At 40.9% G+C, this 64,298-nt stretch overlaps 1 long non-coding RNA gene across 1 annotated transcript; it reads left to right on the top strand.

Moving 5' to 3' along the window:
• The first annotated feature begins 4,922 nt into the window (after window positions 1–4,922).
• LOC110297099 (uncharacterized) lies at window positions 4,923–44,551 on the top strand. Its single transcript, XR_002378248.2, has 4 exons — window positions 4,923–5,013; window positions 12,385–12,464; window positions 38,146–38,248; window positions 44,259–44,551. It is a non-coding gene; the product is annotated as an uncharacterized LOC110297099 (long non-coding RNA).
• Window positions 44,552–64,298: the final 19,747 nt, after the last annotated feature.

The raw sequence follows: 64,298 nt of genomic DNA, 5'->3' as shown, positions 1-64,298 counted from the left end.
TGTCCTGTAATAGTACAATGATGTCCATCCCTACTACACATTAGAAAACCGAACCAAGCCTTAGTGCTATGCTCAGTCTGTGCTTCATTTAAGAAATATTTTTGTTTCCATTTGTATGCTTCTAGATGTAATTAATTTTCATTTTTTACATCTTTCTTTACCTCTCCAGCTATGTTGAGAGCTTGAAACTTTTCTGTATTTCGGAACCGTGAGGTTTAGAGCTAGATGAAGGTTAGAGTTACTCCATACGATCATCTTCCATGAAAGCTTTCTGATGTCTGCTCCAACTTGACTCAGCTGATAAGAACTCAGTGGATGTGGCTGGTATTAAATTTGTTTTCACTTGTTTCTAAATATCTTAAAGAGAATCTACTATACAAAGTTATGTCTATGGGAGATATTAGGTCATGTGTGTGTTAACCACAGACATGTCCTAAAAACTTAATTCTCACAGTTGAGAGGTAGCCTATTTAATATATGATTAATTAGGGCAATGAATGCCTGCTGTTGTGAGCAGAGGGTAGTTGTTGCAGGTGTGGGCTCCTGATGAAGGAATGCCTATGACCCTCCTCGTTCTTCCCTCTCTACCCTATCAACATGAGACGGTATACTCTGGCCCACAGAGCCTTTTTGGACTTCTAGCCTTCAAACTGTAAGCCAAATAAATTTATGCTCATTAAAAGTAATTCTGTCATAGCAGCAAAAATAGAAAACAAGGCAGTAGCAAGAAAGCTGTCTAGGAATCTTGATGTTTTCTTTTTCTTCCCTGGATAAGCACAGGCAAAAAAATTCCTGAGTGTAAGGAGGCAAATCAATCAATCCTGAAGGTGATGCTTGCCGCGTCGTAATACTTGATTAGTTTTGAACTGCAAAATTGTGCTGGCTGACAGAAAGTAGCTTTTTAGTGTTGAATAATTTAAAGCCATTATTTGATTCTTTTTTCATTCTAGAAAGACAGATTAACAGTCATCAAAAAAGACTATGGGATGGCCGGAGGGTAGATGGGCTTAGAAGCAAACTGTAAGGTAGGTCTAATGTGTGTATAGAGGTCTGCATACATTCTCAGCTCCAGGGATGCTTTCAACCACTGTCACGGTTTCTTTGTGGTTCCAAGATGCTTTTGTGGAAAAATGATGCATAATTGTACAAAGCCAAAGTGAGATGATTAATCAGGCAGCATTGAATAAGTATGCCATTAAAATGAACAGCACTGGTACATATGTTAGTGAATTAATTTTGGTATGAGAACTTATACAGAGTCCAAGAAATTTCATTTTTTCTTCCCTCTGAAACATAGTCTTCTATAGATGCTTTTGTACTATTGATATGTACTCAAAAAGAACTCTCTACCATGTCTTTTCCAGTACCTAGGTAGAGATTCTGAATCCTGACAGCTAGTTTTAGGTCACAAAAATGTCTCCAGAGAAAACAAACAGACACAACCAGGTGCCAAGAGAACTGCTTGTTTTCTCGTGGTACATGCATCTGGAAAAGGAAGCCTGAGGGGTTGAAGTGGCTTCTTCCTAAGGGAGTTTGCCATAGCGTCTGTTCCACAGTTCAGTCTCAGACAGTCCACTATCTTTACTTAGCTTGCCAATGTTTTCTTATCTTTATGAGGAAAGGAAATACGCCCGCCTTCTGTAAAGGCATAAACTCTCAGAAGGAAACTGGTTTCACCTAATAAACTCACCAGAACATAAAAGGACATAGAAGAAAATAGTAAAACTAATGTGCTAATCCGGTCAATAAATACCCAAAGGCAGCCATAAGTCAAACAAGAGTCAGGAAAGAATACCTCATTGCAGGCTGTGAGACAGTGACAAGAGGACATTTCTTGGTCTTGAGCCACTCAGGAGACAATGATAGTTGATCTAGGGAAGGTCACGAAACCCCAGAGGAACATTTGAAATAGGGCCATCATTTCTCTTTCAGAGTTCTTCTTCTCAACCAAGAGTCTCAGAAGCTTCACCTTTCTTCCTTCCAGGTACATAATGAATGCCAATACTGATGGCTAAGCCCTCAGTTCTCCACTCTAGTTCTCTCCTTGTTATCTAGTCCTGTGTGAAAATAGAAAGCAGGTGAAGGCTTTCATTGTTAAACTCCCATTAGCATCAAATCCCTTTCTGTGTGTAATCAGTAGGCAAGCCATGTGTAAGGTAAAAAAAAAAACAGTTCATAGCAACATAAGGCATTTTTGTTCAAATTCTAGACGGGCAATGTTTTCCATGGAAGTGCCTAACATTTACAAAGGAATAGACTCCAAAAGGTGATATTCTTTTTTTTAAATTATATTCTCTTTTTTTAAAACTTCAAATATTATCTCCTTTCCTGGTTTCCCCTCCGAAAATCCCCAGCCCTTCCCCCTGCCCCTGCTCACCAACCCACTCACTCCTACTTCCTGGCCCTGTCATTCCTCTACACTGGGGCATAGATCCTTCACAGGACCAAGGGCTTCTCCTCCCATTAATGCCCTACAAGGCCATCCTCTGCTACATATGTTGCTAGAGCCATGAGTTCCTCCATGTGTACTCTTTGGTTGGTGGTTTAGTCTCTGGGAGCTCTGGGGATACTGGTTGATTCATATTGTTGTTCCTTCTATGTGGCTGCAAGCTCTTTCAGCCCCTTCAGTCCTTACTCCAGCTCCTCCACTGGGGACTCTGTACTCAGGCTAATAATTGGCTGAGAGCATCCACCTCTGTATTTGTCAGACACTGGTAGAGCCTCTTAGGAGACAGCTATGACAGGCTTCTGTCAGCAAGCATTTGTTGGCATCCACAATAGTGTCTGGGTTTGGTGACTGTATATGGGATGGATCCCCAGGTGAGGCAGTCTCTGTTTGGCCTTTCCTTCAGTCTCTGCTCTACACATTGTCTCTGTAACTCCTTCCATGGGTATTTTGTTCCTCCTTCTAAGAAGGACCGAAGTACCCACACTTTGGTCTTCCTTCCTTTTGAGCTTCATGTGCTCTATGAATTGTATCTTGGGTATTCCGAGCTTCTGGGCTAATATCCACTTATGAGTGAGTGCATACCATGTGTGTTCTTTTGTGACTGGGTTACCTCACTCAGGATGATATTTTATAGTTACATCCATTTGCCTAAGAATTTCATGAATTCATTGTTTTTAATAGCTGAGTAGTACTCCATTGTGTAAATGTACCACATTTTCTGTATCCATTCCTCTGTTGAAGGACATTTGGATTCTTAACAGCTTCTGGCTATTATATATAAGGCTGCTATGAACATAGTTGAGCATGTGTCCTTATTACATGTTGGATCATTTTCTGGGTATATGCACAGGAGTGGTATTGTTGGGTCCTCAGATAGTACTATGTCCAATCATCTGAGGAACTGCCAAATTGATTTCCAGAGTGGTTGTACCAGCTTACAATGCCCCAAAAGGTGATATTCTTGTCTCAGTGAGACCTGCATGGAATACAAGGACTTTGGGGTCAGTGCCAATTACAACATACATGATGGTCAATTTAATGCCTCAACTTGATTGGATGACAAGGTATCCAAATATTCTGCTAGACATTATTTCTGAGTATGTCTATGAATATGCTTTAGTATAGGGTCAAAGTCTGAGCTGATGGATTCTGTGAAGTAGACTGCCTTCCTTGACTATGAGTAGGTATCACTCTCTCCACTGAAGGGATAAATAGAACAATAGACAAGAAATGGGGAACTCTCTTAGTTCAGCTGCATTCTGATCTTCTGCTACTCTTTGCCTGTGATTTATAGCACCAGCCCTTCTGCTTCTCAGGCCTCCCATTTCAGAATGAGCCATACCACTATCTTCCTTGGGTCTTCAACCTACAGACATCATATCATCATAACCATGTGTGCGTTTGTGTGTGTGTGTGTAGAACCATGGTTTCAGTGGGATAGTTGTTTATTCTACCTCCCCTCTAGTAAGTACTGAACCTTAGTTACCTTCCCCAGTAAGAAGAGAGAAGAAGCCCCCCCAAAATGTCAGCCAGTGGAGAGACATGTCTCCCCTTTGTCACAGCCTCCCATTAGCCCTTCCCTCGGGGAGACTGTTAGAAGTGGTACAGGACTCAGTGAGCTTTGGAAACCTCTCAGCAGAACCACCACTTGCAACAGCCTCTCACTCTATCCAAGGGGTACTTCTATAATGTGAGTAATTTGTCAGTGCCATGGAAACAGGGTGGAAAGGATAAAGGGGACATTTTTCTAGAGGAAAAAAATACTTACAAGGAATAATAACCAAATGTGCTATATTATTCTTTAATAGGTCGCATAAAAACATTCTGAGGCGACTTCTGGGGAGCATTAACACCAAGGTATTAGCAAAATCAGGTCACTAGAGTCAGTTTTCTTATATGTGATCACTGTACTGTATTTATGTAGAAGAATATCCTTATTTATGATGCATATGGATTATAGCAGGTGGTACTAGTTCCCAGGGATGCTGTAGCAAATTCTAAGAAGCCTGGTGCAAAACAGCAAAAATCCATCCATTCATTGCTTCTCAGTTCTAGTAGCATGCACATAAAATCAAGGTGTTGGATGGTGTCCCTTCCTGTGCCTTTGAAAGAGAATATGCCCTTACTTGGCCCAACTTCTGCTGCCTCCACACTATCCTTGGCTTGTGGCTGATAGCCCCCATATATGGCTTCTATTTTCACACTGTCCCCTTGTCTTCTGTGTATGTTAAACCTTGCTCTACATTCCTCCTGCAAAGAGACTTGCTATTGGATGCAGGGCCTACATAGATAATTCATGGTGATTTCTTCATCTCCATATCTTTGAGGTAATTATACTGGTAAAGACTTCAAATAAGGTAGCATTCCATCTCTTAAGAAACAGTACTGGTCACAGGTTCAGGGACTTAGAATGTGGAAGTGCCTTTGTGAGATCACCACTTAGCCTTCTATAGAAATGCAATAGTGTCTGACATTAGGACATCCGAAATTTACTTGAAGTTGTCTCAAGAAAATAAATATGGATGAAAAATATAAAAACTATTGGTGAAGGTACTAGTTAGTAGGTAAGTGTGAAGAAGTTCATTGTACCATGATAAATTATTTGTTTTGCTTAAAATCTTTATTATGAACCACATTAAATTCCTTCATTTTATCAAGAGACCCTCATTTACAGGGCTTTTGTTTTTCTAAGAGTGCAAAGTATGAACACTGGGGACAATTTTTGAGCTGATATTTGACTCTGGGGGGGGGGGAGATTCATTTGTTTTTTGAGAATTAGATGAAATTTTGCATATTAAGTTCCACTCACATTACATCAAAATAATCCTCAAATATTGACTACATTCCTGTGGCTGTGCTTATTTGATGAGTCTTGTAGAAGCTGCCCCTCCAATAGCCTACTATAAGCTGAGAGAAACACCTATGGGAAGAGGACCCAGGAAGTCTATAAGTTGCACACACACACAGTGTGTGTGCGTGTGCGTGTGCATGTGTGCACTCTCACATGTGCATGTATAAGGTACAAGACATGCAGAATATAATGTAGTTGCATAGAGTTTAGGATGGGCTTAGAGTAAAGAATGAGGCAGGGGCTGACGAGACAGGAAAATTCTAGAACAAGAGCAATATGCACAGACAGCTTTCAGGCTCAACACTCGTTTCTCTGACACAGTGCTGCAGGAGTGAATGCAAATTCTAAAAACCCATCACATGTAGAAAATTGCTTCAATGGTAAGTGGCTGTGACTCACCCTAAGTAGAAATCTATTTACCAGGCTTCTCTGTACTAAAACTCTTTCTTAAGAACAAATCTTCTGTCTTGTGAGGAGGTTGCTGTTTCTGGAGAGTCGGAGGAGGCGCCAGGATGATCTTGCCATCCCGGGGAACACCATTGTTCCAACAGAGCAGAGCTAACCTGCTCTGAGGGAGCACCCTGGTTGCCACCCTCTCCTCCCACACTGCAAAGTGTCAAAGCATCTCTAAGCAATTCATATTTCATATTCAGAGTGTCATTTCATTTTTAGACGAAGAACATGAGGCTTTTGCCTCCCTCGCATTTTCTCCTGCAGTCACCAAACATGTGCAAGATCAGGCAGAAGAGAAAGAAGAGTGACAAACATTTAAAGATGGCACACAAGTCATCCCCTCCCTGGAAAGACCTGGATAGTTTTTGGAAATGACGTTTTAGAATTACTCCTTTACATTGTTGCTTTCTGACCACAACTGAAAGAATTCAAATAAGAGATAAAATAGCAAACTCCAACATTTAAGATGAAAACTGCAAGGTTTCAAGAGTGTCAATAAAACTTTAATGTGACAAAGGCAACTGCAGATGAGCTTGCCATAAAACTGATGTCTTAACAAGTCCCAGGGCGATACCATACTTTGAATCAGAGGGGTACAGTGACAGTTCTTAAACATGGCCATACTTTATTTGTCGTGTTTGCTAATTGGTGTGACTAATTCATAGTAACCACCAAAGTTTGAGAACCATCAATATAGAGAGTATTGATTTTTTTCTCAAAGTCACAGTCAGACTTGAAATGCTTCAATTAACATTAACTGTTGCTAATAGCTCAGTCTTAGAACTTTCTAGAGTACTTTCCAATAAAGACACGACCCAGGATTGACTCCTGGTAGTTCTCCTTTAATTAAAGAAGGACCCAGGCAGTGCAATATTTCAGAGAAAAAAGAGAGGGAGGTAGGAAAGAAAGAAGGAGAGTGGAAGAAGGGAGGGAGCAAACAAGGGTCAGGGGGACAGGGAGAGGAAAGAGGAAAGGAGAAAAAGGAAGGGAGAAAGGGAGTGAGGGGAAGGGAGAGAGGGAGGGAGGGAAGGGCGGGAGGATGGGAGGGAGAGAAAGAGAGAAAAGTAGGAGGAGGAGAAGAAGAGGAGGAGGAAGGGGAAGGAGGAGGAGGAGGAGAAAGGGGAGGAGGAGGAAGAGGAGGAGGAGGAGGAGAAAGGGGAGGAGGAGGAAGAGGAGGAGGAGGAGGAGAAAGGGGAGGAGGAGGAAGAGGAGGAGGAGGAGGAGGAGAAAGGGGAGGAGGAGGAAGAGGAGGAGGAGGAGGAGAAAGGGGAGGAGGAGGAAGAGGAGGAGGAAGCAACATCTGCAGCAGCAGCAGGTTGCCCATACCCACCTTGTTGAGAAGGTACTGACCAAGCTGTCTACAGTATGCCCATCATCATCTACAGAAGCGTATCGTCTGAGGACTTGAAATGATGGAAAACTGGACTCCTCGTTATGCTTAGCTAAGAACTCAAGACCCTGAAGTTAAATGGAGCATAGGGTTAAACCCACCATCTATAGATATAAAAATAAAATCCAATAAAAGTAACAGCAAGCATAAAACCAAGACTTTCTAGCAAAGGTAAGAGAGAACAGCCAGGCAGTGGTGGTGCTCATCTCTAATCCCAGCACTCAGGAAGCAGAAGCAGGAGGATTTCTGTGAGTTTCAGGCCAACCTGGTCAATAGACAGCCAGGGCTACTCAGAGAAACCTTGTCGTCTTGATAACCAAAATGCAGGGCAGGGGACGGACACACACACACACACACACACACACACACACACACGAACATATTTTATAAACCCTGATACCAGACTTGTAGTTAGTTTCAGATTACAAATGAAGATTATAAAAGTTTGGGAATACACAGCTCAATAGTCTGAGATGAACAAGAAGTGCATTTTCTGAATGATGAACAAATAAGAACCTGTGACATCTCTGTGTGAGGGTGAAGAACACGTTGAGACAGACAAATCTTCCGTATCTAAGTTTCAGTGCCATGACTGTATCATGGTTTCCTGGTGGAAGTAATATAGTTACCTGCTCATCTTATGAGATCATTTCCTTTCAACACTTGCCTAAGCACACTGTGCAAAGGCCAGATCAGTAGCTACAAAAGTCTTTAACCCACTGGTTCTGAGTCAGACATCAGAAGACTTTTGAGTCATCTTGCTTGCACACATTTTACTTTTCCCGCTGCCAACCCAGGGAATATTTGCCTCAAATACAATGAGGTGCGCCCCCATCCTCATTCTGCTGAGTCAGATGTAGAAATCCAGGTCCTCCCCATATTTTTAAGATGCACTGTAGGTAGACGTGAGCTTGAGCAATGGCTCGACAGTAATATTACTACACCCACAGCCATAACAGGAAGCACGTAAAACGGTCCCCACCCAACCTCAGTTCTGAAGTCTCCAATCTGTGATCTCTTGTCATTGACCACATTTCTTTAAAAGTACTTAGAGCTAACCTTTCCCTACCTGGACTCAGACAGGTGACTGAGTATTGAACACATGATCTAGAGAGAATCTAGGGCTGTGTGTTGGACAGCTGATAACAACTTCCTGTGCTGGTGGAGACACACAGTGTGGCCATCCTCTGCTCTGAGAGCAACATATTTATACTCTAACTGATGCACAGGAACTCCCAAGAGAAAAGGAAGGGCTACTTCTTTGGCTAACACCCCGCCCACCCACACACACACTTCTAACTGCACTGAAGAACTTAGTGTAACCACAAATTGGTCACTATGTCCTAAAGATTTCTCCCACGATCTTACTCAATGAGGGGCAATTTCTGCCTTAACCACTCTGATGATGTTGCTCAAGATGACTCAATTGCCATGACCTTGTGTCAAGTTCTCTCATTTTAGAGTCGTACTCTGCAGTTCTGATGGAACTGGATAAGGCCTGGAGTTACCGGGCCTTATGACTTCTGCGTTGTTTCTTGTTTCTTGTGACTTACTGAGGATAGCACCTTGCTTATTTTCTGTTATAGCTGTGAGCAATCTCATAGACCACAGCTGTCTGGAAGTCAGGCAGCCAGTGTAATGCAAATAGCTTGTTATACTGAATTGATTTATTATGGTATTAGACCAAGTAGCCTACTTAAAAAAAAATGGTTGGTTAAAGAGAAAGGAAGAAAGAAAGAAAGAAAGAAAGAAAGAAAGAAAGAAAGAAAGAAAGAAAGAAAGAAAGAAAGAAAGAAAGAAAGAAAAAAGGGAGGGAGGGAGGGAGGGAGAGAGGGAGGGAGGGAGGGAGGGAGGGAGGGAGGGAGGGAAGGAAGGAAGAAAGAAAGAAAGAAAGAAAGAAAGAAAGAAAGAAAGAAAGAAAGAAAGAAAGAAAGAAAGAAAGAAAGAAAGAAAGAAAGAAAGAAAGAAAGAAAGATACTTCGGCTTAAAAGAAGAGCACAATATGGAAAAATTTGGAAAATGTATGAGTACAAGACAAAAATACCTGTTATCTCCCAACTTAGGGAGAGAGGTTTACTATCTTTATGAAGTATTTCTTCCATTTCCTTCTCAAAAACATCAAACTTTGTTTACCCAAATTAGTTATAAATCATACTAAGACCCTTTTTAGCCTTTCTTCACCAGGCTGGCTGGAGCTGTTTTAACAAACTCAAGTGCTGTTTTGGATTGGAATGATTTTAACCTTTTACTTACTTGGAAACGGTTGTGAGAAGCAACAATCCTCACTCCCTCACCTCTTGCTCTGCAGAAATTCTGTGCCCACCAACTTCATTCAATTATTGCCTTCCAAAGTGGTTGTACAAGTTTGCACTCCCACCAGCAATGGAGGAGTGTTCCCCTTGCTCCACATCCTTAACAGCATGTGCTGTCACTGAAGTTTTTTATCTTAGCCATTCTGACTGGTGTAAGATAGAATCTCAGTCATGTTGATTTGCATTTCCCTGATGACTAAAAGACTTTGAACATTTCTTAAAGTACTTCTCAGCCATTTGAGATTCCTCTGTTTAGAATTCTCTATTTAGCTCTGTACCTCATTTTAAAATTGGACTATTTGAGTTGTTGATATCTAACATCTTGAGTTCTTGATATATTTTAGATATTAGCCCTCCCCACTTTCTGTTCTATTAGTTTTAATGTATCTGGGTTTTTGTTGAGGTCTTTGATCCACTTGGACTTGAGTTTTGGGTAGGGCGATAAGTATGGATCTATTTGTATTCTTCTACATGCAGATATCCAGGTAGACCAGCACCATTTGTTGAAGATGCTTTCCTTTTTCCATTGTATGATTTTTCCATCTTTGTCAAAAATCAAGTGTCCATTGGTGTGTGGGTTTGTTTCAGGGTCTTCTATTCAATTCTGTTAATCAACCTGTCTGTTTCTATACCAATACTATGCACTTTTGTTTTTATCACCACTGCTCTGTAGTACAGCTTGAAGTCAGGGATGGTAATATGCCCAGAATTTCTTTTATTGTTCCGGATTGTTTTAGCTATCCTAGGTTTTTTTGTTTGTTTGTTTAGTTTTTAAATATGAAGTTGAGTATTGTTCTTTCAAGATCTGTAAAAAAATTTGTTGGAATTTTGATGGGGATTGTATTGAATCTGTAAGTTGCTTTTGGTAAGATGGCCATTTTCTTTTAATTAGATATTTTCTTCATTTACATTTCAAATGCTATCCCCAAAGCCCCCTACACCCTCCCCCTGCCCTACTCCCCAACCCACCCATTCCCACTTCTTGGTTCTGGCATTCCCATGTACTGGGTCATATGAACTTTGTAATACTAAGGGCCTCTCCTCCCATTGATGGCCGACTAGGAAGATGGCCATTTTCACTGTGTTAATCCTACTGATCTGTGACCATAAGGCATCTTTACATCTTCTTATATCTTTCTCATTTTCTTTCTTCAGACACGTGAAGCTCTTATCATATAGGTCTTTGACTTGCCTTATTAGAGTTATAGCATCAAGTTTTATATTGTTCCTGGCTATTTTAAAGGGTGTTGTTTCCCTAAATCCTTTCTTGGCCAGTTTATCATTTTAATAAAGAGAGCTTCTGATTCTTTTTAAAGTTAAATTTGTATCCAGCCACTTTGTGAAGTTGTTTATCAGCTGTAAAAATTTTCTTGTAGAATTTCTGGAGTTGCTTATGAATACTGCAAGTAGCAATACTTTGATTTCTTTCTTTCCAATTTGTATGATCTCCTTTAGTTTTCTCAGGCTCTAGCTAGAACTTCAAGTACTATATTGAATAGATATGGGGCGAGTGGGCAGCCTTGTCTTGTCCCTGATTTTAGCGGAATTTCTTTAAGTTTCTCAAGCTGGGTGTCGGGTTCCATTGTTTTAAACCGCACTTTAATTTAAGGCTTAGCCCTGCTGTAATACTGTCCCTTCTGAAATGCTTTTCCTTGTGGGTAGTTTTCACCTGCCTCCCTTGTTTCTACTGCAATCTTGCTCCTTCTTTCCTGCCCTTCAAGTGTCAGAGTGGGCTGGAATCCTTTCCGGATGCTGTTACCTCATGAATACTCTCATCTGTACCCTGGCTCTGAATGCCATCAAGGGATAAAATTTGCTCCCAGTGGATGCCTCACTTCAGACTTCTCACCAGAACAATAGATGCATAATTGTCTTGTTGTACATCTTTAAAATGTCTGACACCATTCTGCAGCTTACTATATTTATAACTCTTGGCTCCCACACCAAGCCCGGTCCTGGTGTTCTGTCATCTTCTAACATCACCCACCCGATCTTTTAGCCACAGTTGAGAATTATCCTGGACTCTCTTTTCTTTAGTCCCAAATCTAATTATTTGTTTTCCCCTCCAAAACACATCTAAAATTCATCCACATACTTACAACTCTATTCTGTCACAGCCCTGTATATCTTCCTCTAAACTTCATGCATTTCCACAGAAAATTAGCTGCCTTGGTGGGTAATATTTATAAGTCAAACAAATGCCAATTTCTATGGAGAAATCTTATTGTGCTCATAGCCCCAGTTCTTTACTTTGGGCCCAATTTCCTAACCCTCTACTTTCCATCTTACCCGGGGCAATTTCCCATCACCTGCTCTGCTCCTCTGGGCAGGATGATGTGTTTCTTGATCTCTCCAACCCTGGTAGCTTTCTCCAGTGGGTGCCCTCACTCCTACCCATCCCAACATCCCTCACTCCTCTAGCTACACACTCACCTGCTTAATAGCCCTTCCATCAGACACGACAGTGGTACATCCATCTTGAATGACATTTTTGGTAATTTTTAAACATATTTTTGCATGCCTTTATCACTGGAACCCAAGCAAAAACATTGGTGTCTTGTCTAACCCATTGACCTATATCTCATCCATCACTAGACTAGTGTTTAGACATTATTTTTGAATGAATAAATGACTTGAGTGCTCCACAGGCTACATGTACACATATAGTTATACATTTTGTTATCTTTTCTATTTTAATAGATTATTTTATTCTTTCACCAGTCAAACTAATACAATATGAATTACTTTTGCTATAATATGCATTTTCATAGATGATAGGAGTAGAGGATTTCTCATTCCTTACACTAATTATTCTAAGTGTTCTGGCCTGTTTCTTGTCTACAGGATATAGGAATACAGTTCAGTTTTGAGCATTATGATTCCGTGTACTTCATATGACATCTTACCTGTGTTATCTATTTGTTCACAGGAGGACAGGCTATGGATTTGCATCACTTGGCTGGCCTGTAAAGATATTTGTGGTTTTACTTCCTGAAGTAGACAAACCAGGTATTCTCTCTAGTTAAGTAGTCTTCATAATATCCCTACTATGCTCTTTCCTTCATTCTAGATCTTTAATTTCCCTAGGAAGAATATTATACTACCTGTCATGCTAAATAATGGTTTTTCCTTCTGCTAGAGTTAAAGCTTTTATGTGCCCACCACTGCCATATATACATCAAGGCTCTTTGCACTTAGTAGAACTCCCATCCAAGCATTTGTAATGATGACTATGCTTGCCTCAACGAAGCCTCTTGTCTTAGGAAGATCTGTTGTATCACACAAAAAGCAATAAAACCGTATATCCCAGCTTAAATACTATGTTATTAAGTCAGTAATAGGTTCTGAATATTAAAATCTGCTTTTTTTTTTTTACAACTGTTCAGATATATATCTTGCGCTCTTCCAAAAATCTGTTGGCGTAAGAGATAGGATAGTTACTATCAGAGCGTCACTCTGGAGCCTGTCCACCTGGCCTTGAGCTTAGTCCTGTTTTACTGACAGTGTGACGTTGGTCAAGTTACTTGATATGATGGCCAATCCCAGTTGTCAACTTGATGAGATCTAGAGTCACTTTGAAGAATGGCTTCTAGGCATAGCTGTTGAGTATTGTGTGACTTGAGGTGTGAAGACCTGCCCACTGTGTGTAGCACCACTCCCTGGATGGGGATACTGGATTGAAGAAGTAGAAGGACCAAGTCAAGAAGGAACATACATTTGACATTTTCTGCTTTCTGACTGTGAATTGAATGTGACCAGCTGCCTTAGACACTCACTGCCTATCTTCTCCATAATGGACTGTACTCTTGAATTGGGATCCAGAAGAAATCCTTTCTCTCTAAGCTGCTTTTGTTATTTAATCACAATACTAGAAAAAAAGAAATTATGAATCAAGTTTCTAGCACTTCAATGTTCTCTTCTATAAAATGCATATGACAGTGGGGCCCACTTAACTTATTCCTGTGAGAATTGATTTGTATAAACCATAAGCAACTCTGAGTCTTGCCATTGGAACATAAATGCACACAAGTGTGATGGCTATTAATCAAATTCTTAAAAGCAGGCAAACTGATTAAAAAGAGAACAAGAGATCTTAACAATTTTTTTACAAACTATGTCAAAGCAACATGTGAAAAGATGTTCCCCAACATGCTATAAGGGAAAAACAAATTAAAATAAAAAAGAAATAATATCCCAGCACCTGGTTGGTAAAATGGCAAAGTTGAGAAATTTGACAACACTAAATGTTGACAAGGACATAGATGAACAACTTCTGTTATTGATTAAATGAATGGAAAATACAGTCTACTTTTGAAGACTGTTCAGTTTTTATAAAGTGAAACATAGTCTTTTGGTAGGATCTAGCAGCCAAGAATCTTGGACCATCAATACTAAAAAAAATCTGTCCTCACAAGAACCTGCTTGCAGATGTTCGTTGCAACTATATGTGTTACTCCAAATATTTAGAAGCAACCAAAATGTCTCTGAGTTAGTGAATGTGAAATTAAAATGTTGTACATCCAGCAAAAGGAATATTTTCTCTGCTAAAAAATGTGCCATGAAAAAAATGTAAAAAAATAAAAAAGAAATAGTATATCATTAAGGGATAAAAGATAGTCTGAAATGCTACATAGTATCTGATTCTAAGTAGGAGACATTCTGAAAAAGGAAAAACAATGAAACACATGCACACACACACACACAAATTAGTGATTGGCAGGGGTCAGGGCAGCAAGCAATGAATAGGTGGAGGACTTGTAAGAACACTGTGTGATACACAGTACGAATCAGCAATAGCTGGTTCAGGTCCCATCCTGTGCAGTGTTCTGTGCATCCTGATGAGATCTTTGAATGTTTCAGTGTTGACGCCTTGGCTATAAATAAGGTGCCATTCTGGTGGGGGATGTTGGAAATAGGAGAGGCCAGTCTGGGATCTGGGAATAAATAGGAAATTTTGGTGTCTGTCTTTTAATTTGGCTGTTTAAAAAAGAAAAAACTGCACCGGAGGAAAAACAAAACAGTATTTTTGCAGCAAGTTCTTGAGAACTCTCATTCAAAGCCTCCAAGGCTGTGTCACCAGTGTTATTTGTACAATGCTTTCAGAGCTGACCTTTCGGTACTGGATCCATCTATCAATGTACTCTTTCCTGAAGAGAGGGGGAAGGGGAGTTATGATGTGCTTAAATTATCATCTCAAAAAAGAAAAGAAGTTATTCAAATGTACTTTCAAAACCAGCTTTAAAAAACACTTTTAAAACATTGAAATGTTTAACATATTTTCTAATTTTTCACATGCCTGGACAACTCTTCAGTTTTCAAACTTTGGGATAGGACATTTTTCTATTTATCCTTAAATATCAATCTATTTAAAATCTACTTCAGTCTTAGGTTTGCATTGCTGTGAAGAGACACCACAATAACAGCAGCTTTTATAAAGGAAAACATTTAATTGGTCTGGTTTACAGTTTCAGAGGTTCAGTCCATTATCATCATGGTGGAAAGCATGCAGAAGAGTTGAGAGGTGTACGTCTTGATCCAAAGGCAGCCAGGGGGAGACTGTCTTCTGCAGGCACCTAGGAGGAGGGCCACTTTCCACTGGGAGGTGTGTGAACATAGGACCTCAAAGCTGAACCCCACAGCGATGAACTTTCTCTAACAGGGCCACACCTACTCCAACAAAGCCACACCTCCTAATATTGCCACTTTCCATGGGCCAAGCATATTTAAACCACCACAACTATTATATTTTTTCCCATTCACAGTGTGGTGGGATTATTCTCCTTTCTTCCTCCATTTGTTTCAGTCAACTGAAGATGTATTAGGGCTTTTTTCTCCTCAAGATACCAATTCTTTGGTTTGCTTATTCTACTATCTTTCTCTATATCTCTTTATATATGAATTCTCTCAAACGTTTCTGTATTCACATCTTCTGCCTTGCTCAGTTTTGTCTTCTTGTGCATTTTCTATTTTTCTTGAGCTGAATGCTTCAATTACCTCAATTTTTTCTTCTTTAATAATGTTGATGCTGCCTGAAGCCATCTTGGTGTCCATGGGCTCAGCTGCTGCCTGGACCATATCAATTTGAGTGGCCTATACTGCCCCCTGAGGCTTGTGCTGCTGTCAAGGGCATGTCTGGGTCCATGGTCTTGCTGCAGAAAGGATCTGTGTTGGTCTATGTTCTTGGCCTTATTACAATGGAATACATATCAATGTCCATGATCTGTGCTATAGCCTAAAGTCATATCAATGTCTATGGGCTGTGTCCTTCCAGGGGCCATCTTGATGAGTGGCCTGCACTGACACTTGGGGTTATGGTGATTCTGGGTATGTGCTGCTGCCAAGGACCACAAGTGGGTTGGAAGCCCTGATACAGCCAATGTCAGAGGCCCATGTTATCTCCAAAAGCCAGGCAGATGTATGTGGTATGTGATGCAGCCTGAGACCAAGTTGTTGTCCATGGGTCACTCTGCCTCAGGGCGCCAAGTTGATGTGAATGGCCTGTGCAGCCACCTGAAGCCAAGTTTGATATCTGTGATAACCAGGTTTGATGTCTGTGATCAGGGCTGCCTCTGAGGGCTTTGTCTGGGTTTGCGGACCTACAGTAGTCAGCGGCCATGTTGCCAGAAACTATGTAAAAGCCCATGTTGGTGCTCCCACTGACGGCGAAGAGCAAGGAAGCTACGTTGGGAGTGATACTCTGAAGACACACAATTGAGAAAAGAAAGAGGGACATGGAAGGCTTCTCCGATATCTACCCTTCCACCTTTGCCCCCAACCAATGTAACAGCCTAAAGAGGAACCCACCAAAGAGAACTCAATAAAGTATGGTAAGGATGCTCTCCGCAATTGATGGCTTCTGATAGGGGTTTGAGAAGGAAAGGATTCAGTTCTATTTAAAGGGCAGGCCACTGAGAGTTTGATCATGCTCCAGCTAGTATATAGATAATGCAAACTGGACTTGCTTGTTTGTTTTTGGTTTTATTGGGGGGAAAGTTACAAGGTCGGAAGAAGAAGAGGAAGAGGAGGAGGAGATAAAAGAATTAGGAATTGAGTGGGATTGGGGTGTATGATACAAAAGGAAGAATAATTAAAATATAATGTTAAATAAAAAATTAACGATAGCATTGAAACTTATGAATTTTTTTCTGGCACAGAAAGTGTGTAGTCCCAGTTCTCTATTTTGGTAGCTATCAAGCCTTTTATAATGATAACTCCTTATTCTTGTTTTGTTTTAAGACAGAGTCTCTGTACATAGTTGGTTGTCCTGAAACTTGCTATCTAATCAAGGCCTGCCTAGACCTCATAGTAATTTGCCTGCTCTGCCTCCCAGGTGCTGGGATTAAAGGAATATGCTACCCTGCCCAGCTAAACCTCTTCATTCTTGAACTGAAACTTTACATTTATTAATTTGTTTAGAAAACCTTCAAAGATTATCTTTCAAGCAAATTTTGTGAGTGATGTAATTTTTAGCTTCTGAGTGTTCAAAATCTATGCCCACCCTGAGAAAATGGGAATAATGCATGGCAAATGTCTGAATCTCAAAACTCTGAATATATTGTCAATAGTGCTGGCATTTGTCTTAGTTAGGGTTACTATTGCTGCGATGGAAAGCCATGACCAAAGCAACTTGGGAAGGAAAGGGTTGATTTACTCACAGTTCCATATAATATAAAAATTAATTGTCAAAAGCAGTGAGGGCTGTAACTCATACAGGCAGGAACTGATGTAGAGGCCAAGGAGTGGTGCTGCTTACTAGCTTGCTCCTCATGGCTTGCTCAACCTGTCTTCTTACGGGACCTAGGATCACTGGCCCAGGGATGGCACTGTCCACTATGGGATTGGTCCTCCCCAATTACTATCCAGTCTAGCATTTAACCACATATTTGTATGTGACTGGTCAGGTTTAAATATCTATATGTGACCAGTAGCTACCTATTTCATAACACAGATCTAGGATAGTCTCAGCATTGCAACATGGCTTCGTGGACAACAGTGTTTATTCCATTGGTTCATTGGAGAGGTTGTCCAAGTTGTCGCTCCTAATTAATGCCAGAAGAACTGAATGGGAAACGGGGTGACTCAAGGCAGCCACGCACTTGACTGTAATTTGCACAACAGGCTCGTTTTTATTATTCCACTTCCTTTGATAATAACAGAGCTCACCAGAGAAGCCTGCACGTGCAGGCCAGTATGTTCAAGGTTATATAAAGCAAAGCAATGCTTATTTGTGTTCAGAAAATAAACGTCCAAGGTATGGGAACATCATTTGCCCTAACTATTCTCTAGAAATTGAGGAAGATGACAGGGACTCCTTTGTTCTTTCTTGAAATCGTTGGCATTCCAAATTCCCTTGGGAAATATCAATCAACATCAGATGTTCCAAATCCCATGCCACAAATTCATTATACCTTTCTTTCTTTTTATTTATTTTTTATTTTTATTTTTTAATTAGGTATTTTCCTCATTTACATTTCCAATGCTATCCCAAAAGCCCCCCATACCCTCCCGCCTAATCCCCTACCCACCCACTCCCACTTTTTGGCCCTGGCGTTCCCCTGTACCGGGGCATATAAAGTTTGCAAGTCCAATGGGCCTCTCTTTCCAGTGTTGACTGACAGGCCATCTTTTGATACATATGCAGCTAGAGTCAAGAGCTCCAGGGTACTGGTTAGTTCATAATGTTGTTCCACCTATAGGGTTGCAGATCCCTTTAGTTCCTTGGGTATTTACCCTAGCTCCTCCTTTGGGGGCCCTGTGATCCATCCAATAGCTGACTGTGAGCATCCCCTTCTGTGTTTGCTAGGCCCCAGCATAGTCTCACAAGAGACAGCTATATCAGGGAACTCCTAAACCTGATAAACAGCTTCGGTGAAGTAGCTGGATATAAAATTAACTCAAACAAGTCAATGGCCTTTCTCTACACAAAGAATAAACAGGCTGAGAAAGAAATTAGGGAAACAACACCCTTCTCAATAGTCACAAATAATATAAAATACCTTGGCATGTCTCTAACTAAGGAAGAGAAAGATCTGTATGATAAGAACTTCAAGTCTCTGAAGAAAGAAATTAAAGAAGATCTCAGAAGATGGAAAGATCTCCCATGCTCATGGAATGGCAGGATCAACATTGTAAAAATGGCTATCTTGCCAAAAGCAATCTACAGATTCAATGCAATTCCCATCAAAATTCCAACTCAATTCTTCAACGAATTAGAAAGAACAATCTGCAAATTCATCTGGAATAACAAAAAATGTAGGATAGCAAAAACTCTTCTCAAGGATAAAAGAACCTCTGGTGGAATCACCATGCCTGACCTAAAGCTTTACTACAGAGCAATTGTGCTAAAAACGGCATGGTACTGGTATAATGACAGAAAAGTAGACCAATGGAATAGAATTGAAGACGCAGAAATGAACCCACACACCTATGGTCACTTGATCTTTGACAAGGGAGCTAAAACCATCCAGTGGAAATAAGACAGCATTTTCAACAAATGGTGCTGGCACAACTGGTGGTTAACATGTAGAAGAATGCAAATTGATCCATTCCTATCTCCTTGTACTAAGGTCAAATCTAAGTAGATTAAGGAACTCCAAATAAAACCAGAGACACTGAAACTTATAGAGGAGAAAGTGGGGAAAAGCCTTGAAGATATGGGCACCGGGGAAAAATTTCTGAATAGAACAGCAATGGCTTGTGCTGTAAGATCGAGAATAGACAAATGGGACCTCATAAAATTGCAAAGCTTCTGTAAGGCAAAAACCACCATCAATAAGACAAAAAGACCACCAACAGATTGGGAAGGGATCTTTACCTATCCTAAATCAGATAGGGGACTAATATCCAATATATATGTAAAGAACTCAAGAAGGTGGACTCCAGAAAATCAAATAACCCCATTAAAAATGGGGCTCAGAGCTAAACAAAGAATTCTCACCTGAGGAATACCAAATGGCTGAGAAACACCTGAAAAAATGTTCAGCATCCTTAATCATCAGGGAAATGCAAATCAAAACAACTCTGAGATTCCATCTCATACCAGTCAGAATGGCTAAGATCAAAAATTCAGGTGACAGCAGATGCTGGCGAGGATGTGGAGAAAGAGGAACACTCCTCCACTGTTGGTGGGATTGCAAGCTTGTACAACCACTTTGGAAATCAGTCCGGTGGTTTCTCAGAAAATTGGACATGGTACTACTGGAGGATCCAGAAATACCTCTCCTGGGCATATATCCAGAAGATGTTCCAACTAGTAAGAAAGAAACATGCTCCACTATGTTCATAGCAGCCTTATTTATAATAGCCAGAAGCTGGAAAGAACCCAGATGCCCCTCAACAGAGGAATGGATACAAAAAATGTGGTACATTTACACAATGGAGTACTACTCAGCTACTAAAAAAGAATGAATTTATGAAATTCCTAGGCAAATGGTTGGACCTGGAGGGCATTATCCTGAGTGAGGTAAGCCAATCACAAAAGAACTCAACTGATATGTACTCACTGATAAGTAGATATTAGCCCAGAAACTTAGAATACCCAAGACACAAGATACAATTTGAAAAACACATGAAACTCAAGAAGAACGAAGACCAAAGTGTGGACACTTTGCCCCTTCATAGAATTGGGAACAAAACACCCATGGAAGGAGTTACAGAGACAAAGTTTGGAGCTGAGACAAAAGGATGGACCATCTAGAGACTGCCATATCCAGGGATCCATCCCATAATCAGCCTCCAAACGCTGACACCATTGCATACCAACAAGATTTTGCTGAAAGGACCCTGTCTCATAGCTGTCTCATTATACCATTCTATGCTGTTAATTCAAACCCTAACAGATCACTGTATTGATTTCTAGTGTGTAGAGGAAACTACACTTAGTTATCTTTTTATTCCATTATAGAAGAACTGCACTTTATGAGTAGGGTTTATAGAATTCCAAAGTTTCTTTTTAAATTCTGTTGATTTTGCTCTAGAATACCAATCTGCATCCATTCTCCTGGTACCCTCTTTAGCTATGTGTTTGGGTTTTCTCTCTCAGTTAGCCTAACTTCTACCTTGGCCTCAGTTTCTGTCTTTTGTCATCATTCAGTCTTTGCCATATTTTCCTTTCTAGGAAACACTCCTTAAGTGAATTTTCACACCACTGAGTCCATTTCTTATGCGCCGAAATGCACAGTTTGGTTTTTCTTGTAAAATTTATATTTTAATCCTCCATTTTACATCTGGATCCTATTACTTCTTATGTTCATGTGTTTTATACATCTTGTCTTGTTTGGATTCTTCCTTCTTGTCTCATGGAGACTGTGATGTGTTAATTGTTGCTGAAACTCTTCAGCAGTCCAGTCAGTGTCCTATCAAAGACCAAGCAATCGCTGTCCTTCCAAATCCTTCCCAGTGTTTTACACTGTGTCTTCATAGTCTTATTTTAGACCCCACTGCCTGCCCGTTATCTCAAAAGAAGATCTGAATAATAAGAGTGTATTACAATAATAGGCAACATTTGCCTACTTCCTTCTCTGTATTAACTCTTAATGTCTAGATCTTCAGCGAGGCATCCGTTGTTGGCCTTCCCTGCCCCAAGCCAGGTTTTAAAGTGTCTGCCCTACCCATCATCTGTTTGAGGTAAGTAACATTTCACTGACAGCAGCTCTTTTCTGGCCCATGTTTTCTGGGCCTTGCTTCTCAAATAGCATGAAAGGACAGAAGGCAGTTTCCTCTAAGAACAGGAAGCCTCCCAAAGCAGTCATGTGTGATAAAGATGTAGCCTCACAAGCTCTGGGTATAGGAGCCCCTCGAAGCTTGGGTTATGGTCTGTCTTGAGAAACAAAACTTAGGAATGTCACCAATCAAAGGGAAGATGAGAGGACCTTTCCAAGTTTGTCAGCTGTCAGAGTTCCACGGATTACTCCCAGATCCTGCAATGAGTTTTCTCTACAGATTGATTTTCAATCTTGCTGTTTGTCATTTTTTTCTGTTTTCATATGCTTTCAATACAAATATTAGAGAAACCTTCCCCAGGACACTCAGAAACAGGAGGACAAGCCCCCTGATCCCAGGACAGCGATTATAGACTCTGTAACAAGGAAGGACTCTCCAGGATACTCTAGGCTCTGTTCCCATCTTTTCTAGAATGGGATAACCCAGGGACCCAAGTTTGCCTTCCTTACACCCACCCTTTTCAGAGTTCAAATCCCAGGTGCTCTCAGACTCCCACAGTTGTGATACAATACAGGATACATACAGATGAAGTTCTGTCTGTACTGGGCTCTTCGAAGAACTTGGAAGAACTGTAATCCTCTTCTGCTCCTTGGTGCCTACTCGTGCCTACCTTGCTCATGTTCCTAATCAGATGGCGTGGATGCCCTGTCTTAGAGCATCCCTGCGAGAGGAAGGGTGGTGGTTACATTCCTTCCATCAATCAAATTCTGTTTTTAAACAAACACCAGACTTTATATGCATGGTTATTTTTACTGCTGTTTTCTTATTACAAGTGAGTTTATTTACAACATGAAAGCATAGTTGATTAAAAGAAAAAAATTCTGCATTTTATGATGCAAATATTGAGAAGGTTACAAAGAAACATGTTGTTTGTGAGATGACATTGTTTCCTGGTGAAGAATTCAGAGTCTGAAGTCAATCTATATTGTATAATCTGGTATGAAAATCAAGTTCTCAGAATTGTTCATGGAAATAGAAGCTGTTACATATCAGTTATCACTGTTGTTCTTAAAGGTACTTATCATCATAGAAAACACATCCAAAGGATACCTAGCCTTGCACGTTTTTTTTTCATGTATAGATTTGATGGGTACTTAGAAGTGATGTTAGTGATATAAAGTCCTAAATTCCCTGCCAGTGCAGGCAGACCCCAGTTTTGGTTGCTGCATTTTATAAAACAAAAAAGAAAGAAAATAAGAGTTATTACTTTGAAAACTATTGAAGACAAAAGCCATTTTCTGAATCTGTCCTCAAAAACCTTATGTTATCTTAAGTAAGAAAAAAATTTAAAAAAAAATGAAAAATAACCTTGCAGAGCTGACATTGTTTCCCAGGAACATAATGTTAGTTTATTCCTTTTCCGTTGCAGAAAATAATAAGCCTTATGTTAATATAGCCAAACACAACCTGGAGCACGTAATCCACAGGACAGACCTACAAATGTTTGATCTGGATAGCAGGAAGCACACGTTCTGCCGTTCCGCTCCCAAAATAGAAAACCTATTTAGCACTTTGTAAAACACGCTAAATGAAGTTTGCTCTCTCCTGCACATAGAGATTCTACTTCATTTTGTGCCAGCAAAATTTTTGAAAATTGCATGAGGAGAGAGCAATTTTTGGCACTTTGGCTAGGAGTACAAAATGTTAGCAAATGGGGCTGAAAGGATCTTAAGTGTAATGCTGGAATAATATTCACACAACACTGGCTGCATCTTCATTTTTAACCTATTTACATATTCGCGGGAAAAAAAATGCTTAGCAGTTATTTGTCTAAAGGGGCCCATTTAAGGGGAAAATGGCATTCACAATTTTTGAATGCATTAGTCAAGAAGGTTGCTGTGAATAACAATTCATAAAGGAAAATATCATTTCAACTATCATAGAGGTGGAAGGAGAGGGAGTGGAATTCTGGACACTGGTGTTAGTTTTCATAGAGACAGAAAAAAGAAGGAAGGGAGAGAGGAAGAACTAAACTCAGGAAGTATCCACAGATGGAGTGCACTTGGAGAGAGATGCTAAACCCGAGAATGATCGTCAGATGTCCAGTGTCCTAACATGGCTCTTCTAATGTGTGACTGCTGGCCAAGTACAGGATTCTCTCTATTAAAGAAGTCTGGCATCCATCTGTAAAAAGGAATCTGCTTCGATCCAAAGCAGATTTATCTTCCATCTTCTGTGTGCACAGCACAGCAATAGGAACTGGCTTATCTGTCTATTTCACAGAGAACTTACATCATGTTAGGACTTACACATATACACTGTCCTCATGAAATACTGAATGGACACCCAAGAAGGACAGAGAAGAAACAACACATTTGGGGTGTGGGTAGGCTTCTCTGAGAGAAGATACTGAGATGGAGTTCGTTCCACACTGAGGAAGAGTGAAGGAAGGACCAGGGAGCAGAAGGCAAACTTTCATTTGTTTTTGCACGTAATTTTTTAAAAAAATGAATCAGGGTAGATACAACAGGTGTAGCAAAGCCTTAGCCTTCCCTGTTGAGAACTGAGACAATGAAACACATTGGCTGCCAGAGCCTCCTCCAATTGGCCAAAAAATGGTTGAGTGCTTTTACTCCTGCCTGGCTGAATCGCTGAATATGGACCATCCTTAAAAGGGTTCTGGACATTGAATTTTTTTGTCTGACACGATCCATTTGTAAGGCTCTTTGGGAGTTTCAGACTAAAGTACTCATTTAGGAAACTGAACAAAAACTTCAGCAGAGCAAGCTACAGTGGAGTCAAGAAGGAGTTCAACACTGTGGGATCATCTAGCTGAACATGAAAATGGTTCATAAGCTACAGTTCTGACTGTGCTCATCACTGTGTCCAATATGGTTTGCACAGAATGCCAGTTCCATGAAATGTTAATAATATTAGTTTCCATAAAACTATGTTTTAAGATCAAACAATTTTTGAAAATTATGATGGTTTTGAGTGGGAACAAAATAGCCAGTCTACAAACACTTTTAAGATGGCCACTACCCAGGAACTATAAAGAAAAACAGCCAATATAGTGGCATAGAGATGTTTACAGTCTTTCCCACTCACTTCCATCCCCATGCCCCCATTCCTCTGGAAGTTGCTAATGCCTATCATGTGTGACACTAATGAGCACGTCTCCACAGGTCTAGGAGACTGTTAACAAGACTTGTGTAGATTACTAATAGCCCAACATTTTCTGTGGTTTGAGGACACTATCCATTGTGAAACTGTAGCAGGGGCTTGAGAAGATGGCCACATTGTATCTACATTGTATCTGTTAGGAGGTAGGAAGTGATGAAAGCTGCTTCTCCATTTTATGCATTGGACAGTTAGGTCTTCCTCCCACCTCCGTCTAGGTATTCCCTCCCAGACACGTCCAGAGGCTTGTCTTTTAGCTTGTGTCAAGTTATCAATAAATATTAAGCATCCCTAGTCGACCAGTTGTCAACTTGACACCCAAACATATCATTAAGTCATAACCTTGTACCCTTCCCCATCCCATAGTCTTTAATAATTCCAACAATGTTAGAAAGTCCAAGTATCATTTAAGATTTAAGGCAATAATTTAACTGTGACTATTAAAAAACAAAAACAAAATAAACAAGTCACATTGAATAGCATACATCTTCTCCTTCTAAAAGAGAGGAATGGGGACATAGCCAGGAAAGATTTTACGAAAGCAAGAATAAGACCAGCAGGGAAAAACATCATATCCTGCACCTCCACATCAGCACCTGGGATACAGACAGAATCAGCTACATCCTAAAGGGCTTCTGTAACTCCCTTCCTCTCCAGATGTGCTGCTCACAGTACATAAAGCCTCTCCTTCTTGGGCTGATTTCATTCCACAGCTACAGTTTTCCTTAGCAGAGATTCCATGGTACTCCTATATCCAATACTGTGGGGTATACACTGCAACTCAGTCTCATCTTCACAGCTTCATGTGATAGACTTTCCAGGCTACATTGAAGAGACTCTGACCAAGCTACATATGATCTGGCCTCAGTGGTTCTCTGAAATCATGGGAAATGAATCCAGGACCCCATTCATTTTGCATCCTTCAGACCTACAAAAGTGGTGCCATGTGGACACTGCTGCCAAGTTCCCTGTCAGTTCAAAATGTAGCATGGTGCTCCTTGAACAACACCTACTGGGCTCTTGGTGATTAATTTGTGAGAGTACTTTCCTAGGCAGGTTTTTTTGTTTATTTGTTTGTTTACTTGTTTTTGCGAAAGGAATCCTGCAGTATTCTCAGTTCTGGCTTTATCCTTCCAAATATATTTACCTTTTCCACCTGTCAGAGCCTTTAATGAATGTGGTCTAGAAGCATTTTTTTTAATTTCCCAATGAAAGTTTTTCTTTAATAATTATAAATGCATTGTCAGTTTTACTGTCCTCGCTGGCAAGTTTAAACTTCTTCCCTCTCTGTCATGACCTGCATGGTTTTGAGATTGACCTGAAGGCAGCAACTTGGAACAAAGAAGAAGCAATAGATACATATATGGAAGATCTGAGGTTGGGTGAGTCATGCACTCTGATGGAGACACACCAGCAGTCCAGAAACTCATCATGCTTCTTATTTACAGATGAACAAAGAGGCAGAAAGTAGATTACCTTGTTTTTATAGGAAGTCTCTGTAGGAAGAAGTCTCAGGCTGTAGTCATCAGGGAGGACAAGCTAGTGTTGATATTTTTTGCACTCTGTCAACTTCCGTACTTGGACCAGGGGAAGCCATTGCCATTCTCTCTCCCAAGCCCAACCTGGGGAAGGCCTCACTGTGCTGATAGGTCTGAGGCACTGGGGCCTTTCACATGGGTCTGGTCACAACATGAATGCTCATTTACACAGGGGTACTCTCTCTGCCCATAACTATTCTTGTTAAACTTGACATTATTCATGTTTTGTTCTTCCATTTTCTATAGATCTGACTAGAAACACTGAGTGGAAGACATAACACAGCTTAAATGCTATGATGCCTTGAAATTTCCTCTGCCAAAGAAATACATTCATTATTTGTAATTTAATCTCAAGATCTCAGGACATGGGTAGAACATAACCAAGTCTATTGTCAAAATATCAAGAATGCCTTCTAGCCCAATTTTTAACAGAGTTTTGTTCTCCTTTAAAACCCCATCACCTACTTCTGCTGTTGACATTTCATTCAGTATTCTTATCTTCCATGTTCTTGCCAGAACGGTCCCTTAAGCTCTGCTCACAGTATTAAAGGACATTTCTATTCAACTTTGACACTCTTCTACATTCCTTAAATCAGTTCCTCCCATAAGTCAATTTCAAACTCCTGAGAAAGAAGCTGAAGAGATTGTTAAGAGGACATGTTACTCTTATAGAGGATCCATGTTCAGTTTCTAGCACCTATAGGATAGCTCACAATCATCTGTAACTCCAGTTTCCGAAGATCCAAAGCCCTCTCCTGACCTGCTCCGACACAGCAAATACATGATGCACAGACATATGTGCAGGCAATATTCACATATATACAAAATTTATGGAGGACAGGGGAGGGAGGGGAAAACTACAGTCAAAATGTAATATATGAGACAAGAACTTTAAAAAAGAAAAGAACAATAAACATTAGGCCATTTATAGCAAAAAAATTAATGCTATATAAAATGATACAAATGTTATTATTATTAGTTTTGAATAATATTTATATTTATCTTTGAAATTTCAAAAAAATATTTAAGTCTTAAGAATCACGTGGTTAATCCCAGATCCATCAGAGACCAGTGTGCGTAGGTCAGCTCACAGACTGCAAAGGGTGAGCAAGAGAACTGCAGAAGTGACACAGCTTCTGGGAAAGGCAGAAGCAACACAGCTTCTGGGACAGACAGAAGCAACAAAGTTTCTGGGACAGGCAGAAGCAACACAGCTTCTGGGACAGGCAGAAGTGACAAAGATTCTGGGACAGGCAGAAGCAACACAGCTTCTGGGACAGACGCCATTTCAGGCTCCAGACATCCCAGCACCTTCCCCGCCAGAGGAGAGTTGTCTGCCCTGGAGGGCTCTGACCACCAGAGCAGGTGAGAGAGCTATCTTGTGTCCTTTGCCCCTCAGAAACCAGTCTGTGCAGGTGAGCATGCAAACTGCAGAGGCAACACATCTTCTGGGACAGGCCCTATTTCAGGCCTTCATCTTCAGCCAGGAGGCAGGACTGAATGCCAGATATCTGTGCACCTTCCCTGCAAGAGGAGAGCTTGTGTGCAGAGAGTACTCTGACCAATGAGACTCAGGAGAGAGCTAGACTCCCAGGTCTGCTGATAGAGGCTAACAGAATCACAGGAGGAACAAGCTCCATCCAGAGACAACTATAACAACTAACTCCAGAGATTACCAGATGGCGAAAGGCAAACGTAAGAATCTTACTAACAGAAACCAAGACCACTCACCATCATCAGAACCCAGCACTCCCACCTCAGCCAGTCCTGGATACCCCGACACCCCCGAAAAGCAAGACTTGGATTTAAAATCATATCTCATGATACTGGGAGAGGACATCAAAAAGGGCTTTAATAACTCACTTAAAGAAATACAGGAAACACAACCAAACAGGTGATGGAATTGAACAAAACCATCCAAGACCTAAAAAGGGAAGTAGAAACAATAAAGAAAACCCAAAATTAGACAACTCCGGAGTTAGAAACCCTAGGAAAGAAATCTGATGCGAGCATCAGCAACAGAATACAAGAGATGGAAGAAAGAATCTCAGGTGCAGAAGATTCCATAGAGAACATGGGCACAACAATCAAAGAAAATCCAAAATGCAAAAAGATCCTAACTCAAAACATCCAGGAAATCCAGGACACAATGAGAAGACCAAATCTATGGATAATAGCAGTAGATGAAAATGAAGATTTTCAACTTAAAGGGCCAGCAAATATGTTCAACAAAATTAAGAAGAAAACTTCCCAAACCTAAAGAAAGAGATGCCGATGAACATACAAGAAGCCTACAGAACTCTAAAATAGACTGGACCAGAGAAGAAATTCCTCCCAACACATAATAATCAGAACAACAAATGCACTAAATAATGACAGAATATTAAAAGCAGTAAGGGAAAAAGGTCAAGTAATATATAAAGTCAGGCCTATTAGAATTACACCAGACTTCTCACCAGAGACTATGAAAGCCAGAAGATCCTGGACAGATGTTATGCAGACCCTAAGAGAACACAAATTCCAGCCCAGGCTACTATACCCAGCCAAACTCTCAATTACCATAGATGGAAAAACCAAAGTATTCCAAATTCACACAATATTTTTCCACGAATCCAGCCCTTCAAAGGATAATAAAGGGAAAACACCAACACAAGAATGGAAACTACACCCTAGAAAAAGCAAGAAAGTAATCCTTCAACAAACCTAAAAGAAGACAGCCGCAAGAGCAGAATCCCAACTTTAACAACAACAACAAAAAAAAAAATAACAGGAAGCAACAATCACTTTGCTTTGATTTCTCTTAACATCAATGGACTCAATTCCCCAATAAAAAGACATAGACTAATAGACTGGCTACAGAAACAGGACCCAATATTTTGCTGCTTACAGGAAACCCATCTCAGGGAAAAAGACAGGCACTACCTCAGAGTGAAAGGCTGGAAAACAATTTCCCAAGCAAATGGTCCGAAGAAACAAGCTGGAGTAGCCATTCTAATATCAAATAAAATTGACTTCCAACCCAAAGTTATCAAAAAAGGCAAGGAGGGGCACTTCATACTCATCAAAGGTAAAATCTACCAAGATGAACTCTCAATTCTGAATATCTATGCTCCAAATACAAGGTCAGCCACATTCGTTAGAGAAACTTTAGTAAAGCTCAAAGCACACATTGCACCTCACACAATAATAGGAGACTTCAACACCTCACTCTCACCAATGGACAGATCCTGGAAACAGAAACTAAACAGACACACATGGACACTATAAGAAGTTATAAAACAAGCTGGGCGTGGTGGCGCACGCCTTTAATCCCAGCACTCGGGAGGCAGAGGCAGGCAGGTTTCTGAATTCGAGGCCAGCCTGGTCTACAAAGTGAGTTCCAGGACAGCCAGGGCTACACAGAGAAACCCTATCTCGAAAAAAAAAAAAAAAAAAAAAAAAAGAAGTTATAAAACAAATGGATATAATAGATAGATACCTACAGAACATTTTATCCTAAAACAAAACGATATACGTTCTTCTCAATGCCACGTGGTACCTCCTCCAAAATTGACCATATAATTGTTCACAAAACAGGCCTCCACAGATACAAAAATATTGAAATTATCCCATGCATCCTATCTGATCACCACGGACTAAGGCTGATCTTCAATAACAACATAAATAATAGAAAGCCAACATTCACATGGAAACTGAACAACACTCTACTCAATGATTCCTTGGTCAAGGATGAAATAAAGAAAGAAATTAAAGACTTTTTAGAGTTTAATGAAAATGAAGCCACAACATACCCAAACTTATGGGACACGATGAAGGCAGTCCTAAGAGGAAAACTCATAGCCCTGAGTGCCTCCAAAAAGAAACTAGAGAGAGCATACACTAGCAGCCTGACAGCACACCTAGAAGCTCTAGAACTAAAGGAAGCAAATTCACCCAAGAGGAGTAGATGTCAGGAAATAATCAAACTCAGGGGTGAAATCAACCAAGTGGAAACAAAAAGAACTATTCAAAGAATCAACCAAACCAAGAGCTGGTTCTTTGAAAAAATCAACAAGATAGATAAACCCTTAGCTAGACTCACTAGAGGGCACAGGGACAACATCCTAATTAACAAAATCAGTAAGGAAAAGGGAGACATAAGCCAGGCGTGGTGGCGCACGCCTTTAGTCCCAGCACTCGGGAGGCAGAGGCAGGCGGATTTCTGAGTTCGAGGCCAGCCTGGTCTACAAAGTGAGTGCCAGGACAGCCAGGGCTACACAGAGAAACCCTGTCTCGAAAAAACCAAAAAAAAAAAAAAAAAAAAAAAAAAAAAAAAAAAAAAAGGGAGACATAGCCACAGATCCTGAAGAAATCCAAAACACCATCAGATCCTTCTACAAAAGGCTATACTCAACAAAACTGGAAAACCTGGACGAAATGGACAACTTCCTAGACAGATACTAGGTACCAAAGTTAAATCAGGATCATTTTAACGATCTAAACAGTCCCATTTCCCCTAAAGAAATAGAAGCAGTCATCAATAGTCTCCCAAGCAATAAAAAGGAAAAAAAAAAAAAAAAAAAAGCCAAGGACCAGATGGGTTTAGTGCAGAGTTCTGTCAGACCTTCAAAGAAGACCTAATTCCAACTCTTCTCAAACTATTCCACAAAATCGAAACAGAAGGTACTCTACCCAATTCATTCTATGAAGCCACAATTACTCTGATACCTAAAACCACACAAAGATCCAACAAAGAAAGAGAACTTCAGACCAATTTCCCTTACGAATATTGATGCAAAAATACTCAATAAAATCCTCTCAAGCCGAATCCAAGAACACATCAATATGATCATCCATCATGACCAAGTAGGCTTCATCCCAGGGATGCAGGGATAGTTTAATATACAGGAATCCATCAAAGTATATAAACAGTATATAATCCAGTATATAAACAGACTCAAAGACAAAAAGCACATGATCATTTGGTTAGATGCTGAGAAAGCATTTGACAAAATCCAACACCCATTCATTATAAAAGTCTTGGAAAGATCAGGAATTCAAGGCCCATACCTAAACATAATAAAAGCAATCTACAGCAAACCAGTAGCCAACATCAAACTAAATGGAGAGAAACTCGAAGCAATCCCACTAAAATCAGGGAGTAGACAAGGCTGCCCACTTTCTCCCTACCTATTCAATATAGTACTTGAATTCCTAGCCAGAGCAATTCGACAAAAAAAAAAAAAAAAAAAAAAAAAAAGGAGATCAAGGGGATGCAAATTGGAAAGGAAGAAGTCAAAGCATCAATTTTTGCAGATAATATGATAGTATAAATAAGTAACCCCAAAAATTCCACCAGAGAACTTCTAAACCTGATAAACAGCTTCAGTGCAGTAACTGGATATAAAATTAACTCAAACAGATCAATGGCCTTTCTCTACACAAAGGATAAACAGGCTGAGAAAGAAATCAGGGAAACAACACCCTTCAAAAAAGTCACAGATAATATAAAATACCTTGGTGTGACTCTAACTATGGAAGTTAAAGATCTGTATGATAAGAACTTCAAGTCTCTGAAGAAAGAAATAGAAGAAGATCTCAGAAGATGGAAAGATCTCCCATGCTCATGGGTTGGCATTATTAATATAGTAAAAATGGCTATCCTGCTGAAAGCAATCTACAGATTCAATGCAATCCCCATCAAAATTCCAACTCAATTTTTCACTGAGATAGAAAGGGCAATTTGCAAATTCATCTGGAATAATAAAAAACCTAAGATAGGAAAAATGCTTCTCAACAATAAAAGAACCTCTGGTGGAATCACCATGCCTGACATTAAGTTGTACTACAGAGCAAATGTGATAAAAACAAAACAAAACAAAACAAAACAAAACAAAACCTGCATGGTTCTGGTACAGTGATAGACAGGTAGATCAATGGAATAGAATTGAAGACCCATAAATGAATCCACACACCTATGGTCACTTGATCTTTGACAAGGGAGCTAAAACCATCCAGTAGAAAAAAGGATAGCATTTTCAACAAATGGTGTGGGCACAACTGGCGGTTATCATGTAGAAGAATGCAAATTGATCCATTCTTATCTCCTTGTACAAAGCTCAAGTCTAAGTGGATCAAAGACCTCCACATAAAACCAGAGACACTGAAATTAATAGAGGAGAAAGTGGGGAAAAGCCTCGAAGATATGGGCACAGGGGAAAAATTCCTGAATAGAACAGCAATGGCTTGTGCTGTAAGATCAAGAATTGACAAGTTGGACCTCATAAAATTGCAAAGCTTCTGTAAGGCAAAAGACACTGTCAATAAGACACAGAGGCCACCAACAGATTGAGAAAAGATTTTTCCCAATCCTAAATCTGATAGGGGACTAATATCCAATATATGCAAAGAGCTCAAGAAGCTGGACTCCAGAAATTCAAATAACCCCATTAGAAAATGGGGTACAGAGCTAAACAAAGAATTCTCAACTGAGGAATACTGAATGGCTGAGAAGCACTTGAAAAAATGTTCAGCATCCTTAATCATCAGGGAAATGCAAATCAAAACAACCTTGAGATTCAACCTCATAACAGTCAGAATGGCTAACATCAAAAATTCAGGTGACAGCAGATGCTGGCAAGGATGTGGAGAAAGAGGAACATTCCTCCATTGCTGGTGGGATTGCAAGCTTGTACAACCACTCTGGAAGTCAGTCTGAAGGTTCCTCAGAAAATTGGACATAATACTACTGGAAGATCCAGCAATACTTCTCCTGGGCATATACCCAGAAGAAGTTCCAACTGGTAATAAGAACACATGTTCCACTATGTTCATAGCAGCCTTATTTATACTAGCCAGAAGCTGTATAGAAACCAGATGTCCCTCAACAGAAGAATAGATACAGAAAATGTGATACACTTACACAATGGCGTACTACTCACCTGTTAAAAACAATGAATTTATGAAATTCTTGGACAAATGGATGTATCTGGAGGATATCATCCTTAGTGAAGTAACCCAATCACAAAAGAAGTCGTTAGATATGCTCTCATTGATAAATGAATATTAGCCCAGAAACATAGAACACCCAAGATACAATTTACAAAACACAAGAAAATCAAGAAGACCAATGGGTGGATACTTGGTTCCTCCTTAAAATAGGGAACAAAATACCCATGAAAGGAGTTACAGAGACAAAGTTTGTAGCTAAGATGAAAGGATGGACTACCAGAGACTACCCAACCCGGGGATCCATCCCACAATCAGCCACCAAACCCAGACACTATTGCATATGCCAGCAAGATTTTGATGACGGGATCCTTCTGTCTAGTATGAGGCTATGCCAGTGCCTGGCAGATACAGAAGTGGATGCCCACAGTCGTCTATAACTTGGAACACAGGGCCCTCAATGGAGAAGCTAGAGAAAGCACCCAAGGAGCTGAAGGGGTCTGCAACCCTATAGGTGGAGCAAGAATATGAACTAATCAGAACCCCCTCCCCCCCAGCTGGTGTCTCTAGCTGCATATGTAGGAGAAGATGGTCTAGTTGGCCATCACTGGGAAGAGAGGCCCCTTGGTCTTGCAAACTTAATACGCCTCAGTACAGGGGAATGCCAGGGCCAAGAAGCGGGAGTGGTTGGGTAGGGGAGCAGGACGGGGAAAGGGTATAGCGAACTTTCGGGATAGCATTTGCAATTTGAAATGTATATAAAGAAAATATCTCATTAAAAAAAAAAAGAACCACATGGTTGAGGGCTTGGTTGGGGGTATGGGGAACTTTTGCGAAAGCATTTGAAATGTAAATGAAGAAAATACCTAATAAAAAAATTTTAAAGGAAAAAAGGAACACTATGATCCAGTTTGTTAGAAAGATACAAAACAAAACAAAATAATACAAAACAAAACAAATCCACATGGTTGGGCCCTCTTCTTGGTGCCAATTTTCCATATCATCTCAATGCTGTGATAAAATGCTTTCATAGAACCATTAAGGAAGTTAGGTTTTGCTTTGGCTTATAATTCTAAGAAACAGTAGCAGCTGTGATGGAGTCATGGTGCCTGGTCGTAGTCACACTGTATCCACAGTCAGGAAGCACAGAACAATGAATATCAGCTCTCTATCCTCATCATTTTATTCAGTTGGGCAGTTAGGCTGAGTCTTTCCATTACAGCTAAGCAATCGAAATAACCCCGTGCATTCACACCCAGGAGCTTGTCTTCTAGGTGATTTCAGAGGTGGTCAAGTGAATAGTCATAAGATCTAATCTAAATAAGAAGGTCTGTGACCCCAAGTTCTATTACACATCTTCTCCATGATCCTAAAGGATTTTTAAAGACAACCAGTGATTTTTCTGTAGTCTTCCATTTCCATGAAATACTAATAATGTTTCCCAAAAGAGAATTGTGGTCAACCAAATTTGGAATCACTAAGCTAAACAAAGTTTTTAAAAAGGAGAGAGAGAGAATTTTTCTTAAAACACAGGAAGTCTCAGGACAAGTCCTTGCTCATATACCCTGTCGATCTGTAAATAGCAAAATGTCTTGGCCACAAAAATCTCTTTTCCTATGGGCATCTTGCGAAAGTAAAACTATGGGAAATTCTGCTGCTTGAAACTCCACTAAACAAACAAACAAACAAACAAACAAACCAATCTTCCTTTACTGCAATTGTTCTCACCCTGTGGGTTGTGACCCCTTTGACATAATTCTATGTCCAGAAATATTTATGACTCATAACAGTAGCTAAATTACAGTTATGGAATAACAATGAAAGTAATTTTCTGGTTGGGGTGGGGGTTACCAGAACAGGAGGAAGTGTACTAAAGACTTGCGGATCAGGAAGGCTGAGAGCCACTGCTTTCCTGAGCTGTGATTGGCTCTTTTGGTCTTTCATGTTACACTGTCAGAGTTTCAAAGGGAGCTGTCATGGTCAGGAGGGAAAAGGGTCCAGTCTTCCAAGCAAGCTGTTCAAGCAGCCTTGCTTAGAAATACTTTGTGTCCCAGTGTGCCAACTCAATGCCAAGAGACAGTTATTAGAGGAGATTGAGTTCAGGGCTTTCTCTGCCAGCTTTAACATGAAAGGATGGGGGAAGGCAATCTACAGATATCAGCAATAATTGTATGTCTGTTTTGTGTCTCAAGGGCAAATTAAGAGAATTTACTTCTAATTCAAGTGAGAACAACCAAAGTTCTAAATGCAAAAAAAAAAAAAAAATCCAATGAAAGGACTTATTCTCAGGGACACACACTAGCAGCTGCAGATAAAATCCAAAATGTTCACCAGGTAAAACAGTGGCTATATGGAAGGACCATATATAAAATAAATGTATCCTTTTGTCCTACTTTTGGTTAGTAACTTTTTGGTGGGTCAGTTCCCTCTAGTAATCTGGTATGAGTTTGTGCTTAGTGTTTTTAGGTGTGGGAGCGATAACCTGCTCTCATCTCAGAGTGCTCTTTTTGGACTTCTGTGCCTCTGGGTTACTGAGACTCAGGAGGAAGAATTTGCTCATGAAGTAAATGAAGGCAGGATGGATTGAATAACAGAGCCAGTAATCTAAGGCAGGATGGTCTCCATATCCTGCCTTAGTAACAGTTTAAACAGCATGTAAGTAGCAAGTCAAAGATTGTTTTTGTTATAATAGCATTGCTGTTAATTTCCTATATCTTGTATGAAGTGTCATCTCTTGTGACCAGATGGTAATACACATTAATGACCAAGAAAATTGAACATTCTGTGCTAGCAAGGTGCTTGGTTCTTCTACTAAGTTTTCTATGAAAATATTCTTTACAATATGATTTCTAGTGTCTCTTTAAATGGCAGGTGATACTTTTTCAGAAATAACTACTGATTCTTAAAATAAATGAGATAGCAAGTGGGAGGTCACTCTGGAATACACTGAACCATCAGATGTATTGCATGATGGATGGTCAGGATGGATGGACGGCAGACACTGGCTCCAGAGCCAGAGTCAGCTCAGGGGGATGGAATTTGTGATCAACAGAAGCTTCAGTCTTCAGGGCGGAACAGCAGCAAGATGACAAGAGGGTCATAACCCTTGAGTCAAGTTTTACCAAATTTGGGTCTAGAAATTAATTTGTTCATGGACTTCAGTGCATTTTGCCCCATATTCGAATATTTAGTATATTGCCCCTGGTCAGTGTATTCCATATCTCTTCTTATTTCCTTTTGCTTTATTGGTCTTCTGTTGGTTTTCAATAGCAGATAAAATGGAGGCAGTGAGGCTATCTGCAGAGGCAGGATGACTCTGCAGGTCCAAATACAATCTTAGTCGGTCATGAAGAAATGCATGTGTACATGCTGAATTATGCTTTTCATAATAGAGTAGTATTCATTCTTTTGTTATAGTATTCTTCCTGCACTTTTACATATGCTGGGAATTGCCTGTTCCCGTCTGATGTCCACTCATATAAGAGTGCATATTTATTTTTATTAGAGATAAGAATCTGTCTTCTGTGTTATGGATATTTTGGACACTACTTCAGCAATGTTCAGGATTTTAAGCATACTCTCTTTCTGTTGAAAAAAAATTGAAGAAAATCACAGAAAAATAATCATCAACATAGAGAGAACAGGTTCACACTGGTATCAACGCCTATGCTGCATAAACAATCAGATCTAGTAGGTTATTTGAATTATCGTGGTGATCAAATAATTTGAACGCTTTAAAATAATAATGGATATGATACACAATACTAATAAAGTTGCAGAAATAATCTAAGCCATCTCAGAAAAACTTTCTTCTTCCTGTTTCCCAGAGAGGGAAAAAGTTTAGTTTTTCTTCCTTAGCTACAAATTGTTTGAGACGGAAAATGAAAAAAGCTAATTGTATGAATTAAACTTAAGACACACATACTCAAACAGAGGATCACTCAATCATGCATGGAAACGAGCCTGTGAACAAAATAAAAATGCCCCCCTTTTGCTTTTTGTTTCTGCTCTTTCTGCAGTTTTGACAGCACTGTTAGTGTTGACGTGTGAGCACAGTCACAAACCAGGTTGGGTTCTTTGGCTGCTACAACAGCTTGGTTTGGGATATTCCTTAATTCCTGTAACAATGGTGATAGAATAGCCTTTGTGCCCAGTGTGGACCTACACGCTGTTCTAGTGTTACTTGTGCTGATAGGACAATGCCATGGTAGCAGGTTCTAGACTAAGTCCATTTTATATAGGACAAAATCGACATCATGGGCTTAGACAATCATTTACTAATGTTATGGTTTGAATATGAAATATTTCCAAGTAGCTCCTGTTTTTAATACATTGTCCAATTAGAAGCACTATTTTGGGAGGTTAGAGAAACTATATAGGTGAAAGGCCCTGGTTGCCAGGAGTAGATTAGTAGATGTAGACCAGCTCATTAGTTGATGAGTTCAGCTCAGTCGTTGCTAGCCTCACCCTCTGCTCCCTGGTCTGCCACAGTGTGAAAATGTATCCTACATCACAGGCTCCCTCTGCCATGATTTTCAAGCATAGGAATCAGGCAACCATGTACTGGGCACTCTTTGGTACTATAAGCAAAACTAATATTTCCTTTCTTAAATTGTTTCTGTCAAATATTTTGGTCCCAGCAATAGTGAAGTAGCTAATGTATCCAAACTAATATGGTGGCCATGGTTCCTATGTAGGCCTCCCTGGTTCCAGAACCCTGGGCCCAACACACTGCCCCTCCAGGCACAGACTGAGATAAAAGAAGATGTCACACAATCAGCATTTTAGACATAGAAATTAGTCTCTTTGGAGGAAAAAAATAAGAGGAGAGGAAGTCTGACTTTCCTAAAATTTATATATTTAACAAGTTATACTTGCAAGTATCAAGATCCAGAGAGGTGAGATTTTTAACAAGGGAAATCTGTTAAACTTGACATTTGATCCCAGAATTGGAGGAGAGGTGAGAGAGGGGTGTCTCTTATAATGAGGACTGCAGTGGGAAGAGACACGGATTCAGAGAACAGGGAGAGTCTGCCCTGGGAAGGACGCTTGAAAAGCATCCTGGGTATTCAGAGTCCATGTCTCCCCAAGAGGAACTGCCTAAATATCCCAAGTTCCTTATGGCTCTCTCCTATAGTCTGTGGAATCAAAAGTTCTCATCTCTGTTTACATTTAGGTGTTGTTCCCACTGTTAACATGCTAGTTAGCACTGGAGCCAGGCAAAAACCCAAGCCACCCTGCTCCTAAGCACTGCATATCAACTCCTCCATCCCCCTGCCTTCTCTTTTGAAATGAGAAAGAATGAAGGAGTCCTGGAAAACAACAGGGATACGGTTATCTCTAGGAGAGAAATTATACGTAATGGTGTTTGTTTCTCTAAATAGATGGATGTTGGGCTGTTTGCCCAAAATGAAAGAATATGAACACGTGGAAGGTTTGAGAAAAGTTGTAAGCATTCCCAAACAGCTAGAAGCAGATGAGAGGAAGGTAAGTTACATCCTTTGCTGAGAAACTGTGGGCGTGCAGATAAGGAAGAAAGCCCTACTTCATAACAGAACTCCTATGCTCAGAGTCTGAGACTTATGGCAATGATGTCAACTAGGCAAGGAGCCCTGACACCAGAATTTAGTAGGGACAGACAATTCATGGAGACAGGAGACATAGGTCCCTAGTCTTTCAAACTGACAGCAATCTACAGAGCTCAGCTAGGCCAAGTTTCCAGGTCAAGGAGGGAGAGCTGGACTTTAGGATCTTGGTTTTTTGTTTTTGTTTTTATTATATATTTTCTTTATATACATTTCAAATTTCAAATGCTATCCTGAAAGTTCCCTATATCCTTCCCCCGCCCTGCTCCCCTACCCACCCACTCCCTCTTCTTGGCCCTGGTGTTCCCCCGTACTGAGGCATATTAAGTTTGCAAGACCAAGGGGCCTCTCTTCCCAGTGATGGCCAACTAGACCATCTTCTGCTACATATGCAGCTAGAGACACCAGCTCGGGGGGTATTGATTAGTTCATATTGTTGTTCCACCTATAGGGTTGCAGAACCCTTCAGCTCCTTGGGTGCTTTCTCTAGCTCCTCCATTGGGGGCCCTGTGTTCCAACTTATAGATGACTGTGGGCATCCACTTCTGTATTTGCCAGGCACTGGTTTAGCCTCATACGAGACAGCTATACCAGGGCCCCTTCATCAAAATCTTGCTGGCATATGCAATAGTGTCTGGGTTTGGTGGCTGATTATGGGATGGATCCCTGGGTGGGGTAGTCTCTGGATAATCCATCCTTTCGTCTTACCTCCAAACTTTGTCTCTGTAACTCCTTTCATGGGTATTTTGTTCCCTATTCTAAGGAGGAACCAAGTATCCACCCATTGGTCTTCTTGATTTTCTTGTGTTTTGCAAATTGTATCTTGGGTGTTCTATGTTTCTGGGCTAATATTCACTTATCAATGAGAGCATATCTAACGACTTCTTTTGTGATTGAGTTACTTCACTAAGGATGATATCCTCCAGATACATCCATTTGTCCAAGAATTTCATAAATTTGCCATCTGCTAATCTCTGGAGTTAGTTGTTATAGTTGTCTCTGGTTGGAGCTTGTTCCTCCTGTGATTCTGTTAGCCTCTATCAGCAGACCTGGGAGTCCAGCTCTCTCCTGAGTCTCAGTGGTCAGAGTACTCTTTGCATGCAAGCTCTCCTCTTGCAGGGAAGGTACACAGATATCTGGCGTTCAGTCCTGCCTCCTGGCTGAAGATGAAGGCCCGAAACAGGGCCTGTCCCAGAAGATGTGTTGCCTCTGCAGTTTGCATGCTCACCTGCACAGACTGGTTTCCGAGGGGCAAGGGACACAAGATGGTTCTCTCACCTGCTCTGGTGGTCAGAGCCCTCCAGGGCAGACAACTCTCCTCTGGCGGGGAAGGTGCTGGGATGTCTGGAGCCTGAAATGGGGTCTGTCCCAGAAGCTGTGTTGCTTCTGCCTGTCCCAGAATCTTTGTCACTTCTGCCTTTCCCAGAAGCTGTGTTGCTTCTGTAGTTTGCACTCTCACCTGTGCAAACTACAGAAGCATTCTGAGGAATCTGGGACCCAAGATGGCTCCCCCACCTGTGCAGGCAGAGCCCTCCTGGGCAGACACCTCTCCCCTGGTGGGGAAGGTGCCCAGATGTCTGAGGCCCTAAACAGGGTCTGTCCCAGAAGCTGTGTCACTTCTGCCTGTCTCAGAAGCTGTGTTGCATCTGTAGTCCGTTCACTTAGCCTTTGTAGTCTGTGAGCTGACCTGCACAGACTCAGGATCTGGGGGTTTTAAGCTCTTGATTAGAAAGCATTGTCTTTCTTCTGGTATAATCAGGAACAGAGAGAGATGAGAACACATTCCCAAGGACCAACCTCCATGAAAGCTTTTTGTGTCAGTTGAGGCCTCATGACTTGGGCATCACTAGCACATATATTCACCAGACCATGGGCATTGATAAAGAACTACCTCTGGCCTGGGAAGACAAAAAGGCTGCTCTTCAGACTTGCTGGTTAGCATGGAATGCCTGATAGCTCAACCAGCTTCCATAGGATGCTGTAGGCAGCAGCCCATTCATTCACATGGAGGCTACTCACCAGGAGCTCCGTATTGTACAAGTTAACCCTCCCTACTTAAGATTCTCCTTTAGTGGGAGGCCAACTCAGGGTGCTTGATGTGAGAAAGTTTGAAAGTTTCATCCCAGAATCTGGCCGAGGTAGATGGAAGAGGATATCCACAGTACTGTACACAGGGTGCATGAAGAAGAATCTAGTACCCCCACACTCCCATCTTCACTGAACTGTGGTGATCCAACAACTGCACCTATTTATTTATTTACTCATTTTAAAAATTTTTATTTCCACTCATTAGCAGCTGGTATTATTAGTTATTTTATTTCTTTTTAAACGTATACAAAATGTACTCAAGTATTTTTAATAGTCCAATCTGCAAAAGTTTTATTTTATTTTTAATATATTATTTGTGTGTGCCCACGTGTGTGTTTGTAAATGTGTGTATGTGTGTGTGCACATGCATGTGCCCATGTGTATGTGTGTGCTTACAGAGGCCAGAGAAGGCATGAGCTCCCTTGGTGCTGGAGTTCCAGATTGTTCTAAGTCACAAGATACGGGTGTTGGGAACAGAACAGGATCTCTGGAAGAACAGCAAGCCCTCTTAACTGCTGGGCCATTTCTCCAGCACCGCAACCTAAAATGTTCTGACGCATGCTCACTCCTGTTAACCTAGCACCATCAGAAAGGCTATGAGTGAATACATCCCTCTTTGCCCTTTGTAGCAGGTGGCAGGTGTCCTTTGTAGTCACCCCATCCTGTAGCATCTGTAGTCAGGGGTCCTGTTTTGTTCCTCACATGTGCCTTTCCCCCTAGGACTACATGGGTGTGGCTTTGAATCACTTACTCAACTTCCTTCTTGTCTAGTGCACCAGGAATAGAAAGGTCCCTCTCAAACTAGAGTGATTTAGAGATCAGAAAGTGTGAAACAAAGAACTGGAAATGCAACTATTGCTGGAATAGTTGAAAAGCAAAGTTTGAACTGCCAACAAAGCAAGAAACTCTTCATCTCCATGACAGCAACGTTAAATCAGATTCCAGAGAACTCATGCAGTAAGGAGAACTGCCATTTATGGAAGCACTGGCTCTGTTCACTTCTCTGCATCTCCATCTTTGGGCCGGTCCACCTTCAGAGACAAGCCCTGGCTCTAGAAAACAGGGATGTGAAGACTTCTTCCACCTCAATTCTAAGCTCTATGTTGAATCCATCATGCTGTGGATGTCAATGGTGCCTGATTACTCCTTATGCCAGTTCACAGCCTTCAACTGAATAAACCCACTAATTTCCAGGCTACTATGGCCTGAATGTCCATCTTTCCCTCAGTGCCTGGTGGGGCCCCCTTGCTTCATCATCTTTGCCTTAGCACAGGTCTTTCTCGCTGGCCTGAGTGCCCAGAACACACCATCTTTGCCTCTCCCACCCACCTGTTCTGACTACACAAATCCTGACAGTTCATTTCCTCATGCATCTTCTTTTGCCCTTAAACATTTTGTGCTTAAAAAGTTTTCATGAAGTCGGGCATGGTGGTGCACGCCTTTAATCCCAGCACTCGGGAGGCAGAGGCAGGCGGATCTCTGAGTTCGAGGCCAGCCTGGGCTACAGAGTGAGTTCCAGAACAGCCAGGGCTACACAGAGAAACCCTGTCTTGTAAAACAAAAGCAACAACAACAACAACAAAATTCATGATAAATTATGTTTGTTTCTTTAGTTGTCAGTGTTAGTTTAGGACCCAGTAACTTAAAAGCAGGACTCTCCCATTAAAACTCAGGATCGATGTTTGGAAGATGGTCCTTGAATAAGAATGGTATGTTGACATCTTGACAATAATTCAAAATGAAGCCATGAATATAACCTGTGAATTCTGTCTGTGGGAGAGGACTGAGGAGAAAGCCATGGATTTTGGCACATTCCATTCCATGTGCTATGACTGTATACACTAAGGAACTACTGTCTCCAATGTCTTTACCATAAACTAAAAAATCTGTCATTTGTTCCATAGAGACTAGAAATTTAAGTAATAGTAAGAAGATCTAGGTTGGATACATTGAAGAACTTTGGAGCAGTGAGATTTTTAAACCACGCAATGGACAAAAGAGAGTGTTTCCATGTCACCAACGACATGGAAATTCTTTCTTAGATCATTTTAGACATGCTATTGGGAGACTAGAGGCAATCTCAGAGATATGAAGACGTTTCAAAACTAGGACCAATTTGTACTTTCAAGATACACACACACACACACACACATATATGGAATTGTGGAGTTGCTATTATATATACATATATATGGAATGTATACAGTAGAATTGATATCTATATCTAGATCATCTATATATCTATCTACATCTACATATATATCACATCAATATATGTATATTGATATATATCACAATTCCAATTCACAATTCCACTGTGGAAAGAGATGCAGGATGAAGACTAAGGTACAGGGATGAGGGTCAGAAAACTGACTCTCAGCCAACACTCCATCTGTTTTTTGTTTTGTTGTTTTGTTTTTTGTTTGTTTGTTTGTTTGTTTGTTTGTTTTTTGAGACAGGGTTTCTCTGTGTAGCCCTGGCTGTCCTGGAACTCACTCTGTAGACCAGGCTGACCTCGAACTCGGAGATCCGCCTGCCTCCCGAGTGCTGGGATTAAAGGCGTGTGCCACCACTGCCTGGTAACCTCCATTGTCTTTATGTGGTGTTCATGTTCCTCTCTCACATTTTGTTCACTAGAGTAGAGATTAAATGAAGGCATGAATGACCACACCATCACACCAAGGTTTTCAGAGCAGAGTGGCTGCTCCCAGTTTCACAGCTTGGGGCTGAAATCAACAGAGGGGATTGCAAATTCTTTAGTGGGTTTTCTCAGCTGGGTGGAAATGTCTCCAAGCTAAGGATTGAATCCAGAGAAAAGAGTGGCAGTATCTAGGTATTTCACAGAGGTGAGGAGTTGAGCCATAGACAAAGGAGTTTCCTGCTACAAATTCTTCAGTGGCACGGAGTGTGTCTCCCTAATTGGGGTGATGACAAATATGACGCCATTGGCCAGCCATTTGCCCAGGGTGGCTGCCTCCATTAGGAATGGCAATATGCCCTTTTTGTGTACTCTGAAAGATGCCCAGTGGGGAGGCCTGGGGAGCTACTAAGGCTTTTGTAGAGAGGGCAGGTCTGGGCAGGCTCTGGGCCAGCAGGACTGAGCAGCCACCTGCTGACAAGGCCTTTCTTCCTCATGAACAGATCCAGGGGACTCCATTAGAGAAAGTGCTGCTTCAAGCATGCCATGGCTACCTTTAATGATTTCCAAGGAAGGAAATGAGTCTCCCAAATCAATTATGACACTCAATTAGGTTACTTAGGCTGATGTATCCCAAGTGAAATCAGAGGATGGGATGTGTTATTTAAGGGCCTGCAACTCTCCCAGCTCAGGGCCCAGGGATTTCCCTGTCTGTGTTCTTGTGTTACCTTTGCAACGGAGTGGTTAGTAGCTAGCCTTGGGCACAGAGTGAATGCCCAGGAAAAACTGAGTATACATTTCAGTGCCTCTCTTCCCTTCACATCATCATTATCTAAGCATATACTTGGGGTATTGGGAATGCTTGGTATATACATTTTATATGATGAACACATTTTAAATGTTTTTACTGACACAAATTTGAAATCACACAGGAGTGGGGTTTGGCTTGTTTTGTTTTTCCCAGAGCTAAGGACCAAACTCAGGGCCTTGAGTTTGCTAAGCAATTGCTCTACCACTGAGCAGGCTGCATGGTGTAAAACTGTATTCCTAGCACTTGGGAAGTAAAGGCAGGGCAGACACACAGCCTGGGCTAAATAAATAAGTGAGTTCCAAGTAGGCTAGGATTACACAGTGAGGCCCTGTGTCAACTCTGTCCCCTAGATAATCAAATATTTTGTTTTTCTAGGTGATCCTTTTAAGAACAAAGAAGGAAATAAGGATGCAAAATTACATCCACATACAGGAACCATACAATTGCCAGAAGACAGTATCTATCACTTGCCTCAGTATTTGAAGTGGGCTAATGGGTGACATGTCTGTACAAAGGTGTCAGGGAAGAGACCACCAACCGGCCCATGACAAGGATGTCATCATTGAATGCACCACAGGAAGATTTCCTGTGGTTCTGCCATGTGCCCTCCCTCCCGCCTCCGTCCTCCACCCCTACTCCAATGCCTTTGACGCTAACTCAATGTCCAGGCCCACTGTAGACCTTACCTCTGAAGGAGTCAAAATCAGTGGTCCTGACTCAGATCAATGAAAGAAAGCAACTTAAAGGCTTGACAGGGGATTAAACCCCAAGTCTGATCAAAATTCCTCAAGTTGTGACTTCTAATTTAAAAGGGTTCTTTTTGTATTTTTAATTTACACAGAGACACCATCCAATTGATCAGAAACCCTGTAGCTGTATTCAGCTGCATTACTGAGGCTGTCTCTAAATACTATATTAACACAGTAACTTTCCTGAAAGTCTGGGCAGATGTCCATACTTGCCAGGTTGTATTGAGCAAGCCCCGGCAGAAGACAAGAGTGTTGAGAAAGACAACTTCGGAGCTGAAGGCCTCAAATTTTCCAGAACTGAGGAAACATGAACTTGCAGGCACAAAAAGTATGTACTAAGAAGAATTTTATAAAATAAACCCATTCCTGAATATATTTTAGGGGAAACAGTAGAATTTAAAATTCTACAGTACAATCAAAGGGAAGATTGTTAAAGCAACAGGAAAGAAAATGATCCACAAATTATAGGTAGAAACTTGCCACAGCACAGAGGGAAGCCAAAAAAAGAGAAAAAAAAGCACTGAAATAATATTTTCAAGGTTCTGACACAAAGTAACTGCATCTCACACTCTCGGCATAATTGCACTCCAAGAACAAAGGTTTATGAGGCTTTTTGGCAAACAAATTTGAGATAATCACTAAGAGATCTTTACTGAAGAAACCTCCAAAGGGTAATTTTAGGAAGGGAAAAATATTTGTTTAAAAACATGAAACTAAGCCTACACATGGTTGTTTGCAAAATAATAATAATATTAATAATAATTTTAAAAGCTTTTGTGTATGTGCATGTGTGTGTGTGTGTGTGTGTATGTGTGTATGTGTACTACTGGTATGTAGGTGCCAGAAGAGGTTATAAGATCCCCCTGGGACTGGAGTTCCACGCTGTTTTGAGCCATCCTCTGTGGATGTTGGGGACAATACACTGTTTTCCTGGAAAAGCATTCCTAACCATGGAGCCCCAAAATAACAATTTTTAATTTGATGCCAAAAAAAAAAATCACATTTATGAGGACAGAGAAGGCTATCAGAATTAAAAGTATATCAAGGATCTGAATAGTCTCCCAGATAGATAAAAGAGTGATTGCTCATCTTGCTAAATATACTTGCAAATTTGAAAAGTGGCCATTGAGACAGAAGTAAGTAAGTAAGTTTCAAGTCAAGAGAGAAAAGATGAAATTGAAAAGTTAACAAAAGGGGCTGGAGAGATGGCTCAGAAGAGCAATGTGTATAGGCTGTAGAGGTGCAGAGGCTGCAGCTACATTCATATGGCACACACACACACACACAGAGAGAGAGAGAGAGAGAGAAGGAGAGGGAGAGGGAGAGAGAGAGAGAGAGAAAACCATTTAAAAAAGAAATTATTAGCTGGGCAGTGGTGGCACACGCCTTTAATCCCAGCACTTGGGAGGCAGAGGCAGGCAGATTTCTGAGTTCCAGGACAGCTTGGTCTACAAAGTGAGTTCTAGGACAGCCAGGGCTACACAGAGAAACCCTGTTTCGAAAACGAACAAACAAACAAACAAAATACCAAAAAAAACCCCCAAACAAACAAAAAGAAATTATTATGTGTAAGAGTGTGCCACTGCTGAAGAAGACCTGAGCTTGCTTCTTGGAGCCCTGTGAAATGGTTCACAGTCACGATACCCTCTTTTGGATTCCATAGGCATACACATACATATGCACATAGTAAAAAATAGCTAAAATAAATGTTCAAAAAACTCAAAAGAAAATCTCACCATTCCACAAAGATAAGCAGAGAGAGAGAGAGTGAGACAGAGAGACAGAGAGACCAAGAGAGAATAGAAGATAAAATGAAGTAAAAGAGACAAAGGAAGATTTTTTTAAAATGAAGCCAAATTATATTTCAAAACCACAATAAGTGTAATTGTAATAAATTTGCCATGAAAGCATAAGAGTATCGAAGTTAGATAGCTCAGGTGGCAAAGTGCCTGCCACACAACCATGAAGAGCTTGGTCTGATCCCTAGGACTCTCACTAAAAGCAAGGCATCACAGCATGCACGTGGAACGCCACCACTGCAGAGGTAGGACAGGAGGAGCCCTAGCGTTTGATGGCCTCAGTCGAGCTGCATCAATGAGTTCCATGCGAGAGGACATGTTTCCAAAACCAAGTGGAAAGGATTGAGCAGCACATCTGGCACTAACTTTTGGCTATAAGTGGCACACACAAGCACAGAGGCATACATGCTCAAAATAAAAGGATCAGAAAGTGTACCCAAAACATACACAAGAACCTGAGGAGTTGAACATGAGAGAACAGGGGGAAACTATTCATGGAAAACTAATAAAATTAGAATTGAAAAGCTATAATAATAGCAGAGAAGATGGACTTTGAATCACAGAAGATTCCCAGTCTCAACTGAAAAAAGTCTCTACTCCCCATGAAGATCTAATAGCTTTAGAATTACTTCAAATCATATAGATCAAAAGTTGATAGACCACAGAGAGAAATGGACCCATCATTTCTTACAGTGGAATATTTCAACACACCTCATAGTCCCTAATGTGCCAAGGATACTCTAAAAGAAAAATTAGCTGAAAGATAGAGCCATTTTATTGTTCAACAACTTCATCACTTTTGAATGAAAAAACTGGTAAGTACTATGGAGAACATAAGGACTTGATTTAATTCTAGTAAAATACAAAGCAATGCCACACTCTATTTTAGAAAAGCACACTGTTATTGTATACAAAATTTCCAACATTCATTTAAAAACTTGTAAATTGTTTAGTGATATTTTTACATTACCATCTCAGTTTCACCCACTGACTTAGTAAAATCCACACATTTTAAATATGGTAACATATAAGTCTTGACCAAACAATTCATAAGTTTGATATAATAAACATATATAGAAGATTATATCCAAGATTATATCCAATAATATAGGCATATTATTGAAATCATGGAATATTTATGAAAAGTGACCAAATGGAACAATGCCAAAGAAATTTCAAGCAAATGGAATTTTTGAATCATACTGCCATATAATTAGGTTTAAAACCAATATGCAACAATAAATTGCATAAATAAATATAAAAGTGAAAATTCAAGAACCCTACTTTATTTGAATATAATAACAAATGAGAGAAAGCAGGAAATAAGTAATATAAGGAAAATTTAACATGGTTCTTGTGACTTATCAGGCATATTTTCATACCTCTTATATGTATCCATCCACTTACTGTTTTACAGTGAAGTGTGTTGAAATATTCCCTATTCCACTGTGAAAGAGGATGGGTCCAAGGCAATGAAACAAACAAAGGATGGGTCTATTTCTCTCTATGATCTATCAACTTTTTCATCTATATGATTTGAAGCCTTTGAAAATGGAGACCACAACTGTACTCATCTATAGATGAAGAAATAGGCATCAAGAACGTACAGGAGTTTGCAGTTAGTATCTAGGAAGTATTATGTCAGCCCCTGATCTAAACCATTCATAAGTTTGATATAATAAGCATATATAGAAGTCTATATCCAATATATTCTGGAATGGTACCACTCATATTTAGGATGGGTCCTACCCACATCAATTAGCCTAGTCTAAATAGTTTTTCACAAACATGCCCTGATTTCCATGGTGATTCTAAATCCCATCAAGTTGTCAACAGGGTCCCCAGCCCTTCTGCCATCGTTCCTTCCTACACAGTCCAACTAGTGCTTTTTAAAATTTCCTATAGTGGTTTGTTTGTTTGTTTGGTTTGGTTTGGCGTTTATTTGTTTGTTGAGGCAGTTTTCTCTGTGTAGTCCTGACTGTCCTGGAACTTGCTCTGTAGACCACCCTGGCCTAGAACTCAAAAATCTGCCTGCCTCTGTCACTCTAGTGCTGGGATTAAGGGTGTGTGTTGCCACAGCTGGCCCCATATGAGTTCATTTACTGGAGAAAGAGGAACCTACAAGTGGCCACACCCCCAAAGAAAAGTGAATTTCCCTTCCACAGCAGCCATCAAGCCATCAACTGCCAATAGCTCTTCAGTTAGGGTTGAGACATCAGAAAACTCCCAACCCTGTGCTGGAACTTTTAACTGGTGTGATATTGTGCAGATAACCCCATCTACCAGCTTGTACATACTCTTCATCCCATTTGCTGGAATGTTGCCTGAGACTGCCTCTCTCCCTCTCCCTCTCCCTCTCCCTCTCCCTCTCCCTCTCCCTCTCCCTCTCCCTCTCCCTCTCCCTCTCCCTCTCCCTCTCCCTCTCCCTCTCCCTCTCCCTCTCCCTCTCCCTCTCCCTCTCCCTCTCCCTCTCCCTCTCCCTCTCCCTCTCCCTCTCTCTTTTTCTCGGTGTGTGTGTTTGTGTGTGCGTGTGTGTGTACTTGCTTGCTTGCATGCCTGCCTGTCTGTCTGTCTGTCTGCCTGCCTGCCTGTCTATCAGCATCACATCTATACTTAAATACTTATAGTGGTTTATTCTCAGCACTTTAACAGTAATGAGTCTCTGCATTAACCACTATCCTGTACAATAAGAAACTCCATTAACCAAACTTGGGAGCAACATATGGCTAAAACATAAGTATTTAGTTGGCCATATGATGACATAACTGTTTGGAAAGCAACATCAATAGGCAAGATGAAAGATTTTCTACTCACTTGTGAAAATCTAAGCACAGATTAGGTGTTAGGAAATATTACGGAATTAATTTTGTTAGACATTATACAGGTATTGGTGAGTTTGGTGTTTTTACTAAAGAACAATAGCTGGGGATATCTAGTGAAGTTTGATTTTGTGAAATTATACAGTGAAAGAGCTGTCTTTATAATTGAAATTGGAAAGTTGGTTTCACGGAAGTATGTGTCAGTCTTAAACAGTAGGTCCCTTCCCTTTTGCCTGTGAACACAGGTCCTAATGTGTCCATCATGTGGTAAAAATGAACATAAAGCTTGATCAGTAGAATTGGAGTCCCGGGTTCATAGCTTTTCTCCATCTCATGTCTTACTATGACACCCATGCCTGTCCACTTCTCTAGAGTTTCCCCATAATAAATTATACAGATTTAAACCCAATTTGTAGGGTTGAGAGTTGGAATGAAAATGAATAATGCAGCACTCAGCTCCTGGGTACTCAACAATGTAATTGTTAATATAAGGGCTCAGTTTGCTCTTCTTCTTACTCTTTTCAAGATAGAATATTGACAGTACCTACTTTTGAGCCTGGAACCCAAAGACATAAACCTATCTGTGATGTCTGAGGTTTCCTTTCCAGAACCTGAGCCTGGTGCTCACCATGTAACCGGATTTCTGTCACACTCTGTACACACTTGTGCTTCAAGAGACCTAGAAGTGTGTCTTTATGCAAGACCTATGTCCATTTAGATCCCTGTAGACCTTTAGTCTCCCTCGGGCCCAATCCAAATTACCCAAGTGCCCCCATGAAGTTTGACTGCCCAGTTTCCAAACCTCCAATTCTCTCACTAGCCCAGCTTCCTATATTTATCCAACCCCATACCCTTCTGCGCGCTTTAAAGCATAATGTTAACACATTGAATCATGCATCATAAACTCAAGACAATTCTAAAAAAACGGGGCTCAAGGGTGAAGCAAAGCTTCCCAGTTTCCTAAGAGTGACACAGCCTAACCCAAACCCACAAAATATGGTAGGGACAGAACCTTCATTCACTGCGAGCGTTGCATAATCAACACCGATAAAGAGCCATAATTCTCTTGAGAGATTTTCAAGGTCCTCCTTAAAGTGTGTTTCTCTCACTATTGTGGTTCTAAACTATGGCCACAGCTTCAAGACCAAATTATAGCCTTTGGCGGCTGGTTTCAGTCTGGTGGTTACAGCAATGAATTTGGAGTCAAGAATCCTGGCGTCTCAGCCAACTATTCCCTGGGTAACCACATGCAAGTTAGCTGCTCTCCTCTCAGTTGTTCTATCAGTCAAATGGGGTAATTTTCCCTCACTTCCATCTACTTCAAAGGCATACACGAGGACAATTAATTACCCCACAGCCACAGCCAATGTGAAGGTTTCTATGCAGTAACAATCCTACTGTCAGCCTCTCCTCTCCAAGCACAATCATTCCATCTTGTGATTATTTTAGGTTTTGGGTGGCTGAGTCTCATTGCTGAAGGTTCATTCAGGGCTGTTTGTCTCCGGGCTTTCTCAGCCACATGCCCAGCTGCCTGGATGCTGGCAGATGGAACAGAAGCATCTTCCAAAGCAGTAAACCAGAAAGCCTGGATGCAGCCCAAGAGAACACCATTGCTAAAGCATACTGATGGCTTTCTTTAGTCCGAACCACCCAGGCGTCCCCACAGTATCAGAATGTGAAACCACTTGAAAAATGCTGTAGGGAATAGTGTTTGTCAGTAAATAATACCTGATTAATCTCTCTCTCTCTCTCTCTCATTGCCTTAGCATAACACCAACATCTCTCTTTATCTACTATGTTTAGAACCCATAGTTCTGAAGTTCTGAAGGGATTCTTTTTTTCTTACTCCATATTTTAATGATAGCTGAACACTGAAAATTATCTTTTTTTTTTTCAAACAGCTATTACCAGACCTACCTAATAAAGGAGAAACCCACCTTTTCAGAATAACCCTGAAAAGGAATTAACTTTAAGCTTCCCAGAGTTAATAAAAGTGATAGCTATTAAGAAAAAAAAGGGGGGAGGTTCAGTGATCAGATAAATGACTTCTTCAAGTTCTGAAACAGGTCATTCTTCATCTTGCTGATCTTTGTCCTTAATGTTCCTTCATATGGATGTCAGTCAAAGGAAGAATGTTAAACTTTGACAGTTGCTGACAGATAGTGTAGATTGAGTCTATTCGTTTGAGTACATACATTCTGTATTCTAGAATGTTTACTGATAAATGAAATCAGGGTAAAAATAAATGTCACCACACTCGTTCGTTCCTTCTAATCAATAAGTAAAAGCCGCAGCATTAGGGATTTTAGCCAATTACAGCCTGACGCTTTAAATAGTAGGTTTCATGATTAATGCTTAAACTGGTATTTCTAGAAAAGTGTTTGGTAAAGCTAAGTGTACATTTGATGTGGAAGAGTCATTGACTTTGAACTTATGCTGTATTCCAAACTCAGTGGAAGCCGCAGTTACTCACCAGTTACAGACTCAAGAGTCCCAGGTTCTAGTCTTGCTTATAACACTCTCTCTGTCCCTTTAGATGAACCCTTTGTGAGGACCCAAATTGCTAGTTATCATAAGCTGTATTTCTAACCCTTCACCTTAACCCCCCCCCACCCAAGTAAATATGTTGGAATGTTTATCTCATCTTATGGTTTTATTTGGAATGGGTCTGTCGCAGGTGTAATTGTTGAAGATGAATCTTACTGGAGTAGAGTAGACCCCTGGTCTGATGTGACTAGTGGCTCTGTAATAAGATGGCCATGCCACACAGAGACACACAGGGAGAACACCATGTGAAGATAAGGACATTGCTGGAACCCAGAGTGGAAGACCACCATGAGAAGCTAGGAAAGGCTAGCTCCTAGGTATCAGAAGGAACATGGCGCATTGATTTCAGACTTCCAGCCTTGAGAACTGAGGAGCAGGAAATCCTGTTGTTTTGAGCCCCACAAAGGGTGATGCTGCTATGGTAATATGTGGGCACTAGCATACTAGTCCTGCAATGAAAATCTGCACTGGAAGCCTTATGTGAAAACGGTTTCATTATTCTATGTCAGGGGACATCCGACTTTCTTCATAAAGAGCTAACTAGGAAATACTTTAGATTTTGCGTGACAGTTTGTGTTATAAATATTCAACTCCATTGATTCAAAGCAGTGGGTAAAAGGTAAATTAATCATTGTGGCTATGTTCCATTAAACTTCTATTTAAAGGTACTGAAAATTTATATTAATGGAATTTTTGCAAATCACAAGTTATTATTTTTAATAAAACTTTCCACCATTCACACACACACACACACACATGTATGTACGTGTGCACACGTGCATGCACACACACAACTCAATTTCTTTGTCACAAATAGTAGAATTACAGGAGTAATTCTAACTGTATAATCATAGTAATGCACTACTACTTAGCCCTGGGAAAATCACAGGATAATTTAAACTAGGTGCTACTTTATAATACATTCTTGTCTTACAATGAAAAAAAAAATGACCCTGACCTGTTGATAGCATAGGTACTTAAGGACCTCATTCAAGTCTATTGACAGATGGCAAAAATGAGAAGAACGAATCCAGATAGGGAGATGGAGGGTGGTATAATAAAGTAGAAAGGCCTCTGGAGCCCGTCCCAGTGTGACGCAGTGTTGGTGTTCCAACCTCTTGTAACGTTACCTGACAGATCCCAGACCAAACTGTAACATGAAGCATTCATTTATCCAGCACACAGGAGCCAAGCACTTCATCCATATAAAGGTTAAGTGAATGAAATTATTAAAATGGTGGAGCAGGATTTGAGGACTTAACCTGCGAGGATATGCCATCAGCCTGGTACAAGAAGAACACAGAATATGCTTGCTACAGAATGTCCACAGAGTACATGCCCAAACCCAGCAATCTGCTTTGTGTTACTTTCTAATAACCGTCAATGGGAAAGTGTGTTTGTAGCTCACGATACAGAGGAGGAAATCTAGTAGCTTGCCCTATGGGAATTCATGCTTCTTGTTGAGTCCAGGAAAATGTCAAGTCTGTACAAGTGGCCAAAGGATTTCATGATGAGCTGCGTTCGTGTTGACTCGGTAAGAATAGCAGGCCCCACAAGGTTCCATGAGTGTGATATTCACAGCTATTTAGCAGCCAAACTAATTAAAGCACGCTGAATCAACAACCTGCTTTAGAACTGGAAGTCAGAATTGGAAGTCGGCAGGAAGATTCAGGTCCAGTTTTGTCCTTCTATTTACCTTTTCCTGGGATGGCTGGATCATGGTTTAATTTGGGTATGCCTCTGTTTCAATGACAACTTAATAGTATATGACAACTTAATAATGACAACTGTTCTCACTTCCAAAGCTAGCATGGAATCATGTCTTCTTCTTTTGAGTTTTTCACGCATTTGAATTCGGTTTGCCTGACATTTGTTAAGAATGTTACTTGGACTAGAGGTAACAATGCTGGATAAAGACAGCTCACAACCATGAGGGCTTTAGATTTTTGTGAAGAGGGGAAAGACTCTGTAAAGCAAATAATTTTATTTAAATAAGCCCAAGGGATAAAATTAAGGATAAAAATATCGAGTAAAATACAAAACTAGGGGAGCAATGAACCCAAACTGAGAGTAAAAGAAGGGATTCCAAGTGGGGATGGGGTGAAAACGAGAGCGATAATACACTGAGAACAAGGAGGGAAGGGATGCTCAGCCCAGGGGATCTGCATGAGGAAGAGAAGTCCAGAGGCAGGAAACGCAAGAGCATGTCTGGAACAGAAGACCTGAACTGACATCTCCAACTCAGGATATTCCAGAACATAAGACTATTGGGTGCTTGGACTACACTGTTTAAATCTTTTAAGTTCAGTGTGAAAGCTGTAGCTCAGACAGTCTATTTGTGTTCTTATGTGATGTTCATGTCAGGATGGAGAATCTAGTTTTAGGAGTATTTTTTTATTGTTTTAATTTTAGAAAACCAAACTGCCCACCTTGGCGAGGGCTTTGTTTATGTTGGACTGGAGCCCGTGACTCCAAGTGAGTCACCCAGAAGCACATGACTCCCATCGTGCCTGCTGATCCTGCACTCATCTCTTCTCCCTGGGGCCTCCACACAATACCCTCTCCATCTACCCCAGAGTCACTTCTTGTACTCGTCTCTTCTCCCTGGGGCCTCCACAGTACACTTTACATCTATCCCAGAGTCACTTTTTGGAAAGAAAGAACGAGATGGGCTAGAAAACAACAGCTGTGCCTGTTCTGCCCAACTTGACTGTTGGGCATCAAGCTGTATACGGCTATAGGCAGACTCTCCTGAATTTGAGGAGAGCGGTCTCCATTGCTACAGTCAGTTCAGGCTTTCTTAGGTTTCCGTCTTGAAGGGCTTTAGGTAGGGAAAGGCAGTTGTTTGAGAAAATGAAGCTTCATCTCTGTTGTTTCTCCTCCCTAGTTTCTAAAGCCTTGGTGACAGACATCTGTCATTGGATGCCCAAATGGAGCCCCATAGGGTCAGGTTCTCTCCAATCACAAGTGGAAATACACAAAGACACCAAGAAAGAACAATGGCAAGCCTGGAGTGAGTCTCTGCTTAAGCTAGGAAAGCCCTGGCTTCTTCCTACCCATGGCCCGACCCTCAGGAAGAACGCTAACGTGAAAGAGAACAGAACCTAATCAGTACTATGCATGCCCACCTCTCCCTTGCCCTTTGCACGACTAAGATGGGATACTTTCTTATACAGGCTTGAGCACCTGATCATCAGGTCCTTCCTGGCCAAGCTGAACTGCAGTGTAGTGCAGAAGTCAAGACTGCCTGGGTCTGCACACCAATGCTATCACTTAATAGTAGTATGACCTGAAATAAGTCATTTAGCTCTTTTGTTTGTTTTCTAATTTCTTTTTTTTAATTAGGTATTTTCCTCATTTACATTTCCAACGCTATCCCAAAAGTCCCCCATACCCCCCCCACTCCCCTACCCACCCACTCCCACTTTTTGGCCCTGGTGTTCCCCTGTACTGGGGCATATAAAGTTTGCAAGTCCAATGGGCCTCTCTTTCCAGTGATGGCCGACTAGGCCATCTTTTGGTACATATGCAGCTAGAGACAAGAGCTCCAGGGTACTGGTTAGTTCATAATGTTGTTCCACCTATAGGGTTGCAGATCCCTTTAGCTCTTTGGGTATTTTCTCTAGCTTCTCCATTGAGGGCCCTGTGATCCATCTAATAGCTGACTGTGAACATCCACTTCTGTGTTTGCTAGGCCCTGGTGTAGTCTCACTAGAGACAGCTATATCAGGGTCCTTTCAGCAAAATCTTGCTAGTGTATGCAATGGTGTTGTTTTCTAATTTCAAAACAGAAATGATCATAGTATTTAGGATTAAGTGAGAAAATGTCTGGCTATGGTTGCCATGCGTGATATATAGTCAGTGCTCATCAGCTATAGGCCTCTCATCTAACATCCTTAACTCTGGAAATTATGGTTTTCCTCAATAAAAGACATGGCAGAACCCTGATGAATAGAGCAATAAACTGAGTCACACCTCAAGTTAGTATCTGCTATGTAGCCACAGGGAGTAATACTATTGTTCATTAATACTGAACAGTTCTACAACATGCAGACTGTAATTCTACCATGGGACCTTCACCCAGGTTATTTTCTGCCCAGGATATTCTAACTCCTCACATACCTTCCAGTCTGTGCATAATACACAGATCTCCACACATCGCTGTGTATTCCAGCTCTTTACAATGAAATAGCATCATGTAGCTAACTTGGTATAGAAAACTTAAATACTGAACTCAGTAGGGTATAAAGAAAAGCACTGTATATGCCTCCCTTTTGGAGTAGCCATAGCAGCAGGTGTAGAAATGAGATGCAATGTATTAGATTAGTTGTGAAACGAGCCTAGATTCTTTAGAGAAAAGACTGTTCAAGCAAAGTACATTTAAATTCCAAGCCACTGTTATATTGTGTGTGTGGACTCTTTGTTGGTCTGAGATATTTAGGGTTGGTCTCTGTTATGGGAACCCAAGAACCAGGGATGCTATGTAGGCAAGTAGCTTACATTTTTAAATGGAGGCCTGAAATGGAGTCTGTCTCTCATTTACCAAGCTCATGGGGCAACAAATTTTCAGGAGGAAGGACAGGGTGACATTTTCCAATTTACACAAGGCATCATATAGGCTGGCCTCTGACTGACACATCTCCATTTTGCAGTGTGTAACAGAGGCTAAATGACCAAGTGTTGACACAAAGTGTGTTTACAGAAGCAGAAATGATATGACATCGACATTCTGAAGCCTACCTCTCCCTATGACAGAATTATCTATATATTTCCACAAGAAAAACAAATGAAAGTGAGTTTTTGACAGTTCACTCTGTTGGGATAGGACCCACCACAGGCTAACCTGTAACTGGCCTTCAATTACTAATTGTTGAAATTTAAATAAAATTTAAAAGAGTTATAAACAGCTACTGCTTGGCACTTTGCTGGAGAGGTGTTGTGGGAAGGGAAAGATCTACCTATATTGCCCGAGGCTCCAGTCCAACCTCCTTAATTTTTGTCATTTTACATCTCCCTTCTCTCCTCAGTCCTGTCCCTGTTTACATGAAATTATCCAGAGGCAACATGGGCCAGTGGTATATAGTATGCCTAGAATGTGAACGCATTTATTGTTAAAGAGGAAATGGGAGCGTTCTCACTCCTTCCATTAGGAACCCAACCGCTATGTGCCCTTCCTTTACAGAGTTTCCTTTTACCGTATTAAACCCTCCAGTCTTCCTTTCATGTTACTTTAAGACGCTGATCAAAATCTTTTGTTCCTACTTCCCTTCCCCATTTAAAAAAAAAAAATGAGATTTGTTTCCAGGCTTTAATCCTGCTAAGATAAAGCGAATCAGCTCTGTTTTCATTACTGTCCAGTTGGTTCCATCAATCACTGAAGGGAATCACTAAAAGCAATCAGCGAACAAGGTCAACAGCTCTCAGCAGAGGACCAGCACAATGGCACTTTAGCAGATCAAAATGAACACTGGGAACGGGATGACAGTGCTTCACAGCCCTGAGAGGCCCAGGACAGCTTCTTAGGAAGGCGTCTCTAAATGGGGAGAAGATAAAGCTGAGAAAGGAATTATCTTTATTTCATAACAGGTCTCCCAATACCAAACTTGCCAATGATCGGAAATCTACAAGCTTCCGGTGGCAGTTAAGGGTATAGTTTTTTGGTGCGGTGACTCAGAATTTGTGATAAAAAGCCGAAACCTCAGGACATCTTACCTCTCTGTACTCATTTGTGTTGTCCCATCTGAGAATTGTGGAATCTTTTACACAGGCATGGTTATTAATTGGATGACAAGCAACATGAACCAATTCTATTTAACTTAAGAAAAATAGGGGGAGCATATTTGGATGGGAGAGTTATGAGAATCAGACAAGGTTAAAGCCAGGCTTTAAAATGATAGGATCCAAGATGATCCATGGGAAAAGCACCCAGAAACTAGTCAGTGGCCTACTCTGTATGAGTTCTGAAAAATGTCTCCATATTTGTATCCTTCTGCTTGAAATACAAAATCCCAAGTAATGGTTTAACTGGCCTAGCAGTAGCTTTAGGCCTTCAACTTTCTAGGACTGGACAGACAGAGGCCTTGATTTGGGACCCCACCAAGACTGTGGCAAAATGAAAGGGATGAGAGGAGAATGAGGAAAGCCAGTGTTAACTACCCATGGGGGAGCTCGGGTGGTGTTATCAACATATAGGACAATGCACCTCTGTGGCCAAGATGCCATCAGTATCCACCACTGAACAGACTGTTTTAACCCTAGAGGCCAGGACTCACCTTTCTTAGGTTAAGAGACATCTTATAAAGCACATGTAGACTTGCTTCATTAAGCCGTACTGTACTTGAGGCAGTAAAAAAGCACATTTGTTGATTAGGTGTTATGTGTTCTCACGTTTTCCCTTATACAAGTTATGTTTCCTAATACCTAGCAGATGTTCTATAATCAAAACTGATAACGTGGGATCTCTATAGAGAAGGCTCACTGCCTTAGAATCTGTATTCATTTCTACCCAATGTGACCTTGGGGATGGGTCACACCCACTTTGGATTTTTCTCCTCATCTATAAAATGAAATGGTCGAGGTAGATGCTCTTTAGAAATCCGCCCAATTCTCTTAAGTTTAACATCATGGTCACACACATACAGGATGACAGAGACTCAGCTAACTTAGAAGAAATGTTTATAATTTTCACAGTATGAAGTGGCTCTACCCTGAATCTGGACTGAAAGTAAAGCCCAACTTACTTGGTGGCATTTAGGAGAAATTGCCGATATTGTAGAAAATCCAGATCACTGTTATCTAACTTTACAAGAAGGGCGGGAGAATCAATTTTTCAAATAAAGTCCAACATTGAATTCCAATGTCTAAAACAAATAAAGGTCAGAGTACTCTGGTCTATCCTCCTCCTCCTCCTCCTCCTGCCCCATAGGCTCCCGGCAGCATCACAAGCTGTAGCTCATCCACTTCCTGAATCACTGTGCCCAGACTCCTCTGTACCCTCAAATAGCTTGAAAATGAGACTATCAATCGTCCTTAGGCAATAAAAACAGACAAAGGCATTCCTTAGAGAAATAGAGTCAATGGCCTTAAATGCTATTTTGTAAATTTATCATTAACTTTAATTTTTTAAAAAAACCAGCAATTAATCCCCTACATTACTAATAATACATAGAATATTGTTTTAAATATAAATTTAGGTAACATTGTTTATTTTTTAAACAGATGGAACTTATTTAACAAATTGAACTATGAACTATAAAGAACCCTCTCAGTTTTTTTTTTTTTTTTAACGTTAAAAATTGGTAACTTTAGCCTGGTTTCTTTTGTATAATTTTCTTACCAGTCCTGCTTCACAGGAAAGATGCATATGTGTGTAAAGCCGAATATCCTTTTACAATCAGCAAAGGTGAATTTATTGAAAATTACCAAATATCCTAAAGGCAGACTGCCATCTCTGTACCTGGTAGTGGCAGGTTCCTCAGCCTTAGCCGAGTATAGCTTTGCTTACAACTCAATGCTGTGTCTAGCTCTCTACATGGAAATATAGATGATATGGATATACCCCAAATGATAAGGATATAAGCTCTGCAGTGGGCTTCATACATAAGATGGCAAACACAAGCCAGTGCGTTCTCAAAGGTTCCAGCATGCACGTTAGTCATCTTTATTTACAAACACTAATGTAGGTAAAAAGGTACGTCGTTTTACCTTAAGTTAGAAATTAGCCTTGAAAATATAAACAAGATTCCTGTGCTCAATTTACTTCATCATTACTGAGCTCTAACGATGCCATATTTTAGTCAGAGTAAAAAAGCTATGGAGATTTTTCTAGAAGATATTTCATCATGGGAAAAACAAAAAAAGTGTAATTCATAGCCATTAGCGATCCTACTATACTCCCACCCTCACCATTTTTTTGGGGGGGGAAAGGATGTAAGTTTTACATACTTAAATGCATTTAATTAGGTGTGAAATGGTTTGACATATGGACACATAGTGTATATATATATATATATATATATATATATATATATATATACAAAAGGGCAGGCAAATGCCATGTTACATAGAGTATCTATTTATTGCCTGCTCTACGTTGATTCTGCCAAACCGTCTTTATCTTTTGATCGGTGGTGAGAACTAGATTACAAAGTGATTAGGAGATGCTCAAAACTCACCTTCTAATCAGACAACCGAGCTCACAATGGTGCTGCTAGTGGTGTCCTGCTTGGATTCCTACTCCTTTTTAAATTCTGGGCCAAGGACTTTCCTTTCCAACAGCCAGTAACTTTGAACACTCTGGTAGCCAGAAGCTATTCTTGCTGTACATGGCCCACACCAGGGGATAATGAAGTTTCCTTTCAAAGTAACCTAGAGACTGACTCATCTGGCTAATACCTGGTTTTCCCTCTGCTTGGAAGGGGAGAACTGTAAAGTGTGTTGGCCATACCTTCCCATGGCTCCCAGGTGGCAGTAAGGTCAGGCTGCCCCAGTGGTTACTTGACTGACACACAATTTATTAATTTTCTTTCCTACTTCACTTTTCACCCTCTTGTCGTCTTTAAAATAAACCAGAAAATCTTCACTCCTCATCTAAAAGTCTGCTTTGGAGAGAAGATGAATGAAAATGAGGGTATTTAACGATGAAACCAATAAGGACACCATTTGTCAGTATTTGCCCAAAAGGGGACCAAATGGAAAACACTCTAAGCAAAAACACGAAGAGAGAAAAAGTACAAACTCATACTGTCAACGGAGATGTGCTGGAGTTTTGGTGGGATGGCTGGAATACCCCAACATGCCTGGCAGGGAATCTGGAATTTTTGAAGTTCTGTGTACTGACAGAATGCTGTTATTGGTCCTCCCCAGTGTCCTCATCAAGGGAAGCTGCAAGACTCCCTGGTAATCCTTACCTTGCTTCTACTGCCAAATGGAGCATTCAGGAAAAGCCATATGGAAATCTGTGATGTTGCAATCCAAGTAAGAGGGGACAGTAGAAACATGTGACATAAACAACCAGGAGGACAATGCTAGGGGCTAAACATTTAAACAGGGATGGGGGCAGATGGATATGAGAGAGCTATACCAGGAAGATTAACCAAAACTCAGGATGCTTGAAGCCTTACGGGGTAGGTGTGGGGGTGTTATGAAAAAGTGCAACATCTCAATTTAAACAAGATCTCATTTTCCAAAATGGAGAGAAGTAGTAGGTGGAGCAGTTTGGTTATCAGTTTAGTGGGACCTTGTGAGCAACAGTTAGACTAGGATCCTGGTAGTAAGTGTACATTGGTTCTGGATATGGTGGTTAAACTATTCGTAGGAGTTACAGAGACAAAGGTTGAAGCTGAGACGAAAGGATGGACCATCTAGAGACTGCCATACCCGGTATCTTAGTCAGGGTTTCTATTCCTGCACAAACATCATGACCAAGAAGCAAGTTGGGGAGGAAAGGGTTTATTCAGCCTACAATTCCACACTGCTGTTTATCACCAAGGAAGTCAGGACTGGAACTCGAGCAGGTCAGAAAGCAGGAGCTGATGCAGAAGGCCATGGAGGGATGTTCTTTATTGGCTTGCCTCCTCTGGCTTGCTCAGCCTGCTCTCTTATCGAACCAAGACTACCAGCCCAGAGATGGTCCCACCTACAAGGGGCTTTTCCCCCTTGACCACTAATTGAGAAAATGCCTTAGAGTTGGATCTCATGGAGGCGTTTCCTCAACTGAAGCTCCTTTCTCTGTGGTAACTCCAGATGTGTCAAGTTGACACAAAACTAGCCAGTACACCCGGGGATCCATCCCATAATCAGCCTCCAAACGCTGACACCATTGTACACACTAGCAAGATTTTGCTGAAAGGACCCTGATATAGCTGTCTCTTGTGAGACTATGCCAGGGCCTAGCAAACACAGAAGTGGATGCTCACAGTCAGGTATTGGATGGATCACAGGGCCCCCAATGGAGGAGCTAGAGAAAGCACCCAAGGAGCTAAAGGGAACTGCAACCCCATAGGTAGAACAACAATATGAACTAACCTGTACCCCCCGGAGCTCGTGTCTCTAGCTGCATATGTATCAGAAGATGGCCTAGTCGGCCATCAGTGGAAAGAGAGGCCCATTGGACTTGCAAACTTTATATGCCTCAGTACAGGGGAACACCAGGCCAAGAAGTGGGAGTGGGAGGGTAGGAGAGTGGGAGGGGAGAGGGTTTGGGGGACTTTTGGGGTAGCATTGGAAATGTAAATGAAGAAAATACCTAAAATTTTAAAAAGTAGCACTAAAAAAAAAAAAAAAAAAAAGAAACTACCAACTTTAGAGTGTGAGGTAGAATCTATAGACTAATTGCTCAGGCATCCAGGCACAAGGCTGGCTCAGTGTCATTGCTAACCTTGTCCTTTTTTATTACATTTATTAGTGTGTATGTGCCACAGTGCATGCATGGAGACACATACGGAGTCAGGAGATAACCTGTAGGAATCAGTTCTACGACATAGCTTCCAGGGCTCAAGATCAGGTTGTAAGCGCCTTTTCCGGCTGAACCATCTCGCCTGCTCAGAATCTGTTTTTTACAAGCTTCTTTGAGTCTCACCTACAACCTGAAACTGCTTTCTAAATGATTGTGGTGTTCCACGCTTCTGTATTTACATCCAAAGGAAGAGCCTGGCTTGGTGAGGCTACTACGAGGCAGGTTCCTCCTTGTCAGAACATCACAGCCTTTTAGTTTCACTCACTCAAAACTCTTTAAATTTGCCATCCTTTACTTAGCCATTTCCAAGGGAGGAGTTACCAGGACTGGCGGAAGACTGAGCAGAGCCCACCCTGACCTAGGAGGGCTGTGTTCCTGGCCACACGTGAAAAGAGAACAGCCATCAGAAGAGGGGAACTAATTTCTAATGAAAGCAGGAGGGTAGTGGGGGCTGACTGAGTTGCCAATAGGTGGGGTACATCAGAAAATAGAAGATAAGGCAGCTCTTACAACGTGGCCTTCAACAATTGGGTAGAAAAGGTGAGACAGGCAAGACTGGGTGAAATACCATGCTTGGGAAGGATAACCAAGGCTCTGTTCTTCCATCTTCACGTGAATTTGAAGATGCAGTGCAATGCAAAAAACAAATTAGCAGACAGATATGAGTTTAAAGTTCTTAGGAAGAGACCATAACTGGAAACAGATCTACAATCATACATACATACATTCATACAGACTTTCACACACTCATATGTACATACACATTTTTAAAAGCAACAGATGTGAGTAGAAAATACATGGATACAGAAAGGAATAAACTCAAAGTAGACTAGATGCAAGCCAGGATTTACAGCTAAGTGTCCAAGAACACAGTAAGAAGCTAGGAAATCTAAAACCAATACCCAACGTCACATTGTCAGTTGACAGCTCTGCTTAAAGCTGTGGTGCTCAACCTTCCAACGTCTGTGATCCTTTAACAGGTTCTCATGTTGTGATCCACAACTATAGATTCATTTCTACCTTGTAACCATAATTTTGCTGTTATGAATTATGTAAATATCTGTGTTTTCTCATGGTCTTGGGTGACCCCTGTGAAAGGGTCCTTGGACCCTCAAAGTGGTCTCAACCCACGTGCTACAAACCACTGGGCTAAAGGGAAGGTATATATTGTAGGGAAACAGCATATGGTATCCTTTTGGAATACAGTACAAATCAAGAGATACTGTAAAAAAAAAAGCAAATCCCCAGATGGATTAGAGAGGAGAGGTCACATGGCCCTGGAAAGGGATGCTTATACACACATGAAGCTGATCTGCTTGAGGGTGGAAGAACAATTCCACAGAAGCAAGCCTTTCTTTCCCCACGTAGTATGGGGTATTGTGCGGAAGTGGTTGCCTGTTCCTGGTGAGGGGTAGATATACAAGTAAGCTCAAGCCACCCAAGAGTAGGGCACCCTAGGAATCCCAGGGAGCTGTCTCCTCAGATGGGCTCTGTAAAGAGGTCATCATTATATGATGATAAACCTTGAGCACCTTAGAGATTTGGAAAAGCACCTGAAAGGACAGTAAAACCAACAAAGACACACTAAGTGGAAAGGATATTCCCTGGAACTGTAGGGTAGCTAGAAGAAAATCGGGGCATAGAACTCTCTGAGTTAGTGATTGGTCACAACACAGTAAATCCTGAGGACTCACAAAGTGTCAAGGCTAGAGCTAGCTGTTGGTTACATTTGAGAACTAGACAGTAAGTCTCTATTTGCAGAAAACCCTGCAAAGGGGCCCCAGCCTCCTTTCTTCATGGAGAAAGGAGGCTGGGGCTCAGCTGGTGGCGCTCATCCTGCTGGCGACCTTGCCAGCACGTGAGCTGCTGGGGAAGAACTGTGTGTGCCACCTGCATAGTACTAAAGTGACACCCAGGCAAGACATGCCCACCGGATAACAGTGGCACTACTTTTTTTTTTTAACAGGGCATTTACTCTGTCCAAATTCTTTTTGGTTCTTTATTCCATTCCATTATTTACCAGTTCTACCAGGCAGCTGAGAATA

This window comes from Mus caroli, unplaced genomic scaffold (assembly GCF_978045245.1).
Source record: "Mus caroli unplaced genomic scaffold, Mus_caroli_1 scaffold_7, whole genome shotgun sequence".
NCBI lineage: Eukaryota > Metazoa > Chordata > Mammalia > Rodentia > Muridae > Mus > Mus caroli.
The sequence above is the reverse complement of the archived record's forward strand: the minus strand, read 5'-3'. Positions and strand labels throughout refer to the sequence as shown.